The sequence below is a fragment of the Lathyrus oleraceus genome, chromosome 7, assembly GCF_024323335.1.
Source record: "Lathyrus oleraceus cultivar Zhongwan6 chromosome 7, CAAS_Psat_ZW6_1.0, whole genome shotgun sequence".
NCBI lineage: Eukaryota > Viridiplantae > Streptophyta > Magnoliopsida > Fabales > Fabaceae > Lathyrus > Lathyrus oleraceus.
In genome coordinates this window covers 539,950,917-540,023,005 of record NC_066585.1, presented here as the reverse complement: position 1 = coordinate 540,023,005, position 72,089 = coordinate 539,950,917, and the positions used below count along the sequence as shown (strand labels likewise).

Sequence of the window (72,089 nt, the reverse complement as noted above, 5' to 3'; positions counted from 1 at the left end):
ATTGGGTATCAGCGGATCAGAGTGTTTTCTGACTTGGTTGACTGTTGCAGGATTTTTGAACAGGATTCCAAAGCCAGAGCAGAGAGCTATCCGCAGAGGGTTGATAGGAAAGGCAAGAATCAGAATGATCGTGGAAAACCGTATGCAGCTGGCAAAGGTTTTCAGAGTCAGAGTGGGATGAAGAGGCCTAGTGGGGGAGACTCTAGTGCTCCTGCTAAGTGTTACAGATGTGGTCAGGCGGGACATCGTTTCCATGAGTGTGCTAGTGTTGAGAAGAAGTGTTTCAAGTGTGGTAAAGGTGGTCATTTGGCTGCAGAGTGCCGGTTGAAGACTCTGACTTGCTTCAACTGTGGAGAGGTGGGCCATATCAGTCCACAGTGTCCTAAGCCGAAGAAAGAGAATCAGTCGGGAGGAAAAGTCTTTGCTTTATCGGGTTCTGAGACTTCTGCAGATGATCGTTTGATCCGAGGTACGTGTTATATTAATGGCTTTCCTCTTGTAGCTATTATTGACACCGGTGCTACTCATTCCTTTATATCTTTGGATTGTGCTGTGAAACTTAAGTTAGAGATATCTGAGATGCTTGGAAGTATGGTGATTGATACTCCTGCGAAGGGTTCAGTGACTACTACTTCAGTTTGTTTGAATTGTCCTTTGAGTATTTTTGGTAGAGACTTTGGGATAGACCTTGTGTGTCTTCCACTAGTGCAGATTGATGTTATCTTGGGGATGAACTGGTTGGTGTTTAACCGAGTTTCTATTAACTGTTTTGATAAGACTGTGATATTTCCTGAGATTGAAGAAGGAAAGAGTTTGTTTCTATCAGCCAGGCAGGTGAATGAGGAAGTAGCAGATGGGGCGGAGTTGTTTATGCTGTTAGCGACTATGGAGGCTAAAGATAAACTGGTGATTGGCGATCTAGCAGTGGTGTGTGATTTTCCTGATGTGTTTCCTGAAGAAGTGAATGAATTGCCGCCAGAGCGTGAAGTTGAGTTCTCGATTGATTTGGTACCTGGTACTAGACCGATATCGATGGCTCCGTACCGTATGTCTGCTGTTGAGTTAGCTGAATTGAAGAGTCAGTTGGAAGATCTGTTGGATAAAAAGTTTATTCGTCCGAGTGTGTCACCGTGGGGTGCACCAGTGTTGTTGGTTAAGAAGAAGGAAGGTACTATGAGGTTGTGTGTGGACTACAGGCAACTGAATAAAGTGACGATCAAGAATCGGTATCCTTTGCCGAGGATTGATGATTTGATGGATCAGTTGGTTGGTGCGAGTGTGTTCAGCAAGATAGATTTGAGATCTGGGTATCATCAAATACGTGTGAAAACTGAGGATATTCAGAAGACTGCTTTCAGAACAAGGTATGGACATTATGAGTATTCTGTGATGCCTTTTGGTGTGACTAATGCGCCTGGAGTATTTATGGAGTATATGAATAGGATTTTCCACCCGTACCTAGACAAGTTTGTTGTGGTGTTTATTGACGACATTTTGGTATATTCGAAATCTGAAGAAGAGCATGCTGAGCATTTGAGAGTGGTTTTAGAAGTTCTACGAGAAAAGAAGTTATTTGCTAAACTCTCTAAATGTGAATTTTGGTTAGAAGAGGTTAGTTTTCTTGGTCATGTGATTTCAAGAGGTGGTGTTGCTGTTGATCCTTCTAAGATAGAAGCGGTATCTAAGTGGGAAGCTCCGAAGTCAGTTTCTGAGATAAGGAGTTTTATTGGACTTGCAGGTTATTACAGGAAGTTCATTGAAGGATTTTCTAAGTTGGCGTTACCGTTGACAATGTTGACTAGAAAGGGGCAAGCGTTTGTTTGGGACTCAAAATGTGAAGAAGGTTTCCAAGAATTAAAGAGAAGGTTGACTACTGCTCCTATTCTGATATTACCGAGTTCGTCGGAACCATTTGAGGTTTACTGTGATGCTTCATTGTTGGGCTTGGGTGGTGTGTTGATGCAGAATAAGCAGGTTATAGCTTATGCTTCGAGACAACTGAGAGTTCATGAGAGGAACTATCCAACACATGATTTAGAGTTGGCAGCTGTGGTATTTGTTCTGAAGTTATGGAGGCATTACTTGTATGGATCAAGATTTGAGGTTTTCAGTGACCATAAAAGTTTAAAGTATTTGTTTGATCAGAAAGAACTGAATATGAGACAGAGGAGATGGTTAGAATTTCTGAAGGATTATGACTTTGGTTTGAATTACCATCCGGGTAAAGCAAATGTAGTGGCTGATGCGCTGAGTCGGAAATCATTACATATGTCTATGTTAATGGTTAAGGAATTGGATTTGATTGAGCAGTTTAGAGACTTGAGTTTGGTGTGTGAGAGTACTCACAATAGTGTTAAATTGGGAATGTTGAAATTAACAAGTGGTATTCTGGATGAGATCAGAGAGGGTCAGAAATCCGATATGCTTTTGGTTGATAAGTTGACTTTAGTGAATCAAGGTCAAGGTGGTGAATTCAGAGTTGATGAGAATGGTATTTTGAAATTTGGTAGTCGGGTGTGTATTCCGGATGTTACCGAACTTAAGAAGAGTATTCTTGAGGAAGGACATCGTAATGGCTTGAGTATTCATCCTGGAGCTACGAAGATGTATCATGATTTGAAAAAGTTATTTTGGTGGCCGGGAATGAAAAGAGAAATTGCGAGTTTTGTTTATTCCTGTTTGACTTGTCAGAAGTCAAAGATTGAACATCAGAAGCCGTCTGGGCTAATGCAACCGTTGGCTATTCCAGAGTGGAAGTGGGATAGTATCAGTATGGATTTTGTTTCTGGTTTGCCGAGGACAAATAAGAATTTTGAAGCCATTTGGGTGATTGTTGACAGGTTGACAAAATCGGCTCATTTCATTCCGATCAGAATGGATTATCCGTTAGAGAGACTAGCCGAGTTGTATATTGAGAAGATTGTAAGTTTGCATGGTATTCCGTCTAGTATTGTTTCGGACAGAGATCCTAGATTTACATCGAAGTTCTGGGAAGGTTTGCAGAGGGCTTTGGGAACTAAGCTGAGATTGAGTTCTGCATATCATCCGCAGACTGATGGTCAGACTGAGAGGACGATTCAGTCATTAGAGGATCTTTTGAGAGCTTGTGTTTTGGAAAAGGGAGGTGCTTGGGATTGTTATTTGCCTTTGATTGAGTTTACCTACAACAATAGTTTTCATTCGAGCATTGGTATGGCACCGTTTGAAGCTTTGTATGGTAGGAGATGTCGGACACCGTTATGTTGGTATGAGTCCGGTGAGAGTGCCGTGGTTGGACCGGAGATTGTTCAACAAACTACGGAAAAGATTAAGATGATTCAGGAGAAGATGAGGATTGCTCAGAGTCGTCAGAAGAGTTATCATGATAAGAGGAGGAAGTCACTTGAGTTCCGAGAGGGAGATCATGTGTTTCTTCGTGTTACTCCGATAACTGGTGTTGGTCGAGCTTTGAAGTCGAAGAAGTTGACACCTCGATTTATTGGTCCTTATCAGATTTTGGAGAGGATAGGGGAGGTAGCCTATCGTGTCGCTTTACCGCCGTCGCTTGCAAATTTGCATGAGGTTTTTCATGTGTCTCAGTTGAGGAGGTACATTCATGATCCGTCGCATGTAGTCCAAGTAGATGATGTACAGGTGAGAGATAACCTGACTGTTGAAACATCACCTATGAGGATCGAGGATCGAGAGTTGAAGCAGTTGCGGGGTAAAGAGATTACCTTAGTGAAGGTAGCTTGGGGAGGACCAGCAGGTGGCAATGTGACTTGGGAACTGGAGAGTAAGATGAAGGAATATTACCCAGAGTTGTTCGTTTGAGGTATGTTTTCGAGGAAGAAAACTCTTTTAGTGGGGGAGAGTTGTAACACCCCGATAATAATAAAATAATTATTTGAATTGAGTTAATAATTTATTTATTAATTTAATTAAATAATTGGAAATTTTATTATTATTATTATTGGATTATTATTATTATTTGGAAAATACATATATGTTGGAAATGAGAGAAAGAATCCCATTTGGTAAAAAAATAAGGTTTTACGTGAAAACAGAGAAACGGTCGTGAAAGAGGAAAAGGGCACAGAGACAGAGCAAGGGCTGAAGGTTGAAGAGAGAAAAGCTTGGAGCTCAAAGATTTGCCGGATTAATCAGGTAAGGGGGGTTTATCGTCGATTAATGGGTATTATGGGATAATATGTGATGGGTAGTGATAAGCCGTTAATTTGACCCTAATTGGGATTGTTGATGCTGAAGAATTGAATTGGATAAATTGTATTTAGGCTGTAATTGAATCTGTGTTTGGGTTAGTTGTGAAATTCCGAACGTATAGCTTTTTACGGAATCGGAATCGGAGGTCCGGAAGTCCTCCAACGGCGGAAAGTGCGGAGAATTCTGCGTTCTGCCTTGTGTTAGCGCAGGAACTGCTGTTTTGTCTGCGTTAACCGGTTAACCCAGGGTGTTAACCGGTTAACACTGTTATGATTTGTGAAAATGTGCTGTTTTGCCTGCGTTAACCGGTTAACCCAGGGCGTTAACCGGTTAACACTGTTACGTTTTGCCAGAAAATATGTTTTGCCTGCGTTAACCGGTTAACCCAGGGCGTTAACCGGTTAACACTGTTGCAGAGTGGAAAAATTAGCTTTTTAATGTTGTGTACATAACTGAGAGTTAGCCTATGTTGGCGTATGATGTAATAGGGATTATATCCCGCTGTTTTGAGCAGTATAGGTATTAGTAGAGTGTGCTAATACTGTGATTAATTATTTGACATGATATAATGTTTTGATACATGTGTTGAGGAATGTATGATTGTATGCATAATGCTGTGAATGTATCAGTTGTGTATGCATTTGTGAATAGACTGTTTTATGGCTTAGAGTGTGAGCATATGTCTATTCTTGAATTGTTGTGGATGTTGCATTGCTAGGTGATTAGCATGCATATTGTGGCCTTTATGGTGGTAGCTAATTCCCGTGGTGAGGAGTTAGTGATGTTAGTCATTTTGGACTGTTGTTGATGTTTGCATGCTAGGTGAGTTAGCATGCATAGCATGGCCCTTGGGGTGGTAGCTAATTCCCATAGTGAGGAATTAGTGATGTGAGTCACTAGGTCTCAAATGAGTGGGACTAGTGAGCTTGGTAGCCGTACCTGGATTGGTCGGTGAAGTTGAACTATATGTTCACGAATAGTCGGTACCGCATGTGTGGAGTCTCATTGCATAATGTATGTATGGCGTATAATATGAATGGATGTATTCCAATATTATACGTGTATTTGTGTTGTTATGAAGTATGAATTGAGATTATACTTGTGTTTTATGTTGGTGTTGAGGATGATGTTAAACTGATGTGCTGTTACTGATAGTATGTTGTGATTAGGGTGATTAATGTGTTAAATTACTTAACATGACATTATATGCTATAATGCTTATTATATCGATTGAGGAACTCACCCTTACAACTATTTTTCAGGTAACGAGAAATGAGTTGAGTAGAAGTGAATGCTTGGAGTCTAGTGTAGTCTCCTTAGTGGGTCATGCTCTGATAGATGTAACATCGGGAGGGAACCTTTTTAATTATGTGTTAAAGATTGTTGAACCAGTTTACATGTAGTATGTTACATGTTTTGATTGACTTGATTTATATCCGCTGCGATTTATGCAAAAATGTTTAATGTTTTGAATTAATAAAAGAACATGACTGTTATATTGTTGCGTGGTGTGGAATATTATGTGTGACACCCTTGAAGGGCATAATTACTTTGATTGTTATATGTTTATTAATTTTAATTAAATATTCTGGGGTATTTTATAAGGGTGTTACAATCACGAACGTTGAACGATGACAACGTCTCTACTCAGTCCACACGAACGGATTCCTTCAATCGCAGTGCTAGCTGTTTGTGAATGAAGGCTTTGAGTGAGAGAAAGAGAGATACGAAATTCCAACTCTTCAGTTGTGTTGTATTCCCATACAAAGCTTCTGCACAAGAGCTCTATTTATAGAACCACTTGTGTGGGCTTCAAGCCAAAAAGCCCACTTAAGTGCATTTTGGCCTATATCTCATAATATGCCAAAATCACTTAAGTATTTGGTACCTTACCATATTTCGTATTCTGCTTAAGTACACCGTACCTTACGATGTTCCTTAATTATTCTATCTCTCATCAATCCGTCCTTTGTGTGTGACCCTATAGGTTTTCGCGACGTTGGCAATTATATTAAATCACGCATTTAACATAATAAACAGTGAGCGGTATCTAGCAACACATCACTGCTACCCAAGTCACGAAAATGTCATGTGATCTGACAAAACCTCCTGTGATAATAATTATGTGTATAATTACCCCTTTGCCCTTATGTCTATATTGAACACAAGGTATAGACCGTGTCACCCTTGTCCAGTTCAATATTGGGCCCATAGACATTTACCCTGTTACGCAGGATTGGCAAATTCCATCTAGGACACTCATGTCCCTCAGCATGCTTCATGGAGTACCCATCAACTGTCTTTATGGTTATCCAGTTACGGACAACGTTGGATCAGCAATAAAGCACTCGACTCTACATCTAGGATCCATAGTGGTTTCAGGTCGAAGAGTGGTATACACTATTATCACCATGAGAATAACTTATGACACTTTGCATAACTTTCTATATAGTATTCTCATAGCGGGTCAATCCGGTATAAATATTACTCCTAATATTCATACCTATGTTTAAGACTTGATAACTCTTTATCCATGATCCATGAGATGTGATCATCAGTCTACAAACATAATAGTCTTAATGCTTTAATGTTATCCCACTTCACATTAAAGCTCGACTACGGATACTTTAAGAATAGTGTCCTTATGTTTAATGTGTTCTCATGATTAAGTCACACTTAATACATTAAACGGACTATCTATTCTAGGGACTTTATTAATCAACCATAATAAAGAAAATGCCTTTAAATAATTCGATACAAGTACCAAAAAGTGTTGGCCTCTAGGGCTTACACCAACAATCTCCCACTAGCACTAGAGCCAATCAAGCATACCCCGTATGCCCATTGATCTAGTATGGCCATCATGCTTCTGCTGCGCAAGAGGCTTTGTCAGTGGGTCAGCTATATTGTCAAGTGTAGGTACTTTACATATTTTCACACAACGTCTAAGTATGTGTTTGGATCGTTGGTGAGATCTAGGCTCCTTAGCTTGTGCGATAACACCATTGTTATCATAATAGAGATCAATGGGATCCACAATGCTAGGGACTATGCCAAGTTTATTGATCCAAATAGCTTCCTTTGCTGCACTTAAGGCAGCAACATACTCGGCCTCATTTGTAGAATCAGCAACTGCATCTTGCGTTGAACTTTTCAAGCTCACAGTGCCACCATTTAAGCAAAACACATAACCAGATTGGAATCGTTCATATTAAAGCGTCTCAGCACTTTGTCTATGTACTCTGACTTAGGCCAAGCATTTCATGATCTATCTCTATAGATTCTGATAGGCTGCTTCACCCAGATCCTTCATAGAAAAGCATTTCCCCAACCAAGACTTTACTTGTTGCAGGGTAGGGATATCGATTCCAATGAGTAATATGTCATCTACATATAATATCAGGAATACGATCATGCTCCCACTAACCTTCTTGTAGACACAAGTCTCATCTTCGTTCTTGATGAATCCATACAGTTTTACTGTTTCATCAAAACGAAGATTCCATGAGTAGGTCACAGGCTCATCTTGATCCATGAGTAATACATCACCTTGATCAGATATCCATATATCTCAGGTAGGTGACGTATCCTGCCTGACCTACGCTGGTCTTGTTCTATTTGAGCAGGTTGCTCTTACACAACTACTTGTGTTTCCTGCTCTAATTCCTCCATAGGTGTATCGATACTTTGTGATTCTTGAATTTCTTCAAGTTCTACTTTCCTCCCACTGATCCCTTTGGAAATAAAATCCCTTTCTAGGAAAACTCAAGTTCGAGCGACAAACACTTTGCCCTCAGAAGGATTGTAGAAATAATATCCTCTTGTTTCTTTAGGATATCCCACAATTAAGCATTTGTCAGATTTGGGCTCAAGCTTAGTTGAAATTTGTCGTTTCACATAAACTTCGCAACCCCAAATCTTCATGTAAGACATATGTGGTCTCTTACCACTCCATATCTCATATGGTGTCTTTTCAACCTTTTGGATGGAACACGGTTAAGTGTGTAAGCTGATGTTAATGGTGTATGTCCTCAAAAGGAGTCTGGAAGATTGGTGTGACTCATCATGGATCGGACCATGTCCAACAGGGTTCGATTTCTTCTCTCAGATACACCCTTCCATTGGGATGTTCCAGGAGGAGTAAGTTGGGATAGGATCCCACACTCTTTCAGATGGTCATCAAACTCTAGGATTAAATACTCACCACTTCGATCTGATCGAAGAGTTTTAATATTATTACCTAGTTGGTTTTAACTCGTTAGGTTTCACCCTTTTGTATTAATGTTATTAATAGGCATTTCAAGATCAAGGACATATAGTCCATTGTTCATTTGTGCAGTAGCATAGAATATATCATTCAAATAAATTGAGCAACAATTGTTCTTTATTATAAATGAAAACCAAACTTGTCCAAACAAGAAATGGAAATAATATTCCTGCTAATTGCAGGTACATAATAACAGTTCTCTAACTGAATTATTAAACCACTAGGTAAAGTCAATACAAAAGTTCCTACGGCTAAAGCAGCAACCTTTGCTCCATAGCCAACTCGTAGGTCGACTTCACCTTTTGCCAAATCTCTACTCCTTTTTAGTTCCTGCACATTTGTACAAATGTGAGAACCGCATTCAGTATCTAATACTCATGATGTAGAAGTAGATAAATTAATAACAAAAATACCTGAAGTTGAAGTCTCTACTCCATTCTTCTTATCTTCCAGGTACTTTGGGCAGTTCCTCTTCCAGTGTCCGGTCTTACCGCAATGGAAGCAGGTGCCTTCTTTTGCTATGCCTCCACTAGGCTTCAAAGCAGCAGTGGGTCTGGGATTGGCAACTTCCTTGCCCTTCCCCTTATCACTCTGCTTAGTGAGCCTTTTGTTCTGTCTCTTTCCATTTCCGATCATCAGAATGGACTTCCCTTTTGACTTCAGATTCTGCTCGGCAGTTCTTAACATGGCGAGCAGTTCAGGAAGAGATTTGTCCATATCAATTATATTGAAATTTAGGACAAATTGACTGAAACTATCTGGCAACGATTGCAAGATCAAATCAGTTGCAAGTTCCTTTTCGAGGGGAAAACCCAATCTCTCAAGGTTTTCCACATACCCAATCATCTTGAGTACATGGGGACCTACAGGGGCTCCCTCAGCTAACTTGCTTTGAAAAAGGGATTTTGAAACTTCAAACCTCTCATGCCTTGCTTGCTCTTGATAGAGCAACTTCAGGTGTTCGATCATATCGAACACTGACATGTTCTCATGTTGCTTTTGCAATTCTGAGTTCATGGTAGCCAGCATGAGACAAGCAGTTTCATTGGCATCATCGACATGCTTCTTATAAGCATCTCTTTCTGCCTTAGGTGCAGAACTAGGAGGTTCCTCTTCAGGAACAGGTGTCTCCAAGACATACAACTTTTTATCATGTTTGAGGACAATCCTCAGGTTTCGGTGCCAATCCAGAAAATTTGTCCCAGACAATTTTTCCTTATCAAGGGTTGATCGCAGGATGTTGTTAGAGGTGTTTGCTGTCATGGTAATCTACATAAGGATTAATGAAAATATAAGTATCATTGACATATTCAATTAGGCCTTTAATTAAATATGCTCCCACTATTTTACTCAAAACAAACGACCCTCATCATTTGATTCGGAAAATCCCGTTGGAAGATTTTCTAGTGGGTCGAGATCCATATTTCACTTCGTTCTAAGTCCGCGTAGGCGGATTACACAAAACTAGGTTATTTAGGTAGGAACTCCTTCCAATTGTATCTCATACAACTCTCGAAAATTTCAGTTGGGTGAATAACTCCTTATTCCAATCCATCATATGGATCATTCCCAACTCTTGCTTCTAAACATATATATAATTTGTTTAGTTAAGTTTGACCCATTGTTTTAACAGTTGGATATTACAATTATCCCATCGCACCTTACTAATATAGAACATGCACCTCGCGTAGGCGAAATCTACATTATTCGATACTAGTCTTGATGAGTGTTAAAACTTGGAAAGCTTAAAACTTAATATTTAGTTTTGAGGGAATTGCAATTTTCTGATCTCACCGGCTTGTTTATCATATAAACCGTCTCTCACATGCATCAACATACATACAAACAAAAATGAAACAGTTATGGCCCCTAGCGCAATTGTTCTCCCAAGCCAATGAGAGAACCTAAGCTAACCTACAACGATCTAAGCTTCTCCAAGCAAGATCTTCAAGGTTGTCCTCCTTTGGCACTGACTTCTTTGCTTTCTTCATATCATTACATTACATGAAAGAAACTCGTTTTACATACGAGGGAGTGAGATGAGAAAAGAAGTTACATTTGGGAGATTAAGAGAGAGGCACGACACGCAGGTCGTATTTTAAAAACCCAAAATAAAACAAAGGAAAACTAAGGCCATAACCGATCACCACAAGACAATAATAAACACTTTATTATCATTATAATTAATTCCTTTAATTAATTAAAATCAAATTAAATTTCGACGACCGATCATCACATTTTAATGAACAATTCATTTAAAATCGATGTCGCTTTTCGTATCAACACTTGACACTTTTAAAGCACTGAGTTAGCCGAATGGGCGAAAATTTCCTTGCGTTAACCGGTTAACCATATGCGTTAACCGGTTAACACTGTTTTGAAATCTGAAAAAAAATTGTTTTCGGCCTTGCGTTAACCGGTTAACCAAATGCGTTAACCGGTTAACACTGTTTGAAAATGTCTTGGAAAACTGTTTTCCGCCTTGCGTTAACCGGTTAACCATACGCGTTAACCGGTTAACACTGTTCCAAAAAGTGTTTAGGAAGCACAACTCTTGTGCGCTCAAACCCCAATCGCATAACTCTCTGACAACACAACCCTTGTGTCGTCACTAACCCTAATGCACCAATTTCAGACCGTCAAACACGTCTCGATTGTTAATTCAGTATGATTGATCAACACGTCGTTGCTTCACCATACTAATGTCGGATCAAGAAGCAAACGACCATTGATCGCTCAAAGGAAAACAATCATCGAGGTTTTTGAATGAACGAAACAAGAACATTATATCATATATAATGTATTTTGCATCAGGGTTACATATATCACATATATGTAACTTGATCGATCTCAATTTAACCTTTGATTCATTCTGTTTTAATCATATTATTACATAACAAAAACAGATATCAGATTCAGGGTTTCGTAAGTGGCTCTGATACCACTGTTGGAGAATTGCCATCCAAGGCGCAGCGGAATTTAAAAATTTCTCCATTTAGTGATCCTTACGAATGGGCATGATCAGTGATAGAATCGTTACCTCTTGTGGCGATTCAAACCTTTGGTGCAGATCTCTGATAATGATCAAAACCTTTGATACAGATCCACGGGGCGATCACGAACGTTGAACGATGACAACGTCTCTACTCAGTCCACACGAACGGATTCCTTCAATCGTAGTGCTAGCTGTTTGTGAATGAAGGCTTTGAGTGAGAGAAAGAGAGATACGAAATTCCAACTCTTCAGTTGTGTTGTATTCCCATACAAAGCTTCTGCACAAGAGCTCTATTTATAGAACCACTTGTGTGGGCTTCAAGCCAAAAAGCCCACTTAAGTGCATTTTGGCCTATATCTCATAATATGCCAAAATCACTTAAGTATTTGGTACCTTACCATATTTCGTATTCTGCTTAAGTACACCGTACCTTACGATGTTCCTTAATTATTCTATCTCTCATCAATCCGTCCTTTGTGTGTGACCCTATAGGTTTTCGCGACGTTGGCAATTATATTAAATCACGCATTTAACATAATAAACAGTGAGCGGTATCTAGCAACACATCACTGCTACCCAAGTCACGAAAATGTCATGTGATCTGACAAAACCTCCTGTGATAATAATTATGTGTATAATTACCCCTTTGCCCTTATGTCTATATTGAACACAAGGTATAGACCGTGTCACCCTTGTCCAGTTCAATATTGGGCCCATAGACATTTACCCTGTTACGCAGGATTGGCAAATTCCATCTAGGACACTCATGTCCCTCAGCATGCTTCATGGAGTACCCATCAACTGTCTTTATGGTTATCCAGTTATGGACAATGTTGGATCAGCAATAAAGCACTCGACTCTACATCTAGGATCCATAGTGGTTTCAGGTCGAAGAGTGGTATACACTATTATCACCATGAGAATAACTTATGACACTTTGCATAACTTTCTATATAGTATTCTCATAGCGGGTCAATCCGGTATAAATATTACTCCTAATATTCATACCTATGTTTAAGACTTGATAACTCTTTATCCATGATCCATGAGATGTGATCATCAGTCTACAAACATAATAGTCTTAATGCTTTAATGTTATCCCACTTCACATTAAAGCTCGACTACGGATACTTTAAGAATAGTGTCCTTATGTTTAATGTGTTCTCATGATTAAGTCACACTTAATACATTAAACGGACTATCTATTCTAGGGACTTTATTAATCAACCATAATAAAGAAAATGTCTTTAAATAATTCGATACAAGTACCAAAAAGTATTGACCTCTAGGGCTTACACCAACAATGTAATCACCGTGTTGTATAGAAAACCTATAGAAATGAGTGAACTCATAAGATATGGATATTCACTGATATTTAGTAATTTCACCCCAATCATGTTGTTTTCTAGTATGTTATAGAAGCTAGAAGATTTGCTAGAAGACCTAAAGGTTGAAGGTTTTGGCGTTTGATGAATGTTTTTCGTTGTGTTCTCTATTTAGTTTAGTTAGGACATCTAATGTATTATATCTTATGTACCTTAATGTAGAACATTTTTGGATGTCATTTAGATGATTTTGTTTCAATATTAAATTTTTAATGAGTAATACGTTTCTAGATAATATTATATGGGGTGTTACATTAACATTGGTGAACATATAGAAATATTAAGTGAAAAAAGAAACACCCTTTAACTTAGGGCTATAATGGAATGAGAAAAGCTTTTTATATAAAGGTTACAATAGAGATTAAATCTTAAATACAAAAAAAAAGTATAAAAAAATCTTACTAAAATACATTTAAATTATATAATAACTAGATGATAACCATTGTGTTGCGCGAATATTTTTAATTCTTTTATTTTAATCAATTTTTATTTATTAAAAAAAATCTTACAAATGAATTAAAAAGTTATTTTGGTACTTTTTTAATTAATTTTATATTAGATTAAAATAAATTAATTGTGTGGCTAATATGTTTCTTCAACGTAGATCACAATTAAAGTTTTTCAAAATCAATTTTGATTCAAATTTTAAACTTGTGATCTATCATAGAGAGAGAGAGATGAGATGAATTCAAAAAATCATAGTGACCACGCATGTCATAGAATTCCATAGCATCCCTTCCAAGTCATTATTTCATTTTCCACGTTTCATTCTCTCCATTCTCTCATTTTCACAAACCATGGGCTTATCCAATCTTCTCCCTTCTTTCTACTTCTGCATGTGATCCTTTGTTGCTCCTTTGAAATCTAGAGATGCTTGCATGAATTTTCTTGTTGCCTAAGAAGATGTTATGGTGTTTGATTGCTAGATTTCTTTCATTTTCCACTTTCCTGAATCTTGTGAAGCTGAATATCATTCCATACTTTCTCCTTCATAGAGGAATCACAACTTCATTAATCTCTCCATGAATTTCGAAAATGTGTTAGCTTTGTAAACAAAATATATATATTAGAGAGCTATTATCAAAAGTAGAGTACTTAATTTAGATTCCAAATTCATAACCAACAATCACCAAGGGGGCTGCTGCCCCATTTGATTTTGGGTTTAATTATAATATTTTTATATCATTTGTTTAAGAATATTTAATATTTAATCTTTGTTTCAGGTATAATTTAAATTATTTTTTTATTAAATTAAAAAAAATTAAACAAAAAAATTACTAAAACTATTTTGTTTTAATAATATATTTATTTAAAAATTATTTTTTATTTTATTTAAGAAAATGATTACAAATAAAATAATTTTTCAATAATAATTTTATGAAGAATCAAATATATAAAAATATAAGATATAAAAGATTAAATAAATATCTGTCACAAACATAAAAATATATATGTTTAGTAACATCAAAAATAAGTTAATCATATAACAATTTAATTAAAATGTATTTGACTCAGGTTAATGAAAGTTCTGGCTCCGTCCATGCCAACAATCCATTTTCATGTGACTGTGGGGCCACTTTCGAAGTATCTGCATACAATACACTACTATACAGCGTCATGTATCTCTAATAACTACACACATCATATATAATATTCATGAATTTATGAGTCATGAGACACCCCACACCACATCACACGCATTGTCCTATCTTTGACATAACTTTTTCCTAAGAAATAATGCAAACATTCAGCACATTGCATTATTCCCTTCACGCATTATTCCCTTCATGATAAATCTTCACTCTAGAACAAACAACTAGCATCAAATTTTGGACTTGATATATTCACAATGGATGTAAAGATTTTTCATACGTTAAATAAATGATAACCATCACATATTCAAAATATCTTAATTTTACTCTAATTACTTAAATACAATCTATTTATATATATTAAATCCAACTATTCAAACTATATTGCAACACTTAACACAGTCTTCTTCAAAAACAATCCACATAATCCTATTGATTTATGTGTACATCTTCTATTAAACTATTAATCAAAATACTATTATTTATCAGCATTTATTTTTTGACTCTTAAAGTACCAAAACAATCACCCCTATTAACAATAATATTAATATAAATAATAAATAATAATATAATATCTAGATATCAATATTAAAAATAATATTATTTATAAAAATTATAATTATTTATCTATAGTCGAAAATATAAAAAAAATATAAATACAATTTTAATATATATATATATATATATATATATATATATATATATATATATATATATATATATATATATATATTATAATATTGGCTAATTAGTAAATAAATTAGAGAGTTTGAATTCATAAAATAAAAGAGAGAATATTTAAAAGAGAGATTTTGATATAATTAATTAATTAATTATTTTTAATATTATTATATTATTTTATTCTTAAAATCTTCAAACAATACTAATTTTATACAAAGTAATTGATAATTTTATTCTTATTTTATTTATTTTGTTGAAAATTGTGTTTTATTAGTAATTACTAACCTATTTAATTTTTTGTTTTTTGTTTTTAATATTATCATTATTATATTGCATATTAGTTACAATTTATTTTTGGTATAAATATTAGTTACAAGTCTTTAGTTATACTCTTTTAATTATTATAAAAATTAATATTTAGAAAAGGAAAAGTTTTATGAAACATGTAATGAAATTTTAAATTATAAGTTCAGTCACACGGATATAAATTAAATTTAATAGATTTTGCTTCAGTTATAAATTCAATTAAGATATAGGTGATGTTTGATTTTCTCCAATAACATTATTTTATTATTCTTAAACAGTCAATTTGTTTAAAACTTGATGCATAATCAGATAAAAAATAAGATGAATGGCTAAACTATTTAACACCGATTAAAAAAAATCTATCTTTATCTAATCCAAAAGCTCTTGGAAGGTTTCATCTTTTTGTTTTACATCTATTCAAATCAATTTTCTGTCCATATTTTTTTTATAAGTTAAATTTTTTTTATTTTGGTCATATTCAAATTCTTTTCATAAATATTATTTTTATCATGTTTAAATTCATTTCATACTCATATTTATATTGTGTAACATAATTTTTAATTATTATTTTGCAGGTTTTGCAATTTGAGTGAGAGTTCAATCGGCCCCAATTCCTACAAACAACAATCTTAGAACGAAAATTGAAATACATGTCTCTTACAATCATTTGAAACATCACAATTCTAGAAAATACAATACATATGTTTTCGTTCAGATATAAATAATATTAGTGCATATAGATAATATTTAACTTTTATTTCTAACAATACTATAATTAGTGCATATAGATAATATTTAATTTTTATTTCAATTGTTATGAAGTTTTATTTTTTATTTCTTTCTAATTGTGGCCAATAATAATCTATGATTTTACATTTATATTCAATCATTAATGACTTATTAAAAAATTAAAATTAATTTCTCACTATTTTAATTATTCGTGACTCTAAATAAACGGAAGCTCAATTTTACCATTATCTACCAATCAAAATTTTAATTTTGTAGTTAGTATCATATTTAAAAAAAATCAAATTGAATCTCAATTTTTCACTATTTACTAATTATCTATCAATCTAAATCCTCAACCTATAATTAATGACTATTAGAAATTTTGTAATTATATTTCTTACTTATTATTGATAATAATTATCTACAATTCCAATTTCTAACTCAACAATTAATGTAATATTAAAAAATTTGAAAGTGTTTTTTTTATTATATTTTAGTACAATTATTATTGCTTTGTAAAGGCCAATCAATCAATTATTCTCTTTAAATAAAAATAAATTAAACTAAATTATAAATTTAACCATGAAATTGTTCTATTATCTATTATTCAATCATTAAAATCATTAATGATACCAATTAATTGATAAAATTTAGTATAATTCTTATATTATTTACAATTACATCAATCTTTTTTATTACTCCTTAAAATTTAAGTTATTCTCAAATGTCTTAATAAACTCATATAGTAGATATTCAAATAAATTCATTAGAAAAAAAAACTATCAAAATAATCAATTGATTATCTATATTACTCTTAAAATTCAACTTTTTTTCAAATATGTGTTTATAAAACTACATATAATAATTATTCAAATATAGCTATTTAAAAATTACTCAATAAAAAAAATCTAAAATTTTGATAAATTTAAAATTTCATATATAATGACATTAATATATTATAGATCAAGCACGAGTTATATTCTAGTTAGTTATAATTAGTTGTGATATAAAAGTTTTTACACTTATTCAATATCAAATTAGATTCTATCAGAATACATAATGAGATAGAAATTTTAGTATGCATGCTAGGTCTAAAGACATTGAAATAGATGTCCACTTTATAAGAGATCAAACGAGGCCTTAGAACCCAATGACAATAAGAAACCAATGGCCAATAGCCACGTGGCGTTGCCAAAGAAACATTTTTTATGCTTTCACTCATCACACAGGCATTCCATATACCATAATCATCACGCATTGATTTTGAAGAAAAACATTACAAATGCCCATCAACCTATGAAGACATCTCCTTATGAGAAGAAAACACGAAGGAGCAAAGGATGGTGATCCCTAAAAAACAAGATTTTATCCAACAAAAAGCTTTAAATGTAAAAAGTCATTGTATGATGGCATATGAACCCTTTATATTATCCATTAAGGGAGACTAAGGAAATGAAAGCACATTCGTACTTAGAGAAAGCTTCGCGCAAAGTGAGATAAGACACCCACATACATGCAACCTCGAGATAGGAGTTCCATATAAGGACACAAGAATAAACCACGACCTGCCTTCATCGTCCCGACTTAGAGGACTATTGTTTCAGTCTGGGCCAAGATCCAGTACACTTCGATCTAATTCATTAAGGTGTCCACCTAATAAAGACCGTCAAATTCATCTAATGAACCTCGTGAGGTCCTCTGAAAGATCACACTCATGAATGACTAAGACGATTTTAAGGACCATGAAATGATCCATGCCTAATTAATAGTACATATAAGCAAAACTAATAAAGTCTCAAGGGCCTTTAAATTATTCAATCAACGATTACTGACGTTAGGCCGCTGATGTCAGTTCCTTAGAGTAATTATGTACAAATAAGGTTCTAGTACGTAGAATTTAAGATGAATCTAATTTAGAAAGACACCTAATTAAAACAGTTAGAGAGTAGACGATTGACCGACCATACTTGCAGGAACCGTCTAACACCTATCCCCCTAAACAACTATAGCAAACATATGGTTCTAAGTCCCTAAAGTTCCAATATAAAAAAGGAATTGCACATTAGTCAGAGGTGCAACTATCCTAAATATCTCACACTTTCGATCATCATTGAGTTAGGCATCGTAATGCTTATAAATATCCCCCTAGAATTAGAGCTTGAAAAACACACACACAAAAAAAAGAAGGTATATTATAAATCAAGAATTACATTTAATTTTTAAAACATAAATTAACATTAATATTACAACTACTTTATTTTAATATTTAATTTTATTCTTCAATTTTATTTATATTTGATTTCATTTCATTTTTCATATTTTAAATTATATTAAATGCAAATGAGTAAATTATTTGATTTATAATCCAACTCTAATACATTGAAGCAGGGACGGAGGGACATATATCACTATGGGGGCATATGCCCCACTATGTTTTAAAAAAAACAAAACTTTAATATATATATATATATATATATATATATATATATATATATATATATATAATAAATCAAAACAATATATTTAATTAAATTATATATTTTAAATCAATTGAAATAATATTATTGTTATATATTATTAAAATTAGGTGAAAATCATAAAGTATATAAATATTTTTTTAGGATATTGTTCGAAATTAATGTGAGTTTTTATTTTCAATATCAATAATTAAATTAAAATATGTTAGACTAAAATATAGTCGAATTGTGTTTTTTTTTATAATTTCAAAATAGTTTTCCCCTCCACCTTTAAAAAAAATTGATTTATAGGATTTTATATTAATATTATGATCTCATAAAAAAATCATACAACTAATCATAATATATATATATATATATATTATATATATATATATATATATATATATATTATATATATAATATATATATATATATATATATATATATATATATATATAAAATATATATATTTATTTTATTTTTTGATAAATTTTGTAAAAAAAATAAAATATTATTAAATATTTTTTAGAGATAAATAAATATATTAATATATTATCCCCACAGTTCAAAATCTCTGACTCCGTCCCTTAGAGGTGTTCAAAACCAAACCAACCCAATAGAAAACCGCAAACCAAACCAAACCAAATCGAAACCGCAAAAAACCGCATTTGGTTCGGATGCGTTTGGGTCGTTTTTTAATAAAACCGCACGGTTTGGTTTGGTTTTGCGATTTGTATTTTGCAAACCGAACTAAACCAAACCAAACCGCATTATGTTACCATCTAAACTTCACTTATCCCACATCCAATCCAAAACTCAAATCTAGTATGCCTTAACCTTACAATTACAAACAATTTTCTCTTACTCACACTTAGGGTTTCAACTTCAACCTTCTTAAATCTCTCCTAGTAGTACCGCACATTCTTCTCGTCTTCTTTGCCATGTATATTTCACCTTTTCTACTCTAATATGTCATCTCTTATGTTCTTTCTTTTTCATATTTTATATTATTATTTTATCTTTCAATTACATTTTTATCGCACATTTCTTCTCAATCTTGCATCTCTTATATTTTTTTTTCATCTTCTCTAATATCTCTTCTCATATGTTTTTTATGTTTTATTATAATGGTTTTTATATTATTTTGTGCTACTGTTTTATATATGTTTTTTATTCCATTTTTTTCTAATCTAATTTTTTGTATATTGAATGAGAAGTTTTTGTCTAAATATGATGAGTTTTGATGTTATTTACTAATGTATGAATGACTAAACACAAAGTTATGTTGTTCTCTACAGGTCTATGTATGGCTAAATAAAAATATTATAAAAAACCGAACCAACCGAACCAATCCAAACCGCATTCATTTGGTTTGGTTTGGTTTGGTTTTATTTCTAAAAGTCAATCGAACCAAACCGAACCACATGCTTTTTTCTCTTGCGGTTTGGATGATTTTTATCGTCAAAACCGCTCAAACCGCACCGCGAACACCCCTTACATCCCTGCATTGAATGCTAGTTCGAAATTATTATAAAAAAAAATTAATGTTAATTTATCCTATTATAATGGTTCATCAAAATTAACCTAAAATATTTCTAGAATGAAATAATAGAGAGATGAATGAAAGTTTGTCTTATACTTAGAATCTATCCATTTCGCTTTCCTTTCAAGTCCAATCACCTCTTCCTTTCTCTGTTCTTCCTTTCACTCCCATTGGCCTTTTTCCTTTTCTTTCTAACTAACGCATTTCTTTTGCCACACCTTTCTCATAACGCCAATAACACCTTCTTCTTCTTCTTGCTCATTCTTCACCTCTCTTCCTCTTTCACTTTCACTCCACTCTCCCTTTTCTTCAATACCATCCATCATATGAACTCTTTTTATATGCTTCAAGCTACTTGAGAACTTTGAATTGCAGTCATATTAAAAAAAAGTGATTTTGTGATATGGGTTCTTGTTCTTCTGTCCAAAGAAACTCGCTTTGTTCTACAACTGTTGATAAGCTTGTGATTCTCCCATCACCCATCAAAGATAAACCCAAAAATGATAACTTTATGATCGATCATGTTTCTTCCAACACCTTCAATGGTAGGGTCCTTCTGGGTTTCTTCCCTGATTTACAGCTTTTTCATAATCATCATGCATCATAATCATATAAAGATACTATTTTGATTAATATATTTTCATCAGAACTGAGTCTTACCACTTTTCTGAGGGTCTTCCACTGACCAGTGATCTTATGTCTTGTCGGGTCTCTCTTATGATTTGTTTATCTTTTATTAGTCTTCACTTCATGCTTGAGGTTTTCTTTTTCTTGTTTATTTCTATGTTTTTGGTGTTTTTAATCTTTGTTACTTGTTTGATTGATTTACTAGCATATGATATTGTTATTTCCTTAACTAATTGTTGGTAGAAAAATGATTCTGGTTTTTTCATATCACAGTCAATTTCCACTGATATCAAAAGCAACTACCTTTTTGCAAATATATGCTGTGGTTGGTGGTTGTCTCTTGAGCTTCTTGATGCTTTTTCATAAGTAAATATGAAGCCAAATATGAATTTTAATATGGAATATTTATTTATCTTTATTTGTTCTTATGTGGGGGTAGGATATTATTTTCAAAGGATTTGTATGATAATATGGTCAAGCTGGTAAAAATTGAAAGGTATAGAGATACCAAAACAGTGTTTTATGTACAACTCAGAATATGTGTTTTTCATTTTTATCCAAAGGACAAAATCTGCAACTGGATTTGGTCAAAATTCAAATAGAGAGGTTTATGTGGTTGTTGGCCTACCTTTGAATGTAATTCATGATATATGTGGTTGTTGTTGGTAGAAGTTTAAGGGATAGTATGGTCAATATCAATTTATTAGGGTAGATAATATTAACACTTATTGATTGTTAGTTTGTTGAATTTGGGATTGTTTTGACTACTTTTAGTGGGGCATGACTTTTTTTTCCAGTTGTTTCTATAAATTTTACATTTAAATTGAGTTATTCTATGCATGCAACTGCGGATACTAATCTCCTAGGTAATTGAAGTCAATTTTAAAGCGTTAGTCTCTTTCAATGTATATTTTTCCGTATGCACAAGTCAGAAATCGAATCACCGGCCAAATATTTAAGAGACTAAAGTATTTATAACTTTGTGTTTAGGACACAGATAGTAGAATATCATGCACCATGGTTATGTTTTTCATGATATCTGTGATTTTGAGTTTCATATGTTGAAGGCTTTTTTGAATATGGTCCCTCCCCTATTGGAGCTTTGGGACCAGTAGCTTAATACCACTCTGTGATGGCTCAATCCTAGCTTTGAATAAAAACTTTCATTTCTCACCTAGAATTATTCATATTTGCAGTCTACTTTAACTTATGGATCACAACACATCAGGATTATCACGTGAGAGTAATTACTAAGGAATAGTTGTATAGCTTTCAGTACTAGAAATTAGGTGAAACAAACTCTTTACTATAGGATGTTTCTATTTCTTGTTATTAGGACATTCTAACACACCATAACAGAAAATAGACTCCTCTAATGTTTCTGCAATAAATGTTGGTTCAAATGTTTGTTTTAACAAAGTATTCATGTGTTGTGATGGAAAATCAAGTCACATGGTAAGTAAAGAGAATTAATAACAAGTAGTGACACTTTAGATTGAAGGCATGTTTGGTGTCCGTCACAATACGGCGCTGACGTATATAGTTAAAATCAATCATTCTGCTTTATTAAATTATTTTTGGTGTCATTGTCGTATCCAATGTTTGTGTTTATGCTTCATGTGTCAGTTTTCGGTTTTTCTTAGTCTTTTGAACTTTATGATACAGGTAGCAAAGATGAAGCGTTTTTTGATTCCAAAGGATGGTTAGACTCAGATTGTGAAGACGATTTCTATAGTGTCAATGGTGGTAAGGAGGCCTTCTAGTACTTTTTTTCTTTTCGTAGTATCCTTCACAGTGAGTAGGGAGATTGATCCTCTCTAGCCTCTCTTGTTGCTCCAACCAAACCTCAGTCGTTGTATTAATTTAAAAGCCGAGAGAGGTCTCGAACTATTAGATTAGTCCAGCAATTGAGATTTGAGTGGATGGATCAATTGGAGGACCTCGAGAGGATCGAAGTCTGTTTTTCATGACTCTTCTCCTTGTAATCAACATATGAATTTCTCTGTTTCTATCCAGATTTCACCCCTTCTCGGGGAACCACTCCAGTGCACCACTCATTTGGGACCCCTGCCATCAACAAAAACCCTTCTCTTCATATAGCTCCTGAACCATCTCCAAAGAAAAAGAATTTGTTAGAACTTTTTAGAGAAAGTGTGAGGGAAGTGCGAAATGAAGAAGTAGGAAAAACTTTCAGCAATGAAGAGAAACAAGTTAAACCAATAATTGTACGTGATCTTACTAAATCTGCACAAAGTACTCCTTATATCTCAGGTAGCATTGAAAGAACCATGAATGATGAAAATGAATCAGTTAAGCCTGTGCAATGTTGCCTTCCACGCTTGGGTAGCTTTAGTGAGAGGAGAAGGAAAGCTAGTCTTGATATAGCAGCAAATGGAAAAGCTTGATTTCTAGTGTAATCTATCTTTGTATTTATAAACATGTTGGAAATTGGAAGGTAAAGCTTTCAATGATTGAAATGAATATGATGATAATGTACATCTTTATCATGTCCTTGTAAAGAGCTATATAGCTATATGAATTTGGAAGCATGTAACACATAAAGGGAAGGGATGTTTTACGTTAATAAGCAATGAGATTTTTGTTTCATAATCAAGGGATTACTCCATCTTTTTTTTAAAAAGTATACAAAATACTTGCATGAACTTGATGAATATATTCTATTTTATTTTTTGAAATGGGAATTTGATGTATATGGAGTTAGGTGCGCCATTCTGTTAATTGTTGGCCAATTACTAATTAATGATTATTTGCCAATTGGCTATCATGATTTATTGTTAATAATATATTCAAAAAGGATTAAATGATATACGATAAAATCTTTCGCATCGTTGGATTACGCCTTTTCATTTGATGAATTCAATATCAATTGTTATGGTATCAGATAACAAGAAAATTTATATTCGTTATTTCTGAAATTCGTGAATGATCTCCTAATCCTAAAAACTAGAATATTTGTAGGCATAACTATGGGTCGGATCATGAAAACGAAACAATCTTTCCTCAACTTTTCAATGAATATGTAGAAATAGGGGGAGATAGTTCTTCCTCCTGGATTGGAGGAGCGGTCCTTTGTAAGATTGATCAACTGGTCCTTTCAAAAACCCTTCATGTATCATGTATTGGAGAGATGAAACTAGCAATAGACATGCTTTGAGTCGTGCGACTCAAGCTTCAATCGGGCGACTAGCCCGTACGATTCCTATAATGACCCTTTCATAACTCATTTGGTTTGATCATACCATGAATTGGTTCCCTCTAGAATCCAATAAAAGTTAGGGGGTTGCTCAATGCACTTTTAGAGATGCTTACACACTTTGGTGACAAATCAATAATACCCCTAAAATTCAGAACTGTACTTTCGGACGCACCAAAAAATTTCACACCTCCAACAAAACTCAAACTCAAGCCAAAACGAAGGTGAACAAATCTGAAACTTTAGTTTTGTAGTTGTTACAAAAGATATCTCCGTAATCTTATATGTTTTCTCAAACTAGAAACAAATACAGGAATGAGAAGAATAACATAAATTATCATCAATCATTGTTATGACATACATAAAATATGTAACATTACATAGATATTCGTTAACATAAATCTAACATTACATTTCATCATCAAGTGATGGTTGAGGACATTTTGAAAGGCTCCCACGAACATTTCCTGATTTGGATGAGATACTTTTATAGTTTCTTCATTGAATTGCGCTATATATTCTCTGAGGGATTCAGAGGGGCCCTGGCGGAAGTTGAACAAGTTGGTAGTTGTCACCTTTCTATGTTTGTTGGCGGAGAAATGTTGCACCATCTTCCTGGTTAGATACTGATAATCGTTGATTGATAATCTAGGCATACTCATGTATCAGTGTAATGCCACATCCTTGAACGTTCTCGCCATAAACTTGCATTTAAGGAGTCGGAAGCCCCGACTACTGTCATTTGATTGTTAATTGATATTATGTGCTCCTGCGGATAACTTTTGTCATCGAATGATGGAAAATGTGGTGGTTTGAAGTTTTTGAGGACTTGATCGCCCCAAATTATCTCCAAAAGAGGTTGAGGATCAAGAAGTTCTTCTTCTTATTCATCTTCCTTGGTGCTTTGTATCTGTCGCAACATGTGGACACTTTCTTCCAAAGATTTATTCTGCTGGCGCAGATTATCCATAATTGTAAGGACTTATGTCATATCTGGTGGGGTGCGAGGTTCACTCCTGCTAAGAGATGATCCAGACATCGTATTGCTATGGTGAAATGTATTATTTTGTGAGGTATGTGACAGTTTTACCGAGACCCCACGGTGGATGCAAAATGTTTCTGATAAACACTCTTTGACTAATTGTCCTGAGGCGAGTTAGGTGAGATCACAATCGAAGTGTATGTATGTGGTATTTGTTGTTTGTCCCTTTCTTCCTTGATAAGAAGCCTTTTTATACCTATCATACCTCCAAGGTCAATTTAAGAAGTGTCCATTCGAATCCCATGTTTAAATGGTATTGATAAAGTTCGCCGTCCTCTTTTACTATCATGTAACGTCTCCTCAATCATTTTTTGTAACTCCCATGTAGACATGGATCTATCCTGTAATCGTCATGTGTGACCGCTCATGTCGTCTACCAGCACTCTCATGAGACCGGGTCCGACCTGTTCATGCCATCTACCAGCACTCTCATGAGACCAGGTCCGACCTATTCATATTTTGTAGCTCGGCATGCGATTTTTTCATACTCGACCTCAATAACTTGACCTCGAGAAATCTAGGATGTACAACATTGTTAGATAAAAACTAAAATGCATCAAAACATGTGTCACCACCTAAATCTATATATATGGGTGATTTCTCCTTTTTACTTTTGCTTATTTGATTCTCTTTCAATCTTTCTCAACTTGGTGAATTCTTTCATCTTACCTAAAAACTTATTCGGCAAAGTTTCACATTTCTTTATGGAATGAGTTGTCAACTACGTTGATGTTTGTGATATAGGACAATCTAGTTTTAAATAAACTTTGAACAAAATATAGTGATTTTGAAATCTACCCAATACACATAATGTGTTCGGTTGGATTTTGAGGCGGGTCACTTCGAAGTGGAAAAATATTTCTGAGAACCCATATCTTTTTAGATCAATACACATCATACTATAAGCATTTGCTATAAGATGGCCCATTTCAGGTAAGCACGTCCATGTTTTCTCCGCTACCAGACCGCTAACACAAGGAATATGAGATTCATGAATTGAATTGAAATGCTTTTTTCAAGTATAACATTGTGTATGATTTCTTATGTGTTTTCAACTCTTTGGGAATTTGTTGGCAGACAAGTGTATGATTATCCTCTTCTCTGCCGAGAAAATCTAAAACAGCATGATAACTGCAATTACCTTCACCTTTAACATCTATCATCCATTCAATGTATTTGTGCATAAAAACTGACATCTCTACAATTTGTTTATTTTTTAATAAAGTGGTGAATAAAATGGCTTGCTAATGAGAGCATCTTTAAAATAACTTTTTTGAGATTTTTAAGTTGGAGAATCTAGAAAATGTGTCTCAACATGTTCAAAATAGGACGGAGACCGTTGAATTGTCACTCTGTGTTGGTTTGACTTTCTTAGGAGCACCCTTTGTTTTACCAACTCTGATGGTGATTTCAAATATGTGGTTTATGGATAGGCAATCTTCTTCAACTTCTCTTTGATGTTCAATTTCATGTTGTCATCAACTTTCAAAAATATCTCTTGAATCACTTCTTATTCAGTCATGATAGATATATTCAATTTATCATCCTTCATTACATCATCATCATCAAACTAGATATTTTTTTAGTGCTTGTAAACCTCGTCTACTTATATGGGTCTATCAAGTTTCATCTTCTTTAAACAAGCACACGTAAGACCATATGTTTTCCTAAGCGTACAACCACACTTTGAGTTATCTGAACCTACTTTCTTTGCTCGCTTGACTTCGGGATAAATAAAATTCAATCTCGCTCAAGATATATTGTCCACTAACTGTGAATAAATATTTTTGTCTCTGAATCTATGTTTTAATATTACAATATTGCGACCAAATGATGTATGTATCTCTACATAAATCACATTTACTATTTCCTACCAATTCTTCAATCTAGCATGAGCAGATTCAACTTTGTTAGTCGTTGTATTTTCAAACTGTGTAACCTGGTCGGTCCAAGTACAAACAATTTTCTCATCACCTGATATGGAATTTTACTTTCAACATATTTCAATAAATCCATATATTTCTCACACATTCTCCTGAAATGTATTACAGATTCGGCATATAACTCTTCCGTAGAAGAATTTACTATAACAATAATCCATTATGTTTTCCAATATCACATCATCTTTGACCATTTTTCCATCTCCACCCTTGATTTTTTTTGTCCTTGTCGTGGGCTTAAGTCAACTTCTCACATTTTCTATTATTTCATACCTACAAAGTAATGCATACGAGTAGGAAGCACCCTTGTAACCAAATTCATCAGTTTGACATTGTGATCGATGTCAATGACCTTTGACATTTTTTCTTGGTCCTTCAACATAGTCTGACACACTTCTAAAGTCCAAGTAACACTCTTCTCTTTTTCACTTTCCAAAAATGCAAACCCTAATGAAAAAATCATCTCTGTAAAAGTAACACCAATAATTTTCATAAGTGGAAACTTGTACTTGTTGGTCTTATATGTTGAATCAATAATGAGAACAGTGAAAAATATGTTGAACAACTTGATGGAATCCAGATGAGTCCAAAATATATCTCAAACGATCTCTCCATCCTCGAACACTTTGTACCTAGATACATGATGATTATCATCCAAAAGCTTCAATAGTTATTGCATTTTAGTTCTTTGACCTCTTATCCCCTTGTTGTTTCGGGCACAAATATTCTATTCTTGCTTTATATTTGAGACATTTTGAGGTCTTTTCCCTTTCAAAGATACAAATATGTTTTTTTATTGCACCATGTTCAATGTCATGTCAGGAACAAGATATTTCTCTTCAGGATTAAGGCGACGTGCAATGGGATGGTCGGCTAATTTGTAACATAAGTCATGATTATGTATACCACAAACCACATTAAATATCAGTGTATTATTTGCCATAAGGTACGTGTGCAACTTAAAAGGACACTCATATTTGCTCGTTCCAGTGTCATCCCGTTTCAACTTTCAAATAGTTTTTGTGTACTTGTCACTTCTTTCGCATCTCATAGTCACAAATGTTTGTCTTCTATCAGAACATATATCTGACTTCCCGATTACAACGTTGAATCCCCAATTTGACAGTCTTTGTGTGGATCCATTTAAGTATATGTTCACAAACACCAAACTCTTATTTATTTGTAAATTGTTTACTAGCATCTATCTTGACATCAACCGATTTAACATCCATAGACACAATAGTTTTGCGGACAACGTCATGGTGCATCATATCTAAGGTTAATCATAACAGGAAAAAAAACTCAAATTCAACATTACAATAATCTAAAAATACCATTCAACAATAATTTGGAATTACACTTTCAAACGCATGTTCATTTTTATACATCAAAAACCAGATTATGAATAGTAACGAGGAAGGAAATACATGTACATTATCTTAAATTTTAGTTTTTTTTGCTCTTTTTTATGTGAAAAATAGAAGAATGTTGTTTTGAAGTACAAAATTTGATTGAGTATGGAAGGAGACTTTGATGGGATTTGAAGAAGAATGCGAAGAATGTTATTTTTAAGTATAAAATTTGATTGAGTATGGAATGAGACTTTGGTAGGGTTTCAAGAAGAACGAGGGTATGATCATGATGTATGCAAAGTGGTATTTTATTCAATTTCCTGCTTGACAAATCTAAAAGTGCACTTCTAAATTATTCACTGAATTGTGAAATAAACATAATCAGTGTAGTATAGGGATTAGTTCAAAAATACACTTCCGAACTATTTTTTGTCAAAATGAAAAATGAAAGGTGTCTTCCTTACCACGTATTTTAGTTGTATTATGAAAGTCCGGAAGTATTATCCCAAAATATAAGAAGGACAATTTTTAGATTCATTAAGGGGGCTCTTCACCACTAAAGGTGGGAAGAGCAATCCAATACACAAACAACAAAATAAAAATAAAAATAAAAGTTAAATTATGCTAAGGGCAATTTGAGAAGGGAAAAAAAAACTTATTACTTTGTGAGAGACGAGATACAAGGAGAATTGACCATCATGTATTGAGTAAAATTCTAACACCGGAAAGTATCGTTTAAATACAGTTCACAGTGTAATACAAAGAGAGCATCAAAACAAGCTTATAGGCACCATTTCATGTTATGGCTGAGTCTTGATAAAAATCTGTAAGTTGATACTGTAATGCTTGTACTCTGTAGTGACTATAGAGAATGACAATGACACAACACTCACTGAGCCTGTTTCTTTGAAGGCACTTGACACCTCATAAATAGGTTATACAATCTCTCTGCAAGAATAGTCTCGTACAACTTTGAAACTGCACTTTTATGGCAAATAATCAAACGGATTACAATTACATTCTCCCCCTTCATCATTCAACATATCAAACCTATTCAACTTTAGGTTTGAGTCTTCTGATCAAGCTTCTCAGTTTTAGGGCAGTTTAACCTTCAAAATATAACATCATTTCTCTCGGCTTGTTCTTCTACCCACTCGAGTGTTTTCTCTTGTCTTTCTTTTATTTTTCTCATAAAAATTGCAAGAAATTCACTCTCTCAATTCTTTCCTTCTTACCTCTTTCTTTCTCTTCTCCCACTTTCTTCTCTGTCCCCTCCAACCAAACAAGAAGGGATTGAGAGATGATAGGCTTATAAATGAAAGGAAATGAATAATACAAAGAGAGAGGGTTATCTGTGGTGTTTGAGGATTTGAATGTTGGAGATAACCAAGTCTATTGAATATTCTTTTGAGTTTTCTTCATAAGAGATTTGCATTTAAAGGTTCTTCATAAGAATCTCAATTTTCTCAACAGCTTGATACATATTTTTCTGTTTGACTTCATCCAAGAGCAAACGGCAAGTTCTATACATAGGTACTATATCTTGATCAACCATCTCCTCAAACAGATCGAATGCCCACTCTGTGTTGGTTTGACTTTCTTAGGAGCACCCTTTGTTTTACCAACTCTGATGGTGATTTCAAATATGTGGTTTATGGATAGGCAATCTTCTTCAACTTCTCTTTGATGTTCAATTTCATGTTGTCATCAACTTTCAAAAATATCTCTTGAATCACTTCTTATTCAGTCATGATAGATATATTCAATTTATCATCCTTCATTACATCATCATCATCAAACTAGATATTTTTTTAGTGCTTGTAAACCTCGTCTACTTATATGGGTCTATCAAGTTTCATCTTCTTTAAACAAGCACACGTAAGACCATATGTTTTCCTAAGCGTACAACCACACTTTGAGTTATCTGAACCTACTTTCTTTGCTCGCTTGACTTCGGGATAAATAAAATTCAATCTCGCTCAAGATATATTGTCCACTAACTGTGAATAAATATTTTTGTCTCTGAATCTATGTTTTAATATTACAATATTGCGACCAAATGATGTATGTATCTCTACATAAATCACATTTACTATTTCCTACCAATTCTTCAATCTAGCATGAGCAGATTCAACTTTGTTAGTCGTTGTATTTTCAAACTGTGTAACCTGGTCGGTCCAAGTACAAACAATTTTCTCATCACCTGATATGGAATTTTACTTTCAACATATTTCAATAAATCCATATATTTCTCACACATTCTCCTGAAATGTATTACAGATTCGGCATATAACTCTTCCGTAGAAGAATTTACTATAACAATAATCCATTATGTTTTCCAATATCACATCATCTTTGACCATTTTTCCATCTCCACCCTTGATTTTTTTTGTCCTTGTCGTGGGCTTAAGTCAACTTCTCACATTTTCTATTATTTCATACCTACAAAGTAATGCATACGAGTAGGAAGCACCCTTGTAACCAAATTCATCAGTTTGACATTGTGATCGATGTCAATGACCTTTGACATTTTTTCTTGGTCCTTCAACATAGTCTGACACACTTCTAAAGTCCAAGTAACACTCTTCTCTTTTTCACTTTCCAAAAATGCAAACCCTAATGAAAAAATCATCTCTGTAAAAGTAACACCAATAATTTTCATAAGTGGAAACTTGTACTTGTTGGTCTTATATGTTGAATCAATAATGAGAACAGTGAAAAATATGTTGAACAACTTGATGGAATCCAGATGAGTCCAAAATATATCTCAAACGATCTCTCCATCCTCGAACACTTTGTACCTAGATACATGATGATTATCATCCAAAAGCTTCAATAGTTATTGCATTTTAGTTCTTTGACCTCTTATCCCCTTGTTGTTTCGGGCACAAATATTCTATTCTTGCTTTATATTTGAGACATTTTGAGGTCTTTTCCCTTTCAAAGATACAAATATGTTTTTTTATTGCACCATGTTCAATGTCATGTCAGGAACAAGATATTTCTCTTCAGGATTAAGGCGACGTGCAATGGGATGGTCGGCTAATTTGTAACATAAGTCATGATTATGTATACCACAAACCACATTAAATATCAGTGTATTATTTGCCATAAGGTACGTGTGCAACTTAAAAGGACACTCATATTTGCTCGTTCCAGTGTCATCCCGTTTCAACTTTCAAATAGGTTTTGTGTACTTGTCACTTCTTTCGCATCTCATAGTCACAAATGTTTGTCTTCTATCAGAACATATATCTGACTTCCCGATTACAACGTTGAATCCCCAATTTGACAGTCTTTGTGTGGATCCATTTAAGTATATGTTCACAAACACCAAACTCTTATTTATTTGTAAATTGTTTACTAGCATCTATCTTGACATCAACCGATTTAACATCCATAGACACAATAGTTTTGCGGACAACGTCATGGTGCATCATATCTAAGGTTAATCATAACAGGAAAAAAAACTCAAATTCAACATTACAATAATCTAAAAATACCATTCAACAATAATTTGGAATTACACTTTCAAACGCATGTTCATTTTTATACATCAAAAACCAGATTATGAATAGTAACGAGGAAGGAAATACATGTACATTATCTTAAATTTTAGTTTTTTTTGCTCTTTTTTATGTGAAAAATAGAAGAATGTTGTTTTGAAGTACAAAATTTGATTGAGTATGGAAGGAGACTTTGATGGGATTTGAAGAAGAATGCGAAGAATGTTATTTTTAAGTATAAAATTTGATTGAGTATGGAATGAGACTTTGGTAGGGTTTCAAGAAGAACGAGGGTATGATCATGATGTATGCAAAGTGGTATTTTATTCAATTTCCTGCTTGACAAATCTAAAAGTGCACTTCTAAATTATTCACTGAATTGTGAAATAAACATAATCAGTGTAGTATAGGGATTAGTTCAAAAATACACTTCCGAACTATTTTTTGTCAAAATGAAAAATGAAAGGTGTCTTCCTTACCACGTATTTTAGTTGTATTATGAAAGTCCGGAAGTATTATCCCAAAATATAAGAAGGACAATTTTTAGATTCATTAAGGGGGCTCTTCACCACTAAAGGTGGGAAGAGCAATCCAATACACAAACAACAAAATAAAAATAAAAATAAAAGTTAAATTATGCTAAGGGCAATTTGAGAAGGGAAAAAAAAACTTATTACTTTGTGAGAGACGAGATACAAGGAGAATTGACCATCATGTATTGAGTAAAATTCTAACACCGGAAAGTATCGTTTAAATACAGTTCACAGTGTAATACAAAGAGAGCATCAAAACAAGCTTATAGGCACCATTTCATGTTATGGCTGAGTCTTGATAAAAATCTGTAAGTTGATACTGTAATGCTTGTACTCTGTAGTGACTATAGAGAATGACAATGACACAACACTCACTGAGCCTGTTTCTTTGAAGGCACTTGACACCTCATAAATAGGTTATACAATCTCTCTGCAAGAATAGTCTCGTACAACTTTGAAACTGCACTTTTATGGCAAATAATCAAACGGATTACAATTACATTCTCCCCCTTCATCATTCAACATATCAAACCTATTCAACTTTAGGTTTGAGTCTTCTGATCAAGCTTCTCAGTTTTAGGGCAGTTTAACCTTCAAAATATAACATCATTTCTCTCGGCTTGTTCTTCTACCCACTCGAGTGTTTTCTCTTGTCTTTCTTTTATTTTTCTCATAAAAATTGCAAGAAATTCACTCTCTCAATTCTTTCCTTCTTACCTCTTTCTTTCTCTTCTCCCACTTTCTTCTCTGTCCCCTCCAACCAAACAAGAAGGGATTGAGAGATGATAGGCTTATAAATGAAAGGAAATGAATAATACAAAGAGAGAGGGTTATCTGTGGTGTTTGAGGATTTGAATGTTGGAGATAACCAAGTCTATTGAATATTCTTTTGAGTTTTCTTCATAAGAGATTTGCATTTAAAGGTTCTTCATAAGAATCTCAATTTTCTCAACAGCTTGATACATATTTTTCTGTTTGACTTCATCCAAGAGCAAACGGCAAGTTCTATACATAGGTACTATATCTTGATCAACCATCTCCTCAAACAGATCGAATGCCCACTTGCATCTATCTGCTCTACAAAGCCCGTGAATTAGCAGTGTATAGGTTGAAAGATCAAGACCAATATGATACTTATTTATCATGTCATTTAGTATATCATTCAATAAACTATCTATTTGCCTCATTTTAAAGCATGACTTGATCAATGGATGATAAGTCTGAATATCAGGCTTAAATAGGCCGGACTCTTCCATCTCCTTCAGAATGCCAAAAGCTCTCTCTTCTCGTGCATAGTAACAAAACATAGAAATCAATGAATTATAGGTGGATGTATTTGGGGTCACACCGGCCTTCGGCATCGCAACTTTGAATACATGCATAGCATCATCTATTCTGCCTGCTCTCCCCAACGTATAAATGAACGAATTGTAAAAAAGAGTATCAGGCTTACATCCGATAGAGCTCATTCTATCAACTACTTGCAAAGCTTCATCGATTTTTTCTGCTTTTGCCAGAGCACACATGATAGTAGTGTAAGTGACCACATTGGGAGAGCAATTTTGAGCTTGCATTTCATCAAGAAGTTCATAGACCTGGTCAAAATTCTGTTCTTCACAATAACATTGGATGATGGTGGAATAACTTATAACACAAGGGCGACAACCGTAACCTTTCATTTCTTGGATTGTCCAAAGTGCCTCCTCAACACGTCGGATTTTGCACCATCCATGAATCAATATGTTAAACGTGTGAGCACTAGGAGCAATGTGATGCTTCAGTTCCAAGTAAATATCACGAGCTTGCTTAACAAATTTCTCTTTGCAGAGAGTATCAAGCAACACATTCATGGATTCTGTATTCTTCTCTAAGCCGAGAAACTGTAAGTCATCAAATATCCTCACCGCATCTTTCCACTGTTTTGCCCCAACAAATCTTCTCATTACTTTGGCTATAGTATCGAGGGTGACGAGACTCTCTTGACGCATTTCTTCTAAGATCTCTCTCATCTTTCCCATTACCTTCATTCTACCCAATATATCTACCATCATATCATACGATCCTTGAGAATGTTTAAAGTGTGTATGTGAACTAGCCCATTTGAATATCCCCAATGCAGACTTCCAATCATCCTTATACCGACATAGCAACCTATTAACAAGGTTTTGAGACGGATGAATACCATTTACAACTTCATCACCGATTAGAGACAGGAGAATGTCTTCCTCGCTGCCTCCTTTGACAATTTTTGCAGTAAGAATGTCTACATATCTCGTAACATCTTGAGATTGTTCTTTACACCAAAAGTTACCAACTTCGTCTCCAGGGTGACGAGTTGCTAGAGAAGAAACAAAAGTTCGTGGACAACATATGCAAAACGGGTCGCGAACAAGAACAACACGGTGATATATTGACTGCATGGAGGTGACTTTAAGAAACTTGAGAACCATGGTGATGACTAAGGCTAGAGATGATAATGAAGATCCATAATTTGCTTCAAAATAAAATCGTGTGGAAAACAGAGTTATCAATCGCGGCCGGGAAAGGCGCGATCCCGGGCGGTCCGGCCGGAGCGGCCACCACCCGCGCGAGAAGAGGGTGGCGGAGCGGCGTTTGAAAACGCGGCCGAGATCGCCGCAATCGCGGGTTGCGGGTCGCGGGCCGCACCATGAGCGGAGCGGTTTATCTACTTTTGTTTTTTTTTCTCCGTCTGTGTTTCTCTGGTTGTTTTGGAGATGAGGCAGAGAAGAAAGGGAGAAGAAATGCAGCAGCGGCGGAGAAGAAAGAAGAAAGCAGCAGAAAGCGGCGCTGAGAAGAAAGGAAGAAGAAAGATAGATATTAGGGTTTAATGGACGGATAAGAATCAAAAGGCCTTTTTTTTCTGAAACAAAACTAAAGTGGGCCTCAAATGGGCCTTATGTTAAAAAAGAAAAAGGCATATTAATCCTTTAGTTTCTTTAATTTATAATATGATAATAAAATAATATTAAACTTAATAAATATAATAACATTTAATAATGAAAATAATAATATATATATTAGATATTTTTATTTTAAAAATTTAACTTAAAAACTTTTGTGTTTGATAATTTAATATTCTTTTTAATATTAATCCAAAATAATTTATTTGTATAGATTATTTATATATTTAATCTAAAAAAAATAATCAATTCTAAAAAGTCAACAAGTATTTCTAGACCGATTATCTACCGAAGAAGTAGTAATCGTACAGTATAGGACTTGATTATTTATATTATTCTGGAGGCAGCACAATAGTTCGACTGTTTTACATAACTTTGGACAGTGCCGCAAAACGTCTTAAAAAAACGGTCTAATATTTGACTTGATCCGATAATTTCTTCTGTGGTTAATTTTCAAAACCATAAAATATTTTGATAGACATAAAAGAAGAAAAAGACTAAGACACTGAATTATCAAAGTGGTAAAGATCAATTTTAGTCGTTTAATTATAAGTTAAGATATTTCCAACGTTAAAATGGTAGAAATATTTGGACAGATTTTCAGTTTATTGTCCCACCCTAATCACAACCAAGACAATGATAGAAATTAGTTTAAAAGTTTGGTAATTTAAAAATGAGAGAAAATCCTGAAACTAAATTATATTAAAAAGATTAAAGACATACTAGTAAGAAATATACAATAAGTAATCATATTTATTTAGTTAATTGTGCTATCTAACTTAACTTGCTAATCTAACTAACACTAACAGAATATTATATTTTGTAAGTCACATCAAAATTATGACTGAAATAAAAGTTCACAAACGCTAGTCACTCATATTTACTTGTCAACCCTTTTAATTTCCATTAGGAACCAATGTAACTCTGGTAAGTGGTTAGTTTATTACCTGTAGAAAGCATAAAGTTGCACTCAAACACTTAAAATTACCAATAAAGTTAAAGATTAACTTATATATTTCCTTTATGTGTATGTACATCTAATTAAATCCTAACATATATATTCGTAAAAAGTTTAACTATCTAATTATTTGTGTTGTTGTAGTGCAATTTTAATCAACTATCTAACTAAGACCATAAGATACATAGGTTTTATCTAATTTACCCTTAAATCCAAAATATAATTACACTTAGTAATGCCCTAAATTGTAATTCACTAATACTTGGGATTTTGACCAACGATATCCGAACAAATTGCTAAGTGGCTGACTACTGAGAGTTACTTTTTCATTTTTTCAAAATTCCAATCCTCCATTTTACCTGGTTAAACATAAACTTTTGCATTTATTTCTTTTTGCAGTGCCACATATCCTTTTGAAGTGTACGTTTTTGCTCCGATTATCCTCATTCCTTTCATCAATAACTCTTTTTTTTTATCTCTCTCATAAATTCCTTCCCCATAACCGCGTTCGTCTCATTGAAGCTCGACATTGACAGAAAAAATTTAAGGTCAGTATATGCCTTCTGTAACACCCTTCTAAAATACCCCAATAATTAATTAAAACAACAAAATATGAATCAGAGTAGATATGCAATTTCAGGGTGTCACACTTGACACTTCACACCATTCACTAAAATAACTTGTCATGCTCATTTATTAATCAAAATAAAACATTGCACAATTCGCAGCGGATAGAAATCTAACAACATGCAAACCATGTAACACATTACATGTAAAATCGTTCAACAACCAAAAATGAAAACAAAGTAAAACATCCCGTCCCGATGTTACATATACCAGAGCATGACCCACTAAGGAACTACACTAGACTCCAAGCACTAGCTTCTACTCAATCACTGCTCGTTACCTGAAACATAGTTGTAAGGGTGAGTTCCTCAATCGATATAATAAGCATTATAAAATATCATGTAATGATAAGTAAATTAACACATTCATCACCCTAATCATATCACACATTCAGCAACGGCAACATCAACTCATAATCATACTCAACACAAACACAAAACACACGTATAATATTGGAATACATCCATTCATATTATACGCCATACATACATTATGAAATGAGACTTCATGCATGCGGTACCGACTATTCGTGAACACATAGTTCAACCTCACCGATCAAACCCAGATACGGCTACCAAGCTCACTAGTCCCACTCATTTGAGACCTAGTGACTCACTCACTAATTCCTCACCATGGGAATTAGCTACCACCATAAAGGCTATGCTATGCACGCTAAATCACCTAGCATGCAAACATCAACGACAATCCACAATGGACATATGCTCACACTCTAAGCCATAAACAGTCCATCCACAATTGCATACATAATAGATATATTCACAGCATTATGCATACCATCATACATCATCAGCATATTTATCACAGAATCCTATCATGTCATGCCAAATAATAAATCACAGTATTAGCACACTCTACTAATACCTATACTGCTCAAAACCACGGGAAATGATCCCTACTATATCATACATGCAATATATCATTCACCAATATAGGCCAATCATCAAATATGTACACATAATTCCATTCCAAAACGTACACAATATTTAAATATCAATTTTTCACTTTTCAAACAGTGTTAACCTGTTAACGCATTTGGTTAACCTGTTAACGCAAGACAGAATACAATTTTTACAGTATTTCAACAGTGTTAACCGGTTAACGCCCTGGGTTAACCCGTTAACGCAAGACAGAATACAAATTTAACAGTTTTTCAACAGTGTTAACCGGTTAACGCCCTGGGTTAACCTGTTAACGCAAGACAGAATACAAATTTAACAGTTTTTCAACAGTGTTAACCGGTTAACGCCCTGGGTTAACCTGTTAACGCAAGACAGAATACGCTTTTTGGCAAATTACAACAGTGTTAACCGGTTAACGCAAAACAAAAAGCTGTTTATGCGCTAACAACGAACAGAATGCAGAATTACCCGCATTTTTCGCCGTTGGAGGACTTCCGGACCTCCGATTTCGATTCCGTAAAAAGCTATACGTCCAGGAAATTACGACTCACCCAAATATAGATTCATTCACAGTTTTAACATAATTTATTCATCACAATTTCTAACCTTATTACATCTAATTCCTACGAATTTTCTTCAATTATAAACCCATATCTCATTCATCCATAAGTTTACAATTTGCAGCATTCATCATCCTAATTAGAGTCAATTCAATGGCTTATTACTACCCATTACATGTTAACCCATAATGCCCATTAAACGACGATAAACCCCCCTTACCTGAGTTAATCCGGTAAATCCTTTAACTTCAAGCTTTTCCCTTCTTCCACCCTTTTTCTCTTGCTCTTCCTTTTTGCCCTTTTTCCACTTTTTAGTCGCTTCTGTTTTCACGTGAAAAAACCTTTTTACTAAATGGGACTCTTTACTGATTCCAAAAATCGTTCCAATTCCAACTTTATTATTCCAATAATAATAATCCAATAGTATTCCAATTATTTAATTAAATTAATAAATATACTAATAATAATATATATGAATGGTTTATCTTTTATTTTGAAAAATAATACCCTCTCATTCATATTATCATTATAATATACTATTAAACTTAAATTAAATAATTATCATATTTTATCGGGGTGTTACAACTCTCCCCCACTAAAAGAGTTTTCGTCCTCGAAAACATACCTCAAGCGAATAACTCTGGATAAGACTCCTTCATGTGACTCTCAAGTTCCCAAGTCACATTGCCACCTGCTGGTCCTCCCCGAGCTACCTTTACCAAAGCATTCTCTTTACCCCGCAACTGCTTCAACTCTCGATCCTCGATCCTCATAGGTGATGTTTCAACAGTCAGGTTATCTCTCACCTGTACATCATCTACTTGGACCACATGCGACGGATCAGGAATGTACCTCCTCAATTGAGACACATGAAAAACCTCATGCAAATTCGCAAGTGACGGCGGTAAAGCGACACGATAGGCTACCTCCTCTATCCTCTCCAAAATCTGATAAGGACCAATAAATCGAGGTGTCAACTTCTTCGACTTCAAAGCTCGACCAACCCCAGTTATCGGAGTAACACGAAGAAACACATGATCTCCCTCTTGAAACTCAAGTGACTTCCTCCTCTTGTCGTGATAACTCTTCTGACGACTCTGAGCAATCCTCATCTTCTCCTGAATCATCTTAATCTTTTCCGTAGTTTGTTGAACAATCTCCGGTCCAACCACAGCACTCTCACCGGACTCATACCAACATAAAGGTGTCCGACATCTCCTACCATACAAAGCTTCAAACGGTGCCATACCAATGCTCGAATGAAAACTATTGTTGTAGGTAAACTCAATCAAAGGTAAATAACAATCCCAAGCACCTCCCTTTTCCAAAACACAAGCCCTCAAAAGATCCTCCAGTGACTGAATCGTCCTCTCAGTCTGACCATCAGTCTGCGGATGATATGCAGAACTCAATCTCAGCTTAGTTCCCAAAGCCCTCTGCAAACCTTCCCAGAACTTCGATGTAAATCTAGGATCTCTGTCCGAAACAATACTCGACGGAATACCATGCAAACTTACAATTTTCTCAATATACAACTCAGCTAATCTCTCTAACGGATAATCCATTCTGATCGGAATGAAATGAGCCGATTTTGTCAATCTGTCAACAATCACCCAAATAGCTTCAAAATTCTTAATTGTCCTTGATAAACCAGAAACAAAATCCATACTGATATTATCCCACTTCCACTCTGGAATAGCCAACGGTTGCATTAGCCCAGACGGCTTCTGATGCTCAATCTTTGACTTCTGACAAGTCAAACAAGAATAAACAAAACTCGCAATTTCTCTTTTCATTCCCGGCCACCAAAATAACTTTTTCAAATCATGATACATCTTCGTAGCCCCAGGATGAATACTCAGGCCACTACGATGTCCTTCCTCAAGAATACTCTTCTTAAGTTCGGTAACATCCGGAATACACACCTGATTACCAAATTTCAAAACACCATTCTCATCAACTCTGAATTCACCACCTTGACCTTGATTCACTAGAGTCAACTTATCAACCAAAAGCACATCGGATTTCTGACCCTCTCTAATCTCATCCAGAATACCACTCATTAACTTCAACATTCCCAGTTTAACACTATTGTGAGTACTCTCACACACCAAACTCAAGTCTCTAAACTGCTCAATTAAATCCAATTCCTTAACCATTAACATAGGCATATGCAATGATTTCCGACTCAATGCATCAGCCACTACATTTGCTTTACCCGGATGGTAATTCAAACCAAAGTCATAATCCTTCAGAAACTCTAACCATCTCCTCTGTCTCATATTCAGCTCTTTCTGATCAAACAAATACTTTAAACTTTTATGGTCACTGAAAACCTCAAATCTTGACCCGTACAAGTAATGCCTCCATAACTTCGGAACAAATACCACAGCTGCCAACTCTAAATCGTGTGTCGGATAGTTCCTCTCATGAACCTTCAGTTGTCTCGAAGCATAAGCTACAACCTGCTTATTCTGCATCAAAACACCACCCAAACCCAACAATGAAGCATCACAGTAAACCTCAAATGGTTCCGACGGACTTGGTAATATCAAAATAGGAGCAGTAGTTAACCTTCTCTTTAACTCTTGGAAACCTTCTTCACATTTTGAGTCCCAAACAAACGCTTGCCCCTTTCTAGTCAACATCGTCAACGGTAACGCCAACTTAGAAAATCCCTCAATGAATTTCCTATAATAACCTGCAAGTCCAAGAAAACTCCTTATCTCAGAAACTGACTTCGGAGCTTCCCACTTAGATACCGCTTCTATCTTAGAAGGATCAACAGCAACACCACCTCTTGAAACCACATGACCAAGAAAACTAACCCCTTCTAACCAAAATTCACACTTGGACAGTTTAGCAAATAACTTCTTTTCTCGTAGAACTCCTAAAACCACTCTCAAATGTTCAGCATGCTCTTCTTCAGGTCCGACCTATTCATATTTTGTAGCTCGGCATGCGATTTCTTCATACTCGACCTCAATAACTTGACCTCGAGAAATCTAGGATGTACAACATTGTTAGATAAAAACTAAAATGCATCAAAACATGTGTCACCACCTAAATCTATATATATGGGTGATTTCTCCTTTTTACTTTTGCTTATTTGATTCTCTTTCAATCTTTCTCAACTTGGTGAATTCTTTCATCTTACCTAAAAACTTATTCGGCAAAGTTTCACATTTCTTTATGGAATGAGTTGTCAACTACGTTGATGTTTGTGATATAGGACAATCTAGTTTTAAATAAACTTTGAACAAAATATAGTGATTTTGAAATCTACCCAATACACATAATGTGTTCGGTTGGATTTTGAGGCGGGTCACTTCGAAGTGGAAAAATATTTCTGAGAACCCATATCTTTTTAGATCAATACACATCATACTATAAGCATTTGCTATAAGATGGCCCATTTCAGGTAAGCACGTCCATGTTTTCTCCGCTACCAGACCGCTAACACAAGGAATATGAGATTCATGAATTGAATTGAAATGCTTTTTTCAAGTATAACATTGTGTATGATTTCTTATGTGTTTTCAACTCTTTGGGAATTTGTTGGCAGACAAGTGTATGATTATCCTCTTCTCTGCCGAGAAAATCTAAAACAGCATGATAACTGCAATTACCTTCACCTTTAACATCTATCATCCATTCAATGTATTTGTGCATAAAAACTGACATCTCTACAATTTGTTTATTTTTTAATAAAGTGGTGAATAAAATGGCTTGCTAATGAGAGCATCTTTAAAATAACTTTTTTGAGATTTTTAAGTTGGAGAATCTAGAAAATGTGTCTCAACATGTTCAAAATAGGACGGAGACCGTTGAATTGTCACTCTGTGTTGGTTTGACTTTCTTAGGAGCACCCTTTGTTTTACCAACTCTGATGGTGATTTCAAATATGTGGTTTATGGATAGGCAATCTTCTTCAACTTCTCTTTGATGTTCAATTTCATGTTGTCATCAACTTTCAAAAATATCTCTTGAATCACTTCTTATTCAGTCATGATAGATATATTCAATTTATCATCCTTCATTACATCATCATCATCAAACTAGATATTTTTTTAGTGCTTGTAAACCTCGTCTACTTATATGGGTCTATCAAGTTTCATCTTCTTTAAACAAGCACACGTAAGACCATATGTTTTCCTAAGCGTACAACCACACTTTGAGTTATCTGAACCTACTTTCTTTGCTCGCTTGACTTCGGGATAAATAAAATTCAATCTCGCTCAAGATATATTGTCCACTAACTGTGAATAAATATTTTTGTCTCTGAATCTATGTTTTAATATTACAATATTGCGACCAAATGATGTATGTATCTCTACATAAATCACATTTACTATTTCCTACCAATTCTTCAATCTAGCATGAGCAGATTCAACTTTGTTAGTCGTTGTATTTTCAAACTGTGTAACCTGGTCGGTCCAAGTACAAACAATTTTCTCATCACCTGATATGGAATTTTACTTTCAACATATTTCAATAAATCCATATATTTCTCACACATTCTCCTGAAATGTATTACAGATTCGGCATATAACTCTTCCGTAGAAGAATTTACTATAACAATAATCCATTATGTTTCCCAATATCACATCATCTTTGACCATTTTTCCATCTCCACCCTTGATTTTTTTTGTCCTTGTCGTGGGCTTAAGTCAACTTCTCACATTTTCTATTATTTCATACCTACAAAGTAATGCATACGAGTAGGAAGCACCCTTGTAACCAAATTCATCAGTTTGACATTGTGATCGATGTCAATGACCTTTGACATTTTTTCTTGGTCCTTCAACATAGTCTGACACACTTCTAAAGTCCAAGTAACACTCTTCTCTTTTTCACTTTCCAAAAATGCAAACCCTAATGAAAAAATCATCTCTGTAAAAGTAACACCAATAATTTTCATAAGTGGAAACTTGTACTTGTTGGTCTTATATGTTGAATCAATAATGAGAACAGTGAAAAATATGTTGAACAACTTGATGGAATCCAGATGAGTCCAAAATATATCTCAAACGATCTCTCCATCCTCGAACACTTTGTACCTAGATACATGATGATTATCATCCAAAAGCTTCAATAGTTATTGCATTTTAGTTCTTTGACCTCTTATCCCCTTGTTGTTTCGGGCACAAATATTCTATTCTTGCTTTATATTTGAGACATTTTGAGGTCTTTTCCCTTTCAAAGATACAAATATGTTTTTTTATTGCACCATGTTCAATGTCATGTCAGGAACAAGATATTTCTCTTCAGGATTAAGGCGACGTGCAATGGGATGGTCGGCTAATTTGTAACATAAGTCATGATTATGTATACCACAAACTACATTAAATATCAGTGTATTATTTGCCATAAGGTACGTGTGCAACTTAAAAGGACACTCATATTTGCTCGTTCCAGTGTCATCCCGTTTCAACTTTCAAATAGGTTTTGTGTACTTGTCACTTCTTTCGCATCTCATAGTCACAAATGTTTGTCTTCTATCAGAACATATATCTGACTTCCCGATTACAACGTTGAATCCCCAATTTGACAGTCTTTGTGTGGATCCATTTAAGTATATGTTCACAAACACCAAACTCTTATTTATTTGTAAATTGTTTACTAGCATCTATCTTGACATCAACCGATTTAACATCCATAGACACAATAGTTTTGCGGACAACGTCATGGTGCATCATATCTAAGGTTAATCATAACAGGAAAAAAAACTCAAATTCAACATTACAATAATCTAAAAATACCATTCAACAATAATTTGGAATTACACTTTCAAACGCATGTTCATTTTTATACATCAAAAACCAGATTATGAATAGTAACGAGGAAGGAAATACATGTACATTATCTTAAATTTTAGTTTTTTTTGCTCTTTTTTATGTGAAAAATAGAAGAATGTTGTTTTGAAGTACAAAATTTGATTGAGTATGGAAGGAGACTTTGATGGGATTTGAAGAAGAATGCGAAGAATGTTATTTTTAAGTATAAAATTTGATTGAGTATGGAATGAGACTTTGGTAGGGTTTCAAGAAGAACGAGGGTATGATCATGATGTATGCAAAGTGGTATTTTATTCAATTTCCTGCTTGACAAATCTAAAAGTGCACTTCTAAATTATTCACTGAATTGTGAAATAAACATAATCAGTGTAGTATAGGGATTAGTTCAAAAATACACTTCCGAACTATTTTTTGTCAAAATGAAAAATGAAAGGTGTCTTCCTTACCACGTATTTTAGTTGTATTATGAAAGTCCGGAAGTATTATCCCAAAATATAAGAAGGACAATTTTTAGATTCATTAAGGGGGCTCTTCACCACTAAAGGTGGGAAGAGCAATCCAATACACAAACAACAAAATAAAAATAAAAATAAAAGTTAAATTATGCTAAGGGCAATTTGAGAAGGGAAAAAAAAACTTATTACTTTGTGAGAGACGAGATACAAGGAGAATTGACCATCATGTATTGAGTAAAATTCTAACACCGGAAAGTATCGTTTAAATACAGTTCACAGTGTAATACAAAGAGAGCATCAAAACAAGCTTATAGGCACCATTTCATGTTATGGCTGAGTCTTGATAAAAATCTGTAAGTTGATACTGTAATGCTTGTACTTTGTAGTGACTATAGAGAATGACAATGACACAACACTCACTGAGCCTGTTTCTTTGAAGGCACTTGACACCTCATAAATAGGTTATACAATCTCTCTGCAAGAATAGTCTCGTACAACTTTGAAACTGCACTTTTATGGCAAATAATCAAACGGATTACAATTACATTCTCCCCCTTCATCATTCAACATATCAAACCTATTCAACTTTAGGTTTGAGTCTTCTGATCAAGCTTCTCAGTTTTAGGGCAGTTTAACCTTCAAAATATAACATCATTTCTCTCGGCTTGTTCTTCTACCCACTCGAGTGTTTTCTCTTGTCTTTCTTTTATTTTTCTCATAAAAATTGCAAGAAATTCACTCTCTCAATTCTTTCCTTCTTACCTCTTTCTTTCTCTTCTCCCACTTTCTTCTCTGTCCCCTCCAACCAAACAAGAAGGGATTGAGAGATGATAGGCTTATAAATGAAAGGAAATGAATAATACAAAGAGAGAGGGTTATCTGTGGTGTTTGAGGATTTGAATGTTGGAGATAACCAAGTCTATTGAATATTCTTTTGAGTTTTCTTCATAAGAGATTTGCATTTAAAGGTTCTTCATAAGAATCTCAATTTTCTCAACAGCTTGATACATATTTTTCTGTTTGACTTCACCCAAGAGCAAACGGCAAGTTCTATACATAGGTACTATATCTTGATCAACCATCTCCTCAAACAGATCGAATGCCCACTTGCATCTATCTGCTCTACAAAGCCCGTGAATTAGCAGTGTATAGGTTGAAAGATCAAGACCAATATGATACTTATTTATCATGTCATTTAGTATATCATTCAATAAACTATCTATTTGCCTCATTTTAAAGCATGACTTGATCAATGGATGATAAGTCTGAATATCAGGCTTAAATAGGCCGGACTCTTCCATCTCCTTCAGAATGCCAAAAGCTCTCTCTTCTCGTGCATAGTAACAAAACATAGAAATCAATGAATTATAGGTGGATGTATTTGGGGTCACACCGGCCTTCGGCATCGCAACTTTGAATACATGCATAGCATCATCTATTCTGCCTGCTCTCCCCAACGTATAAATGAACGAATTGTAAAAAAGAGTATCAGGCTTACATCCGATAGAGCTCATTCTATCAACTACTTGCAAAGCTTCATCGATTTTTTCTGCTTTTGCCAGAGCACACATGATAGTAGTGTAAGTGACCACATTGGGAGAGCAATTTTGAGCTTGCATTTCATCAAGAAGTTCATAGACCTGGTCAAAATTCTGTTCTTCACAATAACATTGGATGATGGTGGAATAACTTATAACACAAGGGCGACAACCGTAACCTTTCATTTCTTGGATTGTCCAAAGTGCCTCCTCAACAGCGTCGGATTTTGCACCATCCATGAATCAATATGTTAAACGTGTGAGCACTAGGAGCAATGTGATGCTTCAGTTCCAAGTAAATATCACGAGCTTGCTTAACAAATTTCTCTTTGCAGAGAGTATCAAGCAACACATTCATGGATTCTGTATTCTCTCTAAGCCGAGAAACCATTCTGATCGGAATGAAATGAGCCGATTTTGTCAATCTGTCAACAATCACCCAAATAGCTTCAAAATTCTTAATTGTCCTCGATAAACCAGAAACAAAATCCATACTAATATTATCCCACTTCCACTCTGGAATAGCCAACGGTTGCATTAGCCCAGACGGCTTCTGATGCTCAATCTTTGACTTCTGACAAGTCAAACAAGAATAAACAAAACTCGCAATTTCTCTTTTCATTCCCGGCCACCAAAATAACTTTTTCAAATCATGATACATCTTCGTAGCCCCAGGATGAATACTCAGGCCACTACGATGTCCTTCCTCAAGAATACTCTTCTTAAGTTCGGTAACATCCGGAATACACACCCGATTACCAAATTTCAAAACACCATTCTCATCAACTCTGAATTCACCACCTTGACCTTGATTCACTAGAGTCAACTTATCAACCAAAAGCACATCGGATTTCTGACCCTCTCTAATCTCATCCAGAATACCACTCGTTAACTTCAACATTCCCAGTTTAACACTATTGTGAGTACTCTCACACACCAAACTCAAGTCTCTAAACTGCTCAATTAAATCCAATTCCTTAACCATTAACATAGGCATATGCAATGATTTCCGACTCAATGCATCAGCCACTACATTTGCTTTACCCGGATGGTAATTCAAACCAAAGTCATAATCCTTCAGAAACTCTAACCATCTCCTCTGTCTCATATTCAGCTCTTTCTGATCAAACAAATACTTTAAACTTTTATGGTCACTGAAAACCTCAAATCTTGACCCGTACAAGTAATGCCTCCATAACTTCGGAACAAATACCACAGCTGCCAACTCTAAATCGTGTGTCGGATAGTTCCTCTCATGAACCTTCAGTTGTCTCGAAGCATAAGCTACAACCTGCTTATTCTGCATCAAAACACCACCCAAACCCAACAATGAAGCATCACAGTAAACCTCAAATGGTTCCGACGGACTTGGTAATATCAAAATAGGAGCAGTAGTTAACCTTCTCTTTAACTCTTGGAAACCTTCTTCACATTTTGAGTCCCAAACAAACGCTTGCCCCTTTCTAGTCAACATCGTCAACGGTAACGCCAACTTAGAAAATCCCTCAATGAATTTCCTATAATAACCTGCAAGTCCAAGAAAACTCCTTATCTCAGAAACTGACTTCGGAGCTTCCCACTTAGATACCGCTTCTATCTTAGAAGGATCAACAGCAACACCACCTCTTGAAACCACATGACCAAGAAAACTAACCCCTTCTAACCAAAATTCACACTTGGACAGTTTAGCAAATAACTTCTTTTCTCGTAGAACTCCTAAAACCACTCTCAAATGTTCAGCATGCTCTTCTTCAGGTCCGACCTATTCATATTTTGTAGCTCGGCATGCGATTTCTTCATACTCGACCTCAATAACTTGACCTCGAGAAATCTAGGATGTACAACATTGTTAGATAAAAACTAAAATGCATCAAAACATGTGTCACCACCTAAATCTATATATATGGGTGATTTCTCCTTTTTACTTTTGCTTATTTGATTCTCTTTCAATCTTTCTCAACTTGGTGAATTCTTTCATCTTACCTAAAAACTTATTCGGCAAAGTTTCACATTTCTTTATGGAATGAGTTGTCAACTACGTTGATGTTTGTGATATAGGACAATCTAGTTTTAAATAAACTTTGAACAAAATATAGTGATTTTGAAATCTACCCAATACACATAATGTGTTCGGTTGGATTTTGAGGCGGGTCACTTCGAAGTGGAAAAATATTTCTGAGAACCCATATCTTTTTAGATCAATACACATCATACTATAAGCATTTGCTATAAGATGGCCCATTTCAGGTAAGCACGTCCATGTTTTCTCCGCTACCAGACCGCTAACACAAGGAATATGAGATTCATGAATTGAATTGAAATGCTTTTTTCAAGTATAACATTGTGTATGATTTCTTATGTGTTTTCAACTCTTTGGGAATTTGTTGGCAGACAAGTGTATGATTATCCTCTTCTCTGCCGAGAAAATCTAAAACAGCATGATAACTGCAATTACCTTCACCTTTAACATCTATCATCCATTCAATGTATTTGTGCATAAAAACTGACATCTCTACAATTTGTTTATTTTTTAATAAAGTGGTGAATAAAATGGCTTGCTAATGAGAGCATCTTTAAAATAACTTTTTTGAGATTTTTAAGTTGGAGAATCTAGAAAATGTGTCTCAACATGTTCAAAATAGGACGGAGACCGTTGAATTGTCACTCTGTGTTGGTTTGACTTTCTTAGGAGCACCCTTTGTTTTACCAACTCTGATGGTGATTTCAAATATGTGGTTTATGGATAGGCAATCTTCTTCAACTTCTCTTTGATGTTCAATTTCATGTTGTCATCAACTTTCAAAAATATCTCTTGAATCACTTCTTATTCAGTCATGATAGATATATTCAATTTATCATCCTTCATTACATCATCATCATCAAACTAGATATTTTTTTAGTGCTTGTAAACCTCGTCTACTTATATGGGTCTATCAAGTTTCATCTTCTTTAAACAAGCACACGTAAGACCATATGTTTTCCTAAGCGTACAACCACACTTTGAGTTATCTGAACCTACTTTCTTTGCTCGCTTGACTTCGGGATAAATAAAATTCAATCTCGCTCAAGATATATTGTCCACTAACTGTGAATAAATATTTTTGTCTCTGAATCTATGTTTTAATATTACAATATTGCGACCAAATGATGTATGTATCTCTACATAAATCACATTTACTATTTCCTACCAATTCTTCAATCTAGCATGAGCAGATTCAACTTTGTTAGTCGTTGTATTTTCAAACTGTGTAACCTGGTCGGTCCAAGTACAAACAATTTTCTCATCACCTGATATGGAATTTTACTTTCAACATATTTCAATAAATCCATATATTTCTCACACATTCTCCTGAAATGTATTACAGATTCGGCATATAACTCTTCCGTAGAAGAATTTACTATAACAATAATCCATTATGTTTCCCAATATCACATCATCTTTGACCATTTTTCCATCTCCACCCTTGATTTTTTTTGTCCTTGTCGTGGGCTTAAGTCAACTTCTCACATTTTCTATTATTTCATACCTACAAAGTAATGCATACGAGTAGGAAGCACCCTTGTAACCAAATTCATCAGTTTGACATTGTGATCGATGTCAATGACCTTTGACATTTTTTCTTGGTCCTTCAACATAGTCTGACACACTTCTAAAGTCCAAGTAACACTCTTCTCTTTTTCACTTTCCAAAAATGCAAACCCTAATGAAAAAATCATCTCTGTAAAAGTAACACCAATAATTTTCATAAGTGGAAACTTGTACTTGTTGGTCTTATATGTTGAATCAATAATGAGAACAGTGAAAAATATGTTGAACAACTTGATGGAATCCAGATGAGTCCAAAATATATCTCAAACGATCTCTCCATCCTCGAACACTTTGTACCTAGATACATGATGATTATCATCCAAAAGCTTCAATAGTTATTGCATTTTAGTTCTTTGACCTCTTATCCCCTTGTTGTTTCGGGCACAAATATTCTATTCTTGCTTTATATTTGAGACATTTTGAGGTCTTTTCCCTTTCAAAGATACAAATATGTTTTTTTATTGCACCATGTTCAATGTCATGTCAGGAACAAGATATTTCTCTTCAGGATTAAGGCGACGTGCAATGGGATGGTCGGCTAATTTGTAACATAAGTCATGATTATGTATACCACAAACCACATTAAATATCAGTGTATTATTTGCCATAAGGTACGTGTGCAACTTAAAAGGACACTCATATTTGCTCGTTCCAGTGTCATCCCGTTTCAACTTTCAAATAGGTTTTGTGTACTTGTCACTTCTTTCGCATCTCATAGTCACAAATGTTTGTCTTCTATCAGAACATATATCTGACTTCCCGATTACAACGTTGAATCCCCAATTTGACAGTCTTTGTGTGGATCCATTTAAGTATATGTTCACAAACACCAAACTCTTATTTATTTGTAAATTGTTTACTAGCATCTATCTTGACATCAACCGATTTAACATCCATAGACACAATAGTTTTGCGGACAACGTCATGGTGCATCATATCTAAGGTTAATCATAACAGGAAAAAAAACTCAAATTCAACATTACAATAATCTAAAAATACCATTCAACAATAATTTGGAATTACACTTTCAAACGCATGTTCATTTTTATACATCAAAAACCAGATTATGAATAGTAACGAGGAAGGAAATACATGTACATTATCTTAAATTTTAGTTTTTTTTGCTCTTTTTTATGTGAAAAATAGAAGAATGTTGTTTTGAAGTACAAAATTTGATTGAGTATGGAAGGAGACTTTGATGGGATTTGAAGAAGAATGCGAAGAATGTTATTTTTAAGTATAAAATTTGATTGAGTATGGAATGAGACTTTGGTAGGGTTTCAAGAAGAACGAGGGTATGATCATGATGTATGCAAAGTGGTATTTTATTCAATTTCCTGCTTGACAAATCTAAAAGTGCACTTCTAAATTATTCACTGAATTGTGAAATAAACATAATCAGTGTAGTATAGGGATTAGTTCAAAAATACACTTCCGAACTATTTTTTGTCAAAATGAAAAATGAAAGGTGTCTTCCTTACCACGTATTTTAGTTGTATTATGAAAGTCCGGAAGTATTATCCCAAAATATAAGAAGGACAATTTTTAGATTCATTAAGGGGGCTCTTCACCACTAAAGGTGGGAAGAGCAATCCAATACACAAACAACAAAATAAAAATAAAAATAAAAGTTAAATTATGCTAAGGGCAATTTGAGAAGGGAAAAAAAAACTTATTACTTTGTGAGAGACGAGATACAAGGAGAATTGACCATCATGTATTGAGTAAAATTCTAACACCGGAAAGTATCGTTTAAATACAGTTCACAGTGTAATACAAAGAGAGCATCAAAACAAGCTTATAGGCACCATTTCATGTTATGGCTGAGTCTTGATAAAAATCTGTAAGTTGATACTGTAATGCTTGTACTCTGTAGTGACTATAGAGAATGACAATGACACAACACTCACTGAGCCTGTTTCTTTGAAGGCACTTGACACCTCATAAATAGGTTATACAATCTCTCTGCAAGAATAGTCTCGTACAACTTTGAAACTGCACTTTTATGGCAAATAATCAAACGGATTACAATTACATTCTCCCCCTTCATCATTCAACATATCAAACCTATTCAACTTTAGGTTTGAGTCTTCTGATCAAGCTTCTCAGTTTTAGGGCAGTTTAACCTTCAAAATATAACATCATTTCTCTCGGCTTGTTCTTCTACCCACTCGAGTGTTTTCTCTTGTCTTTCTTTTATTTTTCTCATAAAAATTGCAAGAAATTCACTCTCTCAATTCTTTCCTTCTTACCTCTTTCTTTCTCTTCTCCCACTTTCTTCTCTGTCCCCTCCAACCAAACAAGAAGGGATTGAGAGATGATAGGCTTATAAATGAAAGGAAATGAATAATACAAAGAGAGAGGGTTATCTGTGGTGTTTGAGGATTTGAATGTTGGAGATAACCAAGTCTATTGAATATTCTTTTGAGTTTTCTTCATAAGAGATTTGCATTTAAAGGTTCTTCATAAGAATCTCAATTTTCTCAACAGCTTGATACATATTTTTCTGTTTGACTTCATCCAAGAGCAAACGGCAAGTTCTATACATAGGTACTATATCTTGATCAACCATCTCCTCAAACAGATCGAATGCCCACTTGCATCTATCTGCTCTACAAAGCCCGTGAATTAGCAGTGTATAGGTTGAAAGATCAAGACCAATATGATACTTATTTATCATGTCATTTAGTATATCATTCAATAAACTATCTATTTGCCTCATTTTAAAGCATGACTTGATCAATGGATGATAAGTCTGAATATCAGGCTTAAATAGGCCGGACTCTTCCATCTCCTTCAGAATGCCAAAAGCTCTCTCTTCTCGTGCATAGTAACAAAACATAGAAATCAATGAATTATAGGTGGATGTATTTGGGGTCACACCGGCCTTCGGCATCGCAACTTTGAATACATGCATAGCATCATCTATTCTGCCTGCTCTCCCCAACGTATAAATGAACGAATTGTAAAAAAGAGTATCAGGCTTACATCCGATAGAGCTCATTCTATCAACTACTTGCAAAGCTTCATCGATTTTTTCTGCTTTTGCCAGAGCACACATGATAGTAGTGTAAGTGACCACATTGGGAGAGCAATTTTGAGCTTGCATTTCATCAAGAAGTTCATAGACCTGGTCAAAATTCTGTTCTTCACAATAACATTGGATGATGGTGGAATAACTTATAACACAAGGGCGACAACCGTAACCTTTCATTTCTTGAATTGTCCAAAGTGCCTCCTCAACGCGTCGGATTTTGCACCATCCATGAATCAATATGTTAAACGTGTGAGCACTTGGAGCAATGTGATGCTTCAGTTCCAAGTAAATATCACGGGCTTGCTTAACAAATTTCTCTTTGCAGAGAGTATCAAGCAACACATTCATGGATTCTGTATTCTTCTCTAAGCCGAGAAACTGTAAGTCATCAAATATCCTCACCGCATCTTTCCACTGTTTTGCCCCAACAAATCTTCTCATTACTTTGGCTATAGTATCGAGGGTGACGAGACTCTCTTGACGCATTTCTTCTAAGATCTCTCTCATCTTTCCCATTACCTTCATTCTACCCAATATATCTACCATCATATCATACGATTCTCTAGAATGTTTAAAGTGTGTATGCGAACTAGCCCATTTGAATATCCCCAATGCAGACTTCCAATCATCCTTATACCGACATAGCAACCTATTAACAAGGTTTTGAGACGGATGAATACCATTTACAACTTCATCACCAATTAGAGACAGGAGAATGTCTTCCTCGCTGCCTCCTTTGCCAATTTTTGCAGTAAGAATGTCTACATATCTCGTAACATCTTGAGATTGTTCTTTACAACAAAAGTTACCAACTTCGTCTCCAGGGTGACGAGTTGCTAGAGAAGAAACGAAAGTTCGTGGACAACATATGCAAAACGGGTCGCGAACAAGAACAACACGGTGATATATTGACTGCATGGAGGTGACTTTAAGAAACTTGAGAACCATGGTGATGACTAAGACTAGAGATGATAATGAAGATCCATAATTTGCTTCAAAATAAAATCTGTGTGGAAAACAGAGTTATCAATCGCGGCAGGGAAAGGCGCGATCCCGGGCGGAGCGGCCACCACCCGCGCGAGAAGAGGGTGGCGGAGCGGCGTTTGAAAACGCGGCAGAGATCGCCGCAATCGCGGGTTGCGGGTCGCGGAGAGGAAAGGGAGAAGAAATGCAGCGGCGGAGAAGAAATGCAGCGGCGGAGAAGAAAGGAAGAAGAAAGATAGATATTAGGATTTAATGAACGGATAAGAATCAAAAGGCCTTTTTTTTTCTGAAACAAAACTAAAGTGGGCCTGAAATGGGCCTTATGTTAAAAAAGAAAAAGGCATATTAATCCTTTAGTTTCTTTAGTTTGTAATATGGTAATAAAATTTAACAAATAAAATAATATTAAACTTTATAAATATAATAACATTTAATAATAAAAATAATAATATATACATTAGATACTTTTATTTTAAAAATTTACTTAAAAACGTTTGTGTTTGATAATTTAATATTCTTTTTAATATTAATCCAAAATAATTTATTTGTATAGATTATTTATATATTTAATCTAAAAAAAATAGTCAATTTTAAAAAGTCGAACAAAACTTATCCCGCTATCCCAGTTTTTGGGTCGACCGCTCCGCTCCGCTATTAATAACTCTATTTTGTACCATCAGATGATATATTTCTAGACCGATTATCTACCGTAGAAGTAGTAATCGTGCAGTATAGGACTTGATTATTTTATTCTGGAGGCGGCACAATAGTACAATAGTTCGACTGCTTTCCATAACTTTGGACAGTGCCGCAAAACGTCTAAAAAAACGGTCTAGTATTTGACTTAATCCGATAATTTCTTCTGAGGTTAATTTTCAAAACCATGAAATAACATGTTAATAGACATAAAAGAAGAAAAAGACTAAGACACTGAATTATCAAAGTAAGTGGTAAAGATCAATTTTAGTCGTTTAATTATAAGTTAAGACATTTCCAACGTTAAAATGGTAGAAATATTTGGACAGATTTTCAGTTTATTGTCCCACCCTAATCACAACCAAGACAATGATACCTTATTAAAATTCATGGAATCGTGATAGAAATTAGTTTAAAAGTTTGGTAATTTAAAAATGAGAGAAAATCCTGAAACTAAATTATATTAAAAAGATTAAAGACATACTAGTAAGAAATATACAATAAGTAATCATATTTATTTAGTTAATTGTGCTATCTAACTTAACTTGCTAATCTAACTAACACTAACAGAATATTATATTTTGTAAGTCACATCAAAATTATGACTGAAATAAAAGTTCACAAACGCTAGTCACTCATATTTACTTGTCAACCCTTTTAATTTTCCTTAGGAACCAATGTAACTCTGGTAAGTGGTTAGTTTATTACCTGTAGAAAGCATAAAGTTGCACTCAAACACTTAAAATTAGCAATAAAGTTAAAGATTAACTTATATATTTTTAATCCTAACATATATATTCGTAAAAAGTTTAACTAATCTTAAAAAACAACTTTGAGTAATTTGATTGAACATCTGCATAAAAACATTACACGGATGGTGTATACAAATTAAATACATAAAATTAACTACATAAAGTGTGATTTCATTTCATAATTCTTAACCAACAGATAAGAAAAAAATTGCAGTACATTATTTTCTGAAGATTCAACTTAAAGTCACAAGCTAACCTATTTTACAAAGATATCTCAGGTACTTCTTAGGAAAAGATGCACATCTGTAGCCAATCAGATTTACCAATCTAGAAGTGATGTTGCCAAACAAGTTATACATAACTATCTTCGTAGTTGCCTCTGCATAATAATAAACAAAAAACAATTGCATGAAAACCATTCCATTAGGGGAACATGCATGTATGACCAAAACAATAGCATTCCATAATTATATTGGATTTTTATCAATGATGCAAAACATAAGCAAGCCAGTAAAAATACATCCATAGTTTTTCAGAAATTTCCATGTCATCAGAGCTTAACAGTTTCACAATTACTGAGACATCCAATCATAATTTACCATCTTCTCAGAAGTACACATTATTTTAAAAGATAGCATAATGACATGACAAGATGGTGAAACATGACGGAAATGTCTCTGTAAAATATGTAGTAAATAAGTAAATGTACAGATATTTTAGTGGATAGTTAAATGGTGCACAAGTAGATAGGTGATGTACTGTGTAGAAGTTTGTTTATATCATTGGAGTAATATATCACATCATTGGATCAGATGAGATATGGGTGGGATTTATCCGTCCAGTGTTGGAAAATAAACTTGTGCATGGTATAATACTATATTACTATTTGTGCATCGTAGAATTAGCCTAATTTAGTACAAGAAACATTTCTAAGAGTATATCAAACAAACATACTCTAGGGGCATTCTGGGCAACTTGCGGTCGTCTTTCAGAAACTCGCTCTGGGTCTGGGATTAACTCTGGAGAATCATGCTTGTAAAATGCTTGTAAAGCTCTTCCAATAAATGGACGAACAATATTCACTTCCATTGCAGATAAATTTTTAATCTACAACATACCAAGAATATGATGTAAATTGTTAGCAGATAAATGAACAGATATAGCAAGAACTTAAGAAGGAATATGGATCCTTAGAGTCCTAGAAAAACTTAAGATGAAAATTGAACTTCCATTGAAATTGTACTCTGACAGTAAAGTTGCTACTAGCATAGCTCATAATTCAGTTCAACATGACAAAACCAAGCATATCGAGATTGATCGACACTTCATAAAGGAGAAGTTAGATGCAGGAAACATATGTCTACCCTTCGTGACTTCAAGTCAACAAACTGCGGATATCCTGACCAAAAGTTTGACAAGGCCTATTTTTGAGTATTTGAAAGACAAGTTGGGCATGATAGATATCTATTCACCAACTTGAGGGGGGTGTTGGAAAATATATTATTTCTGGTTTTATTATTGTCTTTAATACTATCTTTATTTTTCTTTATTCTCCATTAAGGAGAAAATCAATTGTAATAATTATATCCTCACTATATAAATCAGCCTAAGACTGACGAATAAAATATAACAGTTTGTACCTATTTTTTACAATAATTTTGAACTAAATATTACTAGTATGAAATGTTAAATGCAACTGAAAATGAAATACACAATAGTGATAGTATAACATGCTGTGAGTAAATGAAAATTAAATCCTTAACTATACAAACAAACTTCACATCGGAGCTACATTCCACACTTTCACAAACCATTGTACCGTAAAAAACATTTGGGAAATTTACCTTCACAGCTATTGTAAAACCATTGAATCCTTCCAAGTCAGTCTCAACTTTATGAAACCTTACATCTCTGATGTCCTCAATTAAAGACCTCACCTTCACAAGAGAAATAAGCTAAGCATCAGAAGAAAATCCTGCAGCATATTTCTGGAAAGTCAAACTTCTTGGAACTCACCATGTATGCATCAGGAATGTTGTCACGTGCACTATAAATAAAAAATAAAGACATTAATTAATTTGTTAATGTAGTAAAATAAAAAGTATCTGACAGAAGAAGGATTTTTTTAAAAGAATATGATATCATTTGCCTCTACACTTACTGGTCAAAAAGAAGTCTTGAAATTTCTACATAATGAAATGGCAAATGCTCTGACATCTCTTGAGAGTCTCGCTCTTCTTCCAACACTTGTGTCAACTTCTCTGGTCACAAACAAATGTTATGGAGATATATTAAGTCTTTACTTCCTCTTATTACTTTAACCATCAACTTTTAGACAGGAAAAAGATCAGAGCATCACAGTAATGTTGTCCACATGTAGACCAGCCAAAGGACAGAAAAATTTACAAAGAACGGGGCAATTAATAATCATAACCAATATATAAAAATAAATAGTGTGAGAATCAGTTTGGATTCTACTGTTTTACTCTGAAGTCTGAATTTACGGGATAAAATTTATATGTGGATTTATTGATGAAACTCTGGAAATAACTTTCCTTCATAGTCATGTTACAAAAGAGAAATACAGAAAATACAAAATTTGCAGTAAGAGGTAGAAAAGGGGAAGAATAAAAAATAATTGCCCACTAGGAGTTAGAGAGCCTAGTCTCTCCCAAACCAACCAACATACAAAATACCCAATGCCTTCAATAAGTCTCCTCCCTCTTATTTATAATTATTATACTAGATAACTGCTGCCTATTTATTAAATAACTGCAGACTAGACCTCTTTAAATCCAAGGCCTCCGCCTAGAATAAGTTTCCACGATAAGAGGTGTAATACCAACATAGTTTTAAACAATAAAACAACAAATAGTTGAATAACTAAGCCCGAATCAGAAATCAACACAAGCTAGTGTTGTCAAGCAGTTTGTTCAATTTCCATCACATTGTTCGACAACAACACTGTTTGTATTAATTTATTAAATCACATATTGCAGAACAACAGCTGTTTATTAAAACTCCATTACGCTATAGCAGCTATTCGACAATACTAACACAAGCTTGCAGTCGAAGGGCTTTGAATAAAAAGTAACATAAAAGTTGTTGGGACAAAATGTAAATCATAGATAGATATTCAAACTTCCCTCCTCTATCTCTCTTTCTTTTATTCTCGTATGTATCGCAATTGAGCACCTCTAGTGTATAGGCATGTTCACCAACTTTAAAACATTGCCATTGTTAGATTTGGGAAGGTTTTAAAATTCACTCCACAAATCAACCATACTTATCTGCAATTTTCTATTGAAGATCGCCGCAACATAATAGCAACCGCAATAAAATCATTTTGGTGATAAAAAATAAGTTTAGCTTACCAACAGACATCCATTGGGGAGGGACAATGGAGCACTTGCCTCTCCTCTTGAGAGCAATTGCCAACCAAAGTGGTACTTGAGTAACAATCTGTGGCGTAAATGGACCAAAATCTCCCTGCCATTGTCATTAAAAAAACAAAATAATCAAGCAAATATGTATTTAAAGAAGAATTCATGTTGAGGTGTTTGAGATATGAGTTATTTCTTACAGAAACTAGGCAGAGAGGATCCATTTTGAGATTAGGAACGATGTCAACGATCTCATCCTCAGCAATGAATTCAAGCTAATTGACAAACAAAACAAGATTCTGATATATTAAATCATTTTTAAACAAAGTCAATAAGATAGTCCTATATGGGAGTCATCGTTCCTACATACCTCCTCTGCTGAAAAGAGTGAGAGTTCATGGTTCGATTGCCCAGCCATTTCTTCTCTTTCAACTTTGAACTCAAGAAACGGATCCAATTCACAGCTTTACTTGTCCTGTAAGGAGACAAAAACCCGAGGGGTGCTAAGTAGTCAATTCCGGATGCAGGCACAGACTGTCCCATCATGTATTGAGTAAAATTCTAACACCGGAAAGTATCGTTTAAATACAGTTCACAGTGTAATACAAAGAGAGCATCAAAACAAGCTTATAGGCACCATTTCATGTTATGGCTGAGTCTTGATAAAAATCTGTAAGTTGATACTGTAATGCTTGTACTCTGTAGTGACTATAGAGAATGACAATGACACAACACTCACTGAGCCTGTTTCTTTGAAGGCACTTGACACCTCATAAATAGGTTATACAATCTCTCTGCAAGAATAGTCTCGTACAACTTTGAAACTGCACTTTTATGGCAAATAATCAAACGGATTACAATTACATTCTCCCCCTTCATCATTCAACATATCAAACCTATTCAACTTTAGGTTTGAGTCTTCTGATCAAGCTTCTCAGTTTTAGGGCAGTTTAACCTTCAAAATATAACATCATTTCTCTCGGCTTGTTCTTCTACCCACTCGAGTGTTTTCTCTTGTCTTTCTTTTATTTTTCTCATAAAAATTGCAAGAAATTCACTCTCTCAATTCTTTCCTTCTTACCTCTTTCTTTCTCTTCTCCCACTTTCTTCTCTGTCCCCTCCAACCAAACAAGAAGGGATTGAGAGATGATAGGCTTATAAATGAAAGGAAATGAATAATACAAAGAGAGAGGGTTATCTGTGGTGTTTGAGGATTTGAATGTTGGAGATAACCAAGTCTATTGAATATTCTTTTGAGTTTTCTTCATAAGAGATTTGCATTTAAAGGTTCTTCATAAGAATCTCAATTTTCTCAACAGCTTGATACATATTTTTCTGTTTGACTTCATCCAAGAGCAAACGGCAAGTTCTATACATAGGTACTATATCTTGATCAACCATCTCCTCAAACAGATCGAATGCCCACTTGCATCTATCTGCTCTACAAAGCCCGTGAATTAGCAGTGTATAGGTTGAAAGATCAAGACCAATATGATACTTATTTATCATGTCATTTAGTATATCATTCAATAAACTATCTATTTGCCTCATTTTAAAGCATGACTTGATCAATGGATGATAAGTCTGAATATCAGGCTTAAATAGGCCGGACTCTTCCATCTCCTTCAGAATGCCAAAAGCTCTCTCTTCTCGTGCATAGTAACAAAACATAGAAATCAATGAATTATAGGTGGATGTATTTGGGGTCACACCGGCCTTCGGCATCGCAACTTTGAATACATGCATAGCATCATCTATTCTGCCTGCTCTCCCCAACGTATAAATGAACGAATTGTAAAAAAGAGTATCAGGCTTACATCCGATAGAGCTCATTCTATCAACTACTTGCAAAGCTTCGTCGATTTTTTCTGCTTTTGCCAGAGCACACATGATAGTAGTGTAAGTGACCACATTGGGAGAGCAATTTTGAGCTTGCATTTCATCAAGAAGTTCATAGACCTGGTCAAAATTCTGTTCTTCACAATAACATTGGATGATGGTGGAATAACTTATAACACAAGGGCGACAACCGTAACCTTTCATTTCTTGGATTGTCCAAAGTGCCTCCTCAACACGTCGGATTTTGCACCATCCATGAATCAATATGTTGAACGTGTGAGCACTTGGAGCAATGTGATGCTTCAGTTCCAAGTAAATATCAAGGGCTTGCTTAACAAATTTCTCTTTGCAGAGAGTATCAAGCAACACATTCATGGATTCTGTATTCTTCTCTAAGCCGAGAAACTGTAAGTCATCAAATATCCTCACCGCATCTTTCCACTGTTTTGCCCCAACAAATCTTCTCATTACTTTGGCTATAGTATCGAGGGTGACGAGACTCTCTTGACGCATTTCTTCTAAGATCTCTTTCATCTTTCCCATTACCTTCATTCTACCCAATATATCTACCATCATATCATACGATTCTTGAGAATGTTTAAAGTGTGTATGCGAACTAGCCCATTTGAATATCCCCAATGCAGACTTCCAATCATCCTTATACCGACATAGCAACCTATTAACAAGGTTTTGAGACGGATGAATACCATTTACAACTTCATCACCGATTAGAGACAGGAGAATGTCTTCCTCGCTGCCTCCTTTGCCAATTTTTGCAGTAAGAATGTCTACATATCTCGTAACATCTTGAGATTGTTCTTTACAACAAAAGTTACCAACTTCGTCTCCAGGGTGACGAGTTGCTAGAGAAGAAACGAAAGTTCGTGGACAACATATGCAAAACGGGTCGCGAACAAGAACAACACGGTGATATATTGACTGCATGGAGGTGACTTTAAGAAACTTGAGAACCATGGTGATGACTAAGACTAGAGATGATAATGAAGATCCATAATTTGCTTCAAAATAAAATCTGTGTGGAAAACAGAGTTATCAATCGCGGCAGGGAAAGGCGCGATCCCGGGCGGAGCGGCCACCACCCGCGCGAGAAGAGGGTGGCGGAGCGGCGTTTGAAAACGCGGCAGAGATCGCCGCAATCGCGGGTTGCGGGTCGCGGGCCGCACCATGAGCGGAGCGGTTTATCCACTTTTTTTTTCTCCGTCTGTGTTTCTCTGGTTGTTTTGCAGATGAGGCAGAGAAGAAAGGGAGAAGAAATGCAGCGGCGGAGAAGAAATGCAGCGGCGGAGAAGAAAGGAAGAAGAAAGATAGATATTAGGATTTAATGGACGGATAAGAATCAAAAGGCCTTTTTTTTTCTGAAACAAAACTAAAGTGGGCCTGAAATGGGCCTTATGTTAAAAAAGAAAAAAGCATATTAAGGGCTCGTTTGATTGAGTTTTGATTTTTTATTTTTAAAAATGATTTTATAAATCAATTTTAAAAAATTGTTTTTAAAAAAATTAATGGAATAAAATCGGTTTGGTAACTCTGTTTTTAAAAATCATTTTAAAAATTAAAAACTTAAAAACTTGTTTGGAAAAATTGTTTTTGGTTTCTAATTTTAAAAAAAAATGAATATCTTAAAGATCCTAAAATCTAATCTTTTAAGTTTTATAGTAAAATAACTCTAATACAAATCAAAGCTATATGTAATTTTATCAATCAGATAAGATAAGTTAATAAACAATCTGAATATTTAAGATTTTCTATGTTAATATTTTATTAATCATATATATATATATATATATATATATATATATATATATATATATATATATATATATATATATATATATATATATATATATACTCGTTAAAAATTAAATGGCTCTATCTTAGCAAAACTCATATATAATATATTTATTTATAATTAATTTAATTTTTTTATAATATTCAAATCAATGTTATTTAATTTATTTTAGAATCTACAGTAATTTTTAAAATAAATAAAATATCAAAATAAAAATTAAAGTACTAAAGTATTTGGTATTCTAATATAACGGAGCAACATAGAACCAATAAAAATTAAGGGATCTAAAATAAAATTTAAATATAATTAAGACTTTAAATAAATAATGCCAAATAAAAGATATAATAATTTTCATGAGTCATCAAATATGGACTATATTAAAAAAGATAAACTTTACCAATTTAAATATATTTTTATAAATTTTACTTTTGATTAAAAATAATCAAGAGTTCTATATTAAAGTGGATTTTTTTCTACGATTAAAAATGGATAAAACGTATGATACATTAAAAAAAACTCACAAAGATGTTAAAACAAAATTAGAAAAACACAGAACATTATTATTGTGATGATATATTAAAAAAATTCACAAACTTGCAAAAACAAAATAAAAAACAAAAAGTTTAACATATTTACGATAATGCCATTAATAAAAAATCACTATTTTTCGAATATTTTCAAAACACCAAATAGAAAAGAAAAACATCTAAAAGATGTTTTCACTTTTTAGTTTTTAAACACAGAATACTAAAATTAATTTTGAAAACTCTATGATAAAAAAGTATTATCAAACAAATTTTTAGATTTATAATTTTTGAGAACTAAAATACAGTTTTTGAAAATCAATTCAAACAGTCCCTAATTCTTTAGTTTCTTTAGTTTATAATATGGTAATAAAATTTAACAAATAAAATAATATTAAATTTTATAAATATAATAACATTTAATAATAAAAATAATAATATATACATTAGATACTTTTATTTTAAAAATTTACTTAAAAACATTTGTGTTTGATAATTTAATATTCTTTTTAATATTAATCCAAAATAATTTATTTGTATAGATTATTTATATATTTAATTTTAAAAAAATAGTCAATTTTAAAAAGTCGAACAAAACTTATCCCGCTATCCCAGTTTTTGGGTCGACCGCTCCGCTCCGCTATTAATAACTCTATTTTGTACCATCAGATGATATATTTCTAGACCGATTATCTACCGTAGAAGTAGTAATCGTACAGTATAGGACTTGATTATTTTATTCTGGAGGCGGCACAATAGTACAATAGTTCGACTGCTTTGCATAACTTTGGACAGTACCGCAAAACGTCTTAAAAAACGGTCTAGTATTTGACTTAATCCGATAATTATTTTTTAATAGACATAAAAGAAGAAAAAGACTAAGACACTGAATTATCAAAGTAAGTGGTAAAGATCAATTTTAGTCGTTTAATTATAAGTTAAGACATTTCCAACGTTAAAATGGTAGAAATATTTGGACAGATTTTCAGTTTATTGTCCCACCCTAATCACAACCAAGACAATGATACCTTATTAAAATTCATGGAATCGTGATAGAAATTAGTTTAAAAGTTTGGTAATTTAAAAATGAGAGAAAATCCTGAAACTAAATTATATTAAAAAGATTAAAGACATACTAGTAAGAAATATACAATAAGCAATCATATTTATTTAGTTAATTGTGCTATCTAACTTAACTTGCTAATCTAACTAACTCTAACAGAATATTATATTTTGTAAGTCACATCAAAATTATGACTGAAATAAAAGTTCACAAACGCTAGTCACTCATATTTACTTGTCAACCCTTTTAATTTCCATTAGGAACCAATGTAACTCTGGTAAGTGGTTAGTTTATTACCTGTAGAAAGCATAAAGTTGCACTCAAACACTTAAAATTACCAATAAAGTTAAAGATTAACTTATATATTTCCTTTATATGTATGTACATCTAATTAAATCCTAACATATATATTCGTAAAAAGTTTAACTAATCTTAAAAAACATGGTTGAGTAATTTGATTGATCATCTGCATAAAAACATTACACGGATGGTGTATACAAATTAAATACATAAAATTAACTACATAAAGTGTGATTTCATTTCATAATTCTTAACCAACAGATAAGAAAAAAATTGCAGAACATTATTTTCTGAAGATTCAACTTAAAGTCACAAGCTAACCTATTTTACAAAGATATCTCAGGTACTTCTTAGGAAAAGATGCACATCTGTAGCCAATCAGATTTACCAATCTAGAAGTGATGTTGCCAAACAAGTTATACATAACTATCTTCGTAGTTGCCTCTGCATAATAATAAACAAATAACAATTGCATGAAAACCAATCCAATAGGGGAATATGCATGTATGACCAAAACAACAGCATTCCATAATTATATTGGATTTTTATCAATGATGTAAAACATAAGCAAGCCAGTAAAAATACATCCATAGTTTTTCAGAAATTTCCATGTCATCAGAGCTTAACAGTTTCACAATTACTGAGACATCCAATCATAATTTACCATCTTCTCAGAAGTACACATTATTTTAAAAGATAGCATAATGACATGACAAGATGGTGAAACATGACGGAAATGTCTCTGTAAAATATGTAGTAAATAAGTAAATGTACAGATATTTTAGTGGATAGTTAAATGGTGCACAAGTAGATAGGTGATGTACTGTGTAGAAGTTTGTTTATATCATTGGAGTAATATATCACATCATTGGATCAGATGAGATATGGGTGGGATTTATCCGTCCAGTGTTGGAAAATAAACTTGTGCATGGTATAATACTATATTACTATTTGTGCATCGTAGAATTAGCCTAATTTAGTACAAGAAACATTTCTAAGAGTATATCAAACAAACATACTCTAGGGGCATTCTGGGCAACTTGCGGTCGTCTTTCAGAAACTCGCTCTGGGTCTGGGATTAACTCTGGAGAATCATGCTTGTAAAATGCTTGTAAAGCTCTTCCAATAAATGGACGAACAATATTCACTTCCATTGCAGATAAATTTTTAATCTACAACATACCAAGAATATGATGTAAATTGTTAGCAGATAAATGAACAGATATAGCAAGAACTTAAGAAGGAATATGGATCCTTAGAGTCCTAGAAAAACTTAAGATGAAAATTGAACTTCCATTGAAATTGTACTCTGACAGTAAAGTTGCTACTAGCATAGCTCATAATTCAGTTCAACATGACAAAACCAAGCATATCGAGATTGATCGACACTTCATAAAGGAGAAGTTAGATGCAGGAAACATATGTCTACCCTTCGTGACTTCAAGTCAACAAACTGCGGATATCCTGACCAAAAGTTTGACAAGGCCTATTTTTGAGTATTTGAAAGACAAGTTGGGCATGATAGATATCTATTCACCAACTTGAGGGGGGTGTTGGAAAATATATTATTTCTGGTTTTATTATTGTCTTTAATACTATCTTTATTTTTCTTTATTCTCCATTAAGGAGAAAATCAATTGTAATAATTATATCCTCACTATATAAATCAGCCTAAGACTGACGAATAAAATATAACAGTTTGTACCTATTTTTTACAATAATTTTGAACTAAATATTACTAGTATGAAATGTTAAATGCAACTGAAAATGAAATACACAATAGTGATAGTATAACATGCTGTGAGTAAATGAAAATTAAATCCTTAACTATACAAACAAACTTCACATCGGAGCTACATTCCACACTTTCACAAACCATTGTACCGTAAAAAACATTTGGGAAATTTACCTTCACAGCTATTGTAAAACCATTGAATCCTTCCAAGTCAGTCTCAACTTTATGAAACCTTACATCTCTGATGTCCTCAATTAAAGACCTCACCTTCACAAGAGAAATAAGCTAAGCATCAGAAGAAAATCCTGCAGCATATTTCTGGAAAGTCAAACTTCTTGGAACTCACCATGTATGCATCAGGAATGTTGTCACGTGCACTATAAATAAAAAATAAAGACGTTAATTAATTTGTTAATGTAGTAAAATAAAAAGTATCTGACAGAAGAAGGATTTTTTTAAAAGAATATGATATCATTTGCCTCTACACTTACTGGTCAAAAAGAAGTCTTGAAATTTCTACATAATGAAATGGCAAATGCTCTGACATCTCTTGAGAGTCTCGCTCTTCTTCCAACACTTGTGTCAACTTCTCTGGTCACAAACAAATGTTATGGAGATATATTAAGTCTTTACTTCCTCTTATTACTTTAACCATCAACTTTTAGACAGGAAAAAGATCAGAGCATCACAGTAATGTTGTCCACATGTAGACCAGCCAAAGGACAGAAAAATTTACAAAGAACGGGGTAATTAATAATCATAAGCAATATATAAAAATAAATAGTGTTAGAATCAGTTTGGATTCTACTGTTTTACTCTGAAGTCTGAATTTACGGGATAAAATTTATATGTGGATTTATTGATGAAACTCTGGAAATAACTTTCCTTCATAGTCATGTTACAAAAGAGAAATACAGAAAATACAAAATTTGCAGTAAGAGGTAGAAAAGGGGAAGAATAAAAAATAACTGCCCACTAGGAGTTAGAGAGCCTAGTCTCTCCCAAACCAACCAACATACAAAATACCCAATGCCTTCAATAAGTCTCCTCCCTCTTATTTATAATTATTATACTAGATAACTGCTGCCTATTTATTAAATAACTGCAGACTAGACCTCTTTAAATCCAAGGCCTCCGCCTAGAATAAGTTTCCACGATAAGAGGTGTAATACCAACATAGTTTTAAACAATAAAACAACAAATAGTTGAATAACTAAGCCCGAATCAGAAATCAACACAAGCTAGTGTTGTCAAGCGGTTTGTTCAATTTCCATCACATTGTTCGACAACAACATTGTTTGTATTAATTTATTAAATCACATATTGCAGAACAACAGTTGTTTATTAAAACTCCATTATTCTATAGCAGCTATTCGACAATACTAACACAAGCTTGCAGTCGAAGGGCTTTGAATAAAAAGTAACATGAAAGTTGTTGGGACAAAATGTAAATCATAGATAGACATTCAAACTTCCCTCCTCTATCTCTCTTTCTTTTATTCTCGTTTGTATTGCAATTGAGCACCTCTAGTGTATAGGCATGTTCACCAACTATAAAACATTGCCATTGTTAGATTTGGGAAGGTTTTAAAATTCACTCCACAAATCAACCATACTTATCAGCAATTTTCTATTGAAGATCGCCGCAACATAATAGCAACCGCAATAAAATCATTTTGGTGATAAAAAATAAGTTTAGCTTACCAACAGACATCCATTGGGGAGGGACAATGGAGCACTTGCCTCTCCTCTTGAGAGCAATTGCCAACCAAAGTGGTACTTGAGTAACAATCTGTGGCGTAAATGGACCAAAATCTCCCTGCCATTGGCATTAAAAAAACAAAATAATCAAGCAAATATGTATTTAAAGAAGAATTCATGTTGAGGTGTTTGAGATATGAGTTATTTCTTACAGAAACTAGGCAGAGAGGATCCATTTTGAGATTAGGAACGATGTCAACGATCTCATCCTCAGCAATGAATTCAAGCTAATTGACAAACAAAACAAGATTCTGATATATTAAATCATTTTTAAACAAAGTCAATAAGATAGTCCTATATGGGAGTCATCATTCCTACATACCTCCTCTGCTGAAAAGAGTGATAGTTCATGGTTCGATTGCCCAGCCATTTCTTCTCTTTCAACTTTGAACTCAAGAAACGGATCCAATTCACAGCTTTACTTGTCCTGTAAGGAGACAAAAACCCGAGGGGTGCTAAGTAGTCAATTCCGGATGCAGGCACAGACTGTCCCTCACAGTGGAATAGCAGTTTCCATGATGGCCGCTATTTGATATTATTTTGAACAAATTACAAGAACAATAATACTGTTATGAGTCCCACATCGGACAATATATGGCCTGAACATGTGTTTGTAAGTGGGGGCAGTCCTCACTCTACCAACCGGTTTTGTAGGGTTGAGTTAGGCCCAACTGCACTTCTTAACAAATACCATAAACACATATTTAATGAAAAATTAAACAAAATAACTCAAAAGTCATGAAATATTCATAATCAACAATAAAATAAGGTACAGGTCTTAAATGAAAACATACATTTAACTACCATCAAAGGTCAAGAACACAAAGAAGCTTAGGTCACTAAGATGAAGTTGCTGATATTTCTGTTGCACAAATAACAGCAGGGGGTAAACACACATCAATACCCTACTAGGCTCTAATCGCATATACACATGTATCGAGAATAAATGAACATATAAACAAATTAACCAAATCAACACTTTGTTAAGTAAACACAAATCACATTCAGTGTTATCAAATTGCGGCGCCATGGCTGCTATGGCGGATATACGGCAGTTTTCGGGCTCGCCACAATGTAAATATCGGCTGCTATTGCGGGTTTTTCCGTCATAATCCGCAATAGTGGCCGGTATGGCAGGAATTTGGCTTTCCACATGGACCTTCATCCACCATCTACAACAATGATCACATTTGCATAACCACATTTACACCAAAATCATATAAACACAGTGAATTGCAAACATTCCGAACCCATATGTTAAAAACAATACAAGGATTAGTGCCCTTACCAAGACTCTCCCAAATCCAATCACAACACCAACTTTGATTACTTCTCTGGCACCTTCACCTTCACCTTCACGCAAGTGAAATTTTTAAATCAAAATTTAAACTCTAAATTTAACATCAAAGGGACCAATTTGACTAACATCCCAATTTTGGCCTAAGTTAAAACTCTTCTAATACATTACACACCTCTTATTTTAAAAAGTTTTCAACTTTCTCCCAAAACTTCAAGAACAAAACCTTTGTCAAATTAATTTTTCAAATACAACTCTAAAACCAGTACAACTCAAAAAGATTTGAATCCTTCCTCCTAGAAATATCGTTTGGTCAAAATTCCCTAATGAGAGACAATATAGTTATGCAATATGATACAAATACTATCAACAACCATTTTGAATCACGCTCTGTAATATTTATTCAAGTTCTAATGTGACAAAATTGATCCTTTTACTTTTTAAAGCTTGAACTAAAAAATCTATGAAAGGAGGGTACTTACCTTTTAGGAGCGACGTTCACGCCGATCTGATGAACTCCGGCACGGTGGCTTCACACCAAAAGTTTCGCAACAACTAAGTATAGAGGGAGAGAGAAGATTCATTGGCAGCTAGGGTTCGGGAAGAGGAGAAAATGAAACCGATTTTTGAGCGGGAAAGGCATGCTATCTTTCCCCTAATTATATCCGTTGGATCAATCTAATGGTCTAGATCTTATTTTATATTTAGTTTTATTTTTGGAAAAATATTTAATAAAATGAAGTAGAATGACTACAAACTTAACTTCTTCTTCCTTGCTAGTATTGAGCCGACACCCTTGACCCGACCAACCACCTACTTCTCCTCTACCTTGAGTTTATATATATATATATATATATATATATATATATATATATATATATATATATATATATATATATATATATATATATATATATATAAAAGAAAATGGATGATGCATTGACATTGTAAATTTATTTTACACTGTCAATTAATGACGACCATGCATCTTGTCAAATCTGACTGAAAATTTTAAAATACTTGTATGACTTGGCAAAATGATATATTTCTATTGGATGACAGTGTAAAATTTATTTACATTGTGAGTGCATAACCATTAAACCTATATATAAATGTTTTGTTCCCTAAAATAAAAAAATTTGAGAATTTAATTAAAATTATGAGTTTAAAAAAAATTCTTGAACTATTCTTATAGAAAATTTTCTTTAAAAACCAGTCAATATTTTAACTCTATGATTATGACTATCTAAATTATGGTCCAAATGAAAATGAATAAAGGATAGAAACTATCTCTAACATTAGAGTTATGAGAATTTATTTTAGGTTTAATATCTTTTTTATTCTGTATATTACGGAGTTTATTTTGATCTTTTAATTTAAAAATTATTTATATTGATCCCTTAATTCTTCAAAGTATACCATTTAACGACAGAAAAATTCAAAAATTCATTGGGAATTTTGTTTCTAATTAGAATAAAATGACTAATATGGTATCTTGAATATTTAAGAAACCAATATAAAAAAATATCAAGTTAAAGATTAAAATAAAATAAATCACAAGGTTAACCTATGGGACCAAAAATATTAAATATTTATTCTACTAAATATGAGAATTTTTTTTATTAAGAGAATTTTTTATTATAGGAAAACTTACATTTTTCTTTTGGTAAATAATTGAGATTAGAATTTTTTTTTCTTTGTATTGATCGATAATTGAAGCATATGCAGAAATTGAAAATATATTTCATTCTTTTAATTATTTTATTCACTTGCTATTTTGATAGTTTGATCAAATGGGACATCTTTAAATGTTGATTTTATTTGTTGATTGAAGTCAATGGTTGGATTGGAATTTGACAACATAGAAGACGTTTATCAATTTCGTCTTGCTTATAGTGCACATGTTAGCTTCAGAGTCATAAAATATTATGTCATCAAGAATAATGATGTGATTATATTCTCATGTAACTTTGCTTGTTCTAAGGAAGAGATACGGGAAAAAAATTGCATTTGTTAACATTTCGAGTGTCGGAACTAAAATTTACTTCAAAACCAGAATTTCATTAGGATGTAATAATGGAAAAATGGTCATCCATGAATATCTTTCACAATATTTCCAACGACGGTTGTTGGAGAATCCATCTTTCTTTCATATAGAATAGCAAATTACTAATGTGTTTCGGTGTGATGCGAATATGATTTTCAATTACGGGTATTTTGGTGATGTTGTGTCTTTGGACATTGCATAGTGTACTAACTAAGTGAATAGACCCCTTGCTCTCTTTTATGGCTCCGACCACTATTGGGGTTCGGTCATTTTTGGTCCATCCTTATTGCATGACGAGACAATTGAGTCATTTAAATGATTGTTTTATACAATCTTGCAAACACGTAACAATAAAAATCCAAAGACTATCTTCATTAATCAAGATCAAGCAATGACTAAAACACTTGTTGATGCGATGCCTAAGACTCACCATAGCTTATGCACTTTGAAATTATTGCAAAATGGAGTTAAACACCTTTAAAACTTGATGAACGGAGGAAGTTATTCATCATTATTATTTATGACAATATTGATCTCATGCATAAGCAAATAATTGAACGTCACTCTCAAGACAAAGACAATGACAATCATAACAATGATAATCCGACATTTCCAAGTTCTAATGTTACGCAATTAAAGGGATTCAAAAAAGGAACTCGTTTAACGAGACAATCACACAAGCGACATAAAAGTTGGGTTGAGAAAAAATTTATTGCAACAAAAAGAAAAAGTCCACCTAAAAGGCAATCATGTAGTCAAGCATCTAAGGTTTCCTCTCGGATATGTAATTTGATATATAAATAATTTGTTTTAATTTTACATGTACTATAACTAATATTTAACTAGAATAGGACTTGTGTGATGTATATGTGCTAAAGAAGATCGTGCGGATGGTAAATAGATGTCGTTGAAATAAAATACAACTTTATTTATGGTAGATATTATTTTATTATAAAATCTCTATAATATAAATAATAAGTTTGGCATAACAAAAGAAAAGTATAATTTTAACTGAAAAGTAATACATTTATAAATAATGAAAATGAAAGGTGAGACATCAAATTAAACGTTAAAACATAAAAGAAGTCTTCAAAATTAGAATCAATTTTTTATAGTTTTTT

At 33.9% G+C, this 72,089-nt stretch overlaps 5 protein-coding genes and 1 pseudogene across 9 annotated transcripts; 1 reads left to right on the top strand and 5 right to left on the bottom strand.

Annotated features, from left to right (window-relative positions):
- Nucleotides 1-20,224: 20,224 nt before the first annotated feature.
- Nucleotides 20,225-23,397, top strand: LOC127107154 (uncharacterized protein At3g27210). Its single transcript, XM_051044434.1, has 3 exons — nt 20,225-20,705; nt 22,453-22,533; nt 22,804-23,397. The coding sequence occupies exons 1-3, from the start codon at nt 20,564-20,566 to the stop codon at nt 23,190-23,192; spliced, it is 612 nt and encodes a 203-aa protein (XP_050900391.1). The 5' UTR covers nt 20,225-20,563; the 3' UTR covers nt 23,193-23,397.
- A 9,137-nt stretch (nt 23,398-32,534) lies between these two features.
- LOC127107153 (pentatricopeptide repeat-containing protein At3g04130, mitochondrial) lies at nt 32,535-35,165 on the bottom strand. Its single transcript, XM_051044433.1, has one exon. It carries the CDS (start codon nt 34,822-34,824, stop codon nt 33,292-33,294), a length of 1,533 nt encoding a protein of 510 aa, XP_050900390.1. The 5' UTR covers nt 34,825-35,165; the 3' UTR covers nt 32,535-33,291.
- Nucleotides 35,166-45,100: 9,935 nt separating this feature from the next.
- LOC127104874 (pentatricopeptide repeat-containing protein At3g04130, mitochondrial-like) lies at nt 45,101-46,542 on the bottom strand (annotated as a pseudogene).
- A 4,893-nt stretch (nt 46,543-51,435) lies between these two features.
- LOC127107152 (pentatricopeptide repeat-containing protein At3g04130, mitochondrial) lies at nt 51,436-53,987 on the bottom strand. The gene has a single exon (XM_051044432.1). It carries the CDS (start codon nt 53,723-53,725, stop codon nt 52,193-52,195), a length of 1,533 nt encoding a protein of 510 aa, XP_050900389.1. The 5' UTR covers nt 53,726-53,987; the 3' UTR covers nt 51,436-52,192.
- A 1,289-nt stretch (nt 53,988-55,276) lies between these two features.
- LOC127107151 (DNA replication complex GINS protein PSF2) lies at nt 55,277-69,598 on the bottom strand. 5 transcript variants are annotated; one of them, XM_051044428.1, is made up of 10 exons: nt 69,404-69,598; nt 68,913-68,977; nt 58,963-59,067; nt 58,793-58,867; nt 58,584-58,698; nt 57,371-57,470; nt 57,226-57,256; nt 57,054-57,146; nt 56,164-56,316; nt 55,277-55,588 (listed from the first exon to the last, which is right to left on the bottom strand). In XM_051044428.1, exons 3-10 carry the CDS (start codon nt 59,008-59,010, stop codon nt 55,571-55,573), a joined length of 633 nt encoding a protein of 210 aa, XP_050900385.1. In that variant the 5' UTR covers nt 59,011-59,067; nt 68,913-68,977; nt 69,404-69,598; the 3' UTR covers nt 55,277-55,570. The 5 variants fall into 5 exon arrangements, with proteins under 5 accessions (XP_050900385.1, XP_050900387.1, XP_050900386.1 ...); XM_051044430.1 differs by lacking the exons at nt 56,164-56,316; nt 57,054-57,146; nt 57,226-57,256; ... (2 more) ...; nt 58,793-58,867; nt 58,963-59,067 and adding exons at nt 65,148-65,300; nt 66,038-66,130; nt 66,210-66,240; ... (2 more) ...; nt 67,777-67,851; nt 67,947-68,051 and having other exon boundaries at nt 69,404-69,597; XM_051044429.1 differs by lacking the exons at nt 57,054-57,146; nt 57,226-57,256; nt 57,371-57,470; ... (1 more) ...; nt 58,793-58,867; nt 58,963-59,067 and adding exons at nt 66,038-66,130; nt 66,210-66,240; nt 66,355-66,454; ... (1 more) ...; nt 67,777-67,851; nt 67,947-68,051 and having other exon boundaries at nt 69,404-69,597.
- On the bottom strand, nt 59,867-61,731 carry LOC127107150 (pentatricopeptide repeat-containing protein At3g04130, mitochondrial). The gene has a single exon (XM_051044426.1). It carries the CDS (start codon nt 61,404-61,406, stop codon nt 59,874-59,876), a length of 1,533 nt encoding a protein of 510 aa, XP_050900383.1. The 5' UTR covers nt 61,407-61,731; the 3' UTR covers nt 59,867-59,873.
- Nucleotides 69,599-72,089: the final 2,491 nt, after the last annotated feature.

Bases quoted from the DNA above. Each gene is read 5' to 3' on its own strand.
- LOC127107152 (XM_051044432.1), bottom strand. From the start codon at position 53,725: ATGGTTCTCAAGTTTCTTAAAGTCACCTCCATGCAGTCAATATATCAC.
- LOC127107153 (XM_051044433.1), bottom strand. From the start codon at position 34,824: ATGGTTCTCAAGTTTCTTAAAGTCACCTCCATGCAGTCAATATATCAC.
- LOC127107150 (XM_051044426.1), bottom strand. From the start codon at position 61,406: ATGGTTCTCAAGTTTCTTAAAGTCACCTCCATGCAGTCAATATATCAC.
- LOC127107154 (XM_051044434.1), top strand. From the start codon at position 20,564: ATGGGTTCTTGTTCTTCTGTCCAAAGAAACTCGCTTTGTTCTACAACT. The intron at 20,706-22,452 runs GTAGGGTCCTTC...TTTATGATACAG, and splicing joins TTCTTCCAACACCTTCAATG to GTAGCAAAGATGAAGCGTTT. The intron at 22,534-22,803 runs GTAAGGAGGCCT...GTTTCTATCCAG, and splicing joins TTTCTATAGTGTCAATGGTG to ATTTCACCCCTTCTCGGGGA.
- LOC127107151 (XM_051044428.1), bottom strand. From the start codon at position 59,010: ATGGCTGGGCAATCGAACCATGAACTCTCACTCTTTTCAGCAGAGGAG. The intron at 58,868-58,962 runs GTATGTAGGAAC...TTTGTCAATTAG, and splicing joins CACTCTTTTCAGCAGAGGAG to CTTGAATTCATTGCTGAGGA. The intron at 57,147-57,225 runs GTGAGTTCCAAG...TCTCTTGTGAAG, and splicing joins ACATTCCTGATGCATACATG to GTGAGGTCTTTAATTGAGGA.